At 35.2% G+C, this 72,089-nt stretch overlaps 1 long non-coding RNA gene and 1 pseudogene across 1 annotated transcript; both read right to left on the minus strand.

The window, feature by feature from the left end:
• Positions 1-33,946: 33,946 nt before the first annotated feature.
• LOC122229903 lies at positions 33,947-54,777 on the minus strand. The gene is made up of 2 exons (XR_006207178.1): positions 54,643-54,777; positions 33,947-34,175 (listed from the first exon to the last, which is right to left on the minus strand). It is a non-coding gene; the product is annotated as an uncharacterized LOC122229903 (long non-coding RNA).
• A 9,962-nt stretch (positions 54,778-64,739) lies between these two features.
• On the minus strand, positions 64,740-65,887 carry LOC122229252 (annotated as a pseudogene).
• Positions 65,888-72,089: the final 6,202 nt, after the last annotated feature.

Raw genomic sequence — 72,089 nt, forward strand, 5'->3', positions numbered from 1 at the left:
TTATTGTTTGTATTTTCATGGATTGATGACAGATTTTTTTCTCCTATATTGACTTTTATTCCTTGTTTGTGTTGGGTTTTGTCCACTTCATAATTTTCCCCTGGAATATATGATTAATATTTTGTTATCCATATGCTTCTTCTATATCTGTTATTTATTGTTATTGGTCCATTATGCCAATAAAAAGTAATTGACATTTTGGCTTGTTTTTCCATGAGTGTTTACTATTATTTACTTCTCTCTCACTGCTTCCATTTTTTTTTTTTTTGTTTTTGGCTCTGCAATCTGAATAAGTATATTCAGTATTCTCAAACTTTTCCCTTCTTTCCTCCCTCTCCCTCTCTTTCTTTTTCTTTCTGTCTCCTATTACAATGGCTCAAGTAATTCTGTGTCATCTGTCCAAAGAAGAAAATTATAAATCATTGTATTTAGAAGACTCTAGTGTAATGGAGGAGTCCCTACCCAATTATGCTATTTGGTCCAATCAACTAACGAGTTTGTACACTCTACTAGAACTTCTGATTAACTTCTTATGGAAACGTAAATAAAAGTGGACAGACAAGGGTAATCAGCTGTCTAGGAAATATCTCTAATTAAAAAAAAAAGAGAATAAAGCTAATAAGTATGAACAGTGGAATTCTAAGTAAATAGATTTAATTTAGAAGAGAAAATAAAATTTCAAATAAATGTATAATATTATTCTATTGATAAGAGAATATGTTGACCATATACAGAACATCAGTGATATTCTAATAGCAAGAAAGAGAATCAAAAAGAATTAGAAATTAAGAACAGGGCAGCAAAACTAAAAAAAATTAATAGAGTGAGGACTTTTTCCAAGAAGGACTTGATAAACCTTTTCATATTCTACCTCTAAGTACAAAAGAAATTCTGGATATTACCTAAAAGACAATATAAGAAACTACTAACAGGCAGGCAGAAGATGGCAAGGAATCTTAGGCCCCAAAAGTCAATATGGTTGTGACTTTTCTGGGTTTCTTTTTGCCCCCTACACTCCAGGATTAATACAGAAGAAAGTGGAAACGCAGAATTGGGAACAAACTAAAAAAAATGTAAAAGCCCCAACAAAAGCCAAAGGATCTAGGAAAGGGCAGTACAGCATATTTTTAAGAATAACTTCCCTAACAAGCTAAATACCGCTTGAAGTAAACTGTCTCTTTGCTCATAGCCATACCAGCAAAGCCCAAGGAGGTAGCCTAGATTTCTACCCCTCCAGGCTGTAACAAGGAACCCTGATCCCTTCACCTCCAAGTGTAGTGTCAGTGAAGGTAGAGTGGAGAGCTGAAACTTTTGTTCCCACTGGGCTATAACAAGATTCTGAGGTACTGGTAGAGACCCTGTGGAAGCCCAGATTGCCACCCACATCTAGTAGTAAGGAAGGGTACTTCCCTTTCCCTCTGGGGTCATGTCAGAGGGGCCTGAAGAATGTCCCCTCACCATTACCCAGGACAGGAGTAAGGAGGCCACTTCTCCCCCTGACTCCTACCTACAGTGTCAATGAAGTCATGTGGACAGCTATAATGAGGCACTCGTACCCTTTCCAGTCAGGGAACTTCCAGAGAGTCTGGCCTACTGGTAAGCCAGGACTCTTATCCCACTGAGAAATAATGAGGACCCTCCTCTTAAGGTGTCAGTTAAGGCCAAGTGAGTAAACCAGGCTTTTAGTCCCACTTGGCAGGAGTAAGGTAGTGGCCTCTGCCTGAGGGCTGACAGAGAGACCAGGTAAAACAGAAAGTTTAAATAAGATCCAGTGTCTTATAACATAATACCCAAATGTCCAGATTTCAATTAAAAACTATTTATCAGACCATGAACCAGGAAGGTTACAAACTCTATGAAAAAAATACAATCAATTACATATGAACACTAAGATGACAATAAGATTAGAATTATCTGACAAGAATTTAAAGCAGCCAATCATAAAAATGCTTCGGTGAGCATTTATGAACATGCTGGAAACAGATGAAAAAATAGAAAGTCTCAGTGAATAACTATATGATATAAAGGAGAACAAAATGAAAGTAAAATAACCAAAAAATAAAATAAATGAAATTTTAAAAATCTCAAAAGATGGGTTCAACAGCAAAATGAAGAAAACAGAATAAATAATAAGTAAATTGGAAACTATAACAGGAAATTATCCAATCCGAACCACAGAGATAAAAATAGAGGGAAAAATGAATACAGATACAGGGATCTGTGAAACTGTAACAAAAGACCTAATATTTGTGTCACTGAAATCCCAGAAGAAGGGCAGAAAGAGGACAGGGTTGATAAATAAGGTCCTGAATAAATCAAGGCTAAAAGCTTCCTGAATTTGGCAAGAAATGTAAACCTACAGATTTAAGAAGTAAGCAAACCCCAAACAGGGTGAACCCAAAGAAATCCATCATAGTCCAAGAAAACTCATAGTCAAACTTCTAAAAACCAAAATAAAAGGTCTTGAAAGCAGCAAAATGGAAAAGACATCTGATGTATAGAGGAGTAGCATTTCAAATAACAGCAGATTCTTCTTTAGAACTATGGAGAAAGAATCATCAGACAGAGAAGTAAGTGACAGAACGTCTTTCAAGTGCTGAAAAAGAAAAGCTAACTAATAGATATTTTAGAAAGAAAGAACAGAGACTAGCAAGAGAATAGTAACTTGATTAAATAACTGAGATGTTTACAATTACAATACAGAAGGAAATGTTTGAAACTTTAAAAAGCTCTGAGTAGCTGGGACAGTGAATGTAAAAATATTAACATCAGGCATAACAGGGTGAAACGTAGAACATAGGGATGAAAGGAAATTCTAAATCCTCCTACAAAAAGAAAAGAAGTTTAATATGTCAATGATCAAACATTAGAAAGGCATGGAATTTTCAATACCTGTTTTCAGCATCTATGCCTAAAACAAGTAGTTGTCATTCATTAAATATTTTAAAATAAACAAACAAAAAATTATGTAAGAATAATAAGCTCACTCAGAAATTAGCCTTCCTAAAAGTGCAATTTTTAATTTTTTTAATATTTATTCACTTTTGAGAGACAGAGACAGAGAGCATGTGGGGGACGGGCAGAGAAAGAGAGACACACAGAATCCAAAGCAGTCTCTAGGCTCTGAGCTGTCAGCACAGAGTCCGATGCAGGGCTAAAACTCCTGGACCATGAGATCATGACCTGAGCCAAAGTCGTACACTTAACCGACTGAGCCACCTAGGCGCCTCTTAAAAGTACAGTTTTCAAAGACCGTTAACCTAAAGTATTGTAGAGTGCAAATATTTTATAATCTATTTTTAAATATGGAAATTAGTATTGCAAATAAGCAATGAGTTATCTTGTACTTTGTCAACAATTAGGTGTTTGCTTATTTGTCAGAAATAATGTAAATTTGAATATTAAAAAGGCAATAGGTATGGTGAAAAATTACTATGACATTTACCCTAGGCAAACAAAAGTATAAAAGAATTTAACACTATTAAAATCAGATAGACAATCAACTGTAAGACAGTTATTAGAAAAACAAAAATCTATCATTTGGAGATAAATGTCATGTCCTAAGGAAACAAGAAATATACAAGGGCTGAACGTAGTTTATTTTGACTTTGTAATTAGTCTTGGGAGCCAAAATTAATGGATTACACTGAAGAAGCCCAAACAACTGCTTAGTCTTAGAGGACTAAACATAATTGATAATTCACAGAGCAAATCTAGACCAAAAGGCAAAGAACAGAAGTACAAGTGTAAATGATACAGCAATGCATTAACATTTTCTTATTTTACATTTATTGTTGCAATGATAATATTATTGGCTACAGTTCATTTATTGCACAGGAAACATGTACTCATTTAATGAGAAAATAGCACTGAAAATGACTTTATTTAACATTGTTTAAAAGATAGAACAAAATGAATAGAGAATTTTCCCTGTTTTTTAAGTTTATTTATTTTGAGAAAGAGCAGGTGTGCATAAGCAGAGGAGGGACAGAGAGAGAGAGAGGGAGAGAGAGAATCCCAAGCGGGCTCCCTGCTGTTCATGGAGCCTGAGGCGGGACTCGAACTCATGAACCGTGAGATCATGACCTATGCCAAAACCAAGAGTTGGATGGTTAACTGACTGAGCCACCCAAGCACTCCTGAATAGAAAATTTTCTTACTATGATATTATCTATCTAGTCTTTTTGCTAATTTTCCATTCAAGAATATCTAGTGTTGCTTTAAACATACATGTATACATACACACATCAACAGATTAACTTATTGAACAATACAATTGAATTGTTGAGAAAATATTTCCAAATTACATATATATAATAAAGAGCTAATATCCAAAATATATAAAGAACTCACACAACTCAGTAGTGAAAAAGAAACAGCCTGATTTTAAAATGAGCAGAGTATCTGAGTAGGCATTTTTCCAAAGAAGATGTACAGATGGCCAATAGGCACATGAAAAAATGCTCAACAGCACTAATCATCAGAGAAATGTAAATCAAAACCATAATGAGATATCATCTCACAGCTGTTAGAATGGCTATTATCAAAAAGACAAGAAATAACAAGTGTTGGTAAGGCTATGAAAGAAAAGTAAACCCTTGTGTACTGTTGGTGGAAATGTAAATTGGTGCAGCCACTATGGAAAACAGTTCAGGGGCTCCTCAAAAAATTAAAAATAGAACTGCCATGGGGCGCCTGGGATTGAGCTTCCAACTTCAGCTCAGGTCATGACCTCACGGTTTGTGAGTTTGAGCCCTGCCTCAGGCTCTGTGCTGACAGCTCAGAGGCTGGAGCCTGCTTTGGATTCTGTGTCTCCCTCTCTCTCTCTCTCTCTGCTCCTCTCCCACTCATTCTCTCTCTCTCTCTCTCTCTCTCTCTCTCTCTCAAAAAACAAACAAAAAAAAAATAAAAAGAAAATAGAACTACCGTATGTCCTAGCAATTCCACTTCTGGGTATGTATCTAAAGACATTGAAAATACTGATTTGAAAAGATATATGCAACCCCACATTCATTGCAGCATAGTAGCCAAGATGTGGAAATACAACTTAAGTAACCATGATTGGATAAAATAAAGAAATTGTGTGTGTATGTAACACACATACATATATGCACACAAAATGAAATACTATTCAGCTATACAAAAGAATGAAACCTTGCCACTTATGACAACAGGGATGGCTCTCAAGGGCATTATGCTAATTGAAAAAAGTTAGAGAAAGACAAACACTATATGATATTTTTTATATGTGGAATGAAAAAAAAAGCTCATAGCTACATAGACCCAGATTGGTGGTTGTCAGAAGCAGGGGGTGGGAGATAGAAAAAGAAAATCTTGTATATCTTTGGCAAAACAAAAGAAAAGAAAGAAAAGAAAAAAAAAACAGCATAGCATTTCTTCCTCTGCTTTAATTTTTTCACTAATTGATCCTTGAATGTGAAAAAGTTATCTATTGATTTATCAAATGATTTTAATGATGAGAATTTTAAATGACATATAAGGTCAACAATCCGCATTTATATTTAACTTTCATTTTCATTAATTCAAAAAAAAGAATACTTGATGGTACCTTAAACACAGACATAAATGTACACAGACATGCACACACCAATGGATCAGTTTACCGAACGGGGCAATTGCCGTATTCCTACCCTTACCTCTTTTCTTTCACTAGAGCAAAACATACAAAAAGAAACCTGTAAGTAATGCTTAAAAAGTAAATAGTAGTGTATCTTTAAAGTCATTGTCCTGGGAATATTGATTCTGGATATAAATGGGGGAAAAAAAGTAATAATACATTTTTGATGCCAATACTGCAACAGTCAACAAGATATACCACAGTTTCAAAAAGTTTTTGATGTCTTTTTTTCCATGTCATGGTCAATGGACTTAGCTGGCATAGCTCAGAGCAGCAGGGATTCACACTTGAAACCACATTGTGGACAGCCTAGAAATCAAGCTTGCTTGGGCAAACTTGCCTATGAAGGAATTCACCCTAAGGACAAAGTAAGTAGAATCTCACAAATCTGGTTCACGGTCGTTATGTCAAAGTTGAAAACAAGGGTAATTCTAAATATCCGAAAGTATCCATTGTCTCCAAGTTTGTTCTCTAGGTAAGTTCTCATGGACTTATATTTTAGTCACAATGTAAAAAATCCAGCTAAATGGAAATAAAAGAAGTAAAATAAAGATTTGGCACATTGAGTGTTCATGCATCAGCACTATTGATATTAATATATTCATAACCCGGGAAAGATATCTAAACTCAGGACATCAGCAGGAAACATCTGCATCACTATCTTAAATGGATATTCATGGCACTGCTGCCATTGTTAACAGCGACTTTGGCAGCATGAAAGAATGATTCTGTTTTTATGGCTTCACACAGAAGACATAAGAAGTGACAGACATACAGGTATTTCCACGTTTCGAAAGTTTGTTACACCACTTCGCTTTAATGGGAGACCTAATTTGTACCCGTTTTTGCTAACTGAAAGAAATCTGAAGAGGACTTTTGATTTTATGAAAAAGACTGAAAAGCAAAAATTGTATTCTGCGTTTGTTTGATAACAAGCCCTTATAGAGGCCGTGAACACCCAAGCTGCAAGAGTGGCCCCTCCAGGCTCCTTCCCTGGAAACTACACTCAGCATCTCAGCATCAAGTGCCTATCTTTGGGCTGTTTCAGTTAAATATCTCGATTTATTTTGTGCATCTGTTAGCAAGAGGTGTCCTAAGGTATCAGAAAAGTCTAAGATTGTTTTGGGGGTTTGATAACACTAAAAAATTTTTTTCATATAAATTAATGGTAATTGCTTCTTCACTCTGTTATTTTGGCTGATGGAAGTTTTCATAGGAACGCTCTACTTTTAGATAGGAGGAGAAATCTATAATATGGCAGGTAAGAAAACTAGATCATGAAGCACAGTTGAGTTTTAGCTACACATTTCCAAGAACAATTTGTAATAGTATCTCCTAACTGATATATCCTAGACACACGTAGTGAAAAGTTTAAGAAACGTGGACCCTACCATCATGACTTACCACTCTGTATAGTGGAGAGGTATTGTCAGGATTTGTTACTTGGTTCATTAAATAGGAGCAATAGTTAACAACTTTACTTGGAAAACAATTTTTTTTTTCATGTTTTCTTGAGCAGTCAGCAAAAAAGCACAATTCTGCTACCCCAAGTGTACTCAAATATCAGAAAAAAACTTCAATACGTAGGAATTGTAAACTGGCCAAGATATTTATCACTCAAATAAAATCATATCTAAATGACTCTATCATGATGATATTGTTACCCAGTGTAAAAAGCATTCATTTTTATGTTTTATTCATTTTTTATTTTATTTTTGGGGTGGTTGTGGGGAGAATGACAACATATTGTGTGAGACCAGCCAAGTTCCAGAATTTTAGGGATATAATCACAAAATAAAACATTAGTAACTAAGCATATATAGATATACTCTATTTCCCATAATGTTCTCATGCGGTAAGGAATTTCAAATCTGTTTAGTACTACACAGCTATGAAATATTTCACTGTTTTCAAAATCTTTGAATTATGATTATCAACTCTGTTCTGTTAACACAAGAAATGGCCATATAACTGACCTTTTAAGAATAACCTTGGCTTCCATCCTACTTACTCCCAATTTATCACATACGTACAACAGCTTACTTTTTGTTAAATGTCCTCATCCTTGCCAGTGTCAACTTAGCAATCATAGATATTTCCTTAAGCATCTTTCTAAATGACTGATGCTAGACCACTAAAGACAAGAAAATATTGAACTGCATATATTCATATTATTTTTACCTGAGCTAAATTATTAATCATACCTTAAAAGTTTCATCATTCCCAAAGTCTCTGCTACTCATATAGTTATTTGTGCTAATTTATGCTTATTTTCTTTATATTATGTGAGTGAATTAACAAAATAACAGAATATTAAAGCATTTAATCATCCATCTTTCTTTCAAAATAGATTCACAGAGTTTTGGTGTTATATGAAGCAGAATTGTTCTTTATTCAGGTGTTCATATAAAATTTATGTTGAAAACATATGCATTAGTTTTTACTGGCATCTCTTTGGCAAGAGATAAATTAGCAAGTATATCTGGATAGACTTTAGAAATTATGGACTATTTCATGTACAAAGTGTTGATCTTACTCATATCTCTATTTGCAAGGAAAGATTAGAAATTTTGCTCTTCAATCTCCAAAATCAAATGCAGTAAAATCACACGGAAACTTGTGCAACATTGACAAACTTCATCATTTTAGAAATTAGATAAAAATACCTTAACAAATTTCATCAGAAATTTGATCTATATTTTGGTGGTACTTGTTTTTTAAATTTCTGACAGGAAGCTCATAACCACTTTCTACTCCTAATCATAACATGCCCAATCTTTTAAATGCCAGACTAAGTTTCAATGAACCACATCAAAATAAAATGGCATTACTTTGAATTCTGACCCTAAGGAAATGCCCTTAAAATGTGATTTTAGGAGCTTCCCCTCATTAGTTTAATGAATGCTACTGAACTTTGTCTCAGTTGACTCTTTCATAAATAACTCTTGCCCAGCTTAATCCTTTCTTCAAAAATTTTCAGGCAGTTAGTGGTTTTAACTCCTATTTTTGTCACTGATGATTAGTACATACTGCTGAGCTTAGCCAATTAAGCAATGATATACTTTCATGAATCACTAATTTCAATCAGAGCACATGCTAAAGGAAAACCTTATTTTTAATATACTTCATTAGACCACAAAGTAATCCATCTTAATATCTAAGTTTTGGGACTTTCCCATATATAGTAAAAAGTTGGCTGTTGGTATGTTTATTCTTTTATATCAATTTCAAAAGATTTTGATAAAAAAATTCCATTTTCTCCTATCTTCTCAAAAACCATAATACATTTTTATCATGCTCAAATTCAATACATGACACATTGTGTTGGAAAACATTAAAAGTTTCACACAATGCAAATATCTTAAAAAAAAAAAAATCTAAACATCCTTGGAATGAAGCTTTCCAGAAGTGGCTTTTGAAAGAAATGACTACATTTTATTGTTACTAATTTACTCAATAATATTAAGACAAACATGGGTGGCTCAGTTGGTTGAGCATCTGACTGTTGATTTGGGTTCAGGTCACTATCTCCTGGTTGGTGAGATTAAGCACCATGATGGGCTTTGCACTGAAGGTATGGAGCCTGCTTGGGATTCTCTCTCTCCCTCTCTCTCTCTGCCCCTCCCCTGCTCACATTCTCTTTCTCTCTCTCAAAATAAATAAATACACATTAAAAAAAAAAAAGAACCAACACTTTGTGTGACTTTATTTTATGGAAATTGAGTGTAACAAAAATAAAGAGTATGGACTGGTAGAGGATTTAAGATGACATGTAAGGCAGAAATAAAGAACTTCAAGTTCAAATAGCATGAGTACAAGAAGAGTTTGGATATTGAGGGAAAAATAAAACATATGTAGGTAGAGACTGGTAAGCAAGTTATAGTTGGTTGATATTAGGCCAGTTGAATCTCACTGATCATGATAAGTAGTTTAATTTTTTCTTTTAATTCAATGAAAATCCATTGAACAGGATAGTGACATAAATCATTTTACATTCTACAAATATTTTAGGGGATATTTAAATGTAACTATTTTTCTGTGATTCAAAATATTTTGTTTTAGACACAATTATTCTGGGAAATGACGCATAGAACTACCTCAGGAGAAATGTTAAGACCACCTGGATGAGTTAAGAGTTTGGAAAAATGGCAAGCTTAGGGACAGCAAACAAACAAACAAACAAAAACAACCAAGCTAAATAAAAAAACACCCAACCACAACAACAAAACCTGAAACTCTACTACAATACATCAGAAATGAGATAATGATAAATGATACTTTGGCCTATGATGGTTGCACTAGAAATGGGTATAAATGGATAGATTTAAAATGTATTTTTAAAGTAACGCTAAAGGATTTGTTAGTAGGTTGAATCTGGAAATGAGAAAACACTCAAGTATGACTCATAAACTTTTGTTGTGAGCAACCGTGTGGTGACACTTACGAGGTATTCTTTCCATACATTCCATATATTACTTGACATTTCTTTCAATAAAAATAGAACAGAGAAAATAAAAGTTTGGGGGAACAAACGTGATAATTTACTTTATTTTTCTGTATTCTAAAATGATCAGAACTAGAACAACATGATCTGCTATGATGATATTCAGATTCAGTTTATTCAGGTGGAATTTACCATATCTGAATTAGCACATTTGAGTTAGCTAGAAACCAAATAAGTGTGTCTATATACAACTGATATAAATCTGTCAAGTTTTTTCAGTCACACATTCAATTATTTTATATTGAGCATCCAGCAATCATGTGGTTCTTTCCATTACTTCCTGAATGTGTATCACTCTAAGAAATTTGCAAATGCCTTTAGATTATTATTTTTTCATGTTTCCAAATAGGGAGAAATCACAGGTGCCAAGATGTAGTTAATGTTAAATGGGGAATCACAAGGGAGAAATGAGAGCTGCTACTTGGAGAAAGAATAGAAATCAATTATAAAGTTAAATGTTAATGCATTTAGTTGGAGGAGACAGAGGCAAGTCAGAGATGAGGAAGGAAATGCAAGGAGATTTTTATTTTTATTTTTATTATTTTTTTTATTTCTCAACTTTTTATTTCTTTTATTTTTTTAATCTTATTTTTTTATTTTTTTAAATTTACATCCAAGTTACATCCAATCATTTACATCCAATGATTTCAGGAGTAGATTCCTTAATGCCCCTTACCCATTTCGCCCATCCCCCCTCCCACAACCCCTCCAGCAACCCTCAGTTTGTTCTTCATATTTATGAGTCTCCTCTGTTTAATGCAAGGAGATTTTTAAAGAGCATAGGGATGGGCAGTTAGCAGAAGTCAGGTTTCACACACAAAAAGATGCAGACTGTAATGATGAGGTGCCAAAATGACAGGTGTGACAAGCACAAATCAGTAATGGAGATATTTACAGAGGTGCACTACAGCTGTTGGCAAAATTTTGAAATAGGCCAAGTTAGTTTTCAGTGCCCTCTCACCTCCCTTCCAGCATCCCTCAATCCGACTTGAAGCATTCAGTGTCCTCACACTGACCTCTTGATTTATATGCTTTCCCTGTTCCTGTGTCCATGCAAGTCAGCAATTTTTGGTCAATACTCCATAACTGATACAGTAAATTTACCTCACTTCTGTTACATTCATTCAGGTCCCCACCCCTTCATGACAAACTAATTCAGGAAAGTATATCCATTGTTGCTAATGGCTAGATGTGTTAGCAATCTAAATGTCTTGTTTGTATATGGCTTCACATATTCAGAGACAAAATACTAACTGGTCCTAAAGATGATGATTAAAGCAGGATATGGGAACAGAATGTCAATCTAGCATGTAAGATTATCTGTAGCAGATTGGCTTTTTGGAGAATGAAGAAATTATATCAGCTAGATGTTTGCTGAGTATACATGTACATAACAGTAACCAATAAAATATCATCCTACCCCATTGTGTGTCCAACTAAGAACAATTTGTCAAAAAAGTATAAGTTCTACTTTTTCAATAGTCTATCAGTGGTAAAATGAATTAATGAAAAACACAACAAGAGAAAGGATTAGTAGAAATTTTCTTAATGAAATAATCAGAGTATGTTCAGAACTTTTAAGAAAAGCTTCATTTGTATTAATCCAAATGTAACATTTTGGTAAAAATCGTATTTTACACTGAAACTGTTTATTTTATAACATGTGTTTACCAAGCAAGCATATAATTCCAAGTTTATTTTCTCCAAACTATTGTAACATAATAAACCAGCACTGAGACACATACACATAATTGAATAAATAAAATAAAATTGTATGTCAATGCTTTGCAGAATAACACATAATGTTGTGCTAAAAAATACTGTAAATATTATTTCTGTGCAAATCAAAATATAATTTAATCACACCTTTAAAGATGCATTGCATATGGGTTTCAATATAGTATTGAAGAAAACAGACACTATTTCAATAAGTAAATAAAATTTTTATTAACTATTTTAAAATAGAATAAATATGTTAAATATTTCGCAAACTATAATGACAAAGTCAACATAACCATTATCTACATCAGCCATGTATCAATAAAATTCTTATTTTTAAATCCTAATAATTTAGTTTTGAAATTGAATTGCCCAATTAATTTGAATTCTCTATTATTTCACTGGCTTTACAAAATATAAAGCTATAGTACATATTGAGTCCCACTGTTTTGGAAACTGTTTCTTACAGAATTTAATGTATCATTCAGATAAGCATTTATGTAAGTCTCAGTGATCTATTTAGAATAAACAGAAAACAGGGGGTGGGGGAGAGAGAGAAAGCAGGAGCTTGTGTAGTGGCAGAAAGTGTGTGATATAATTTGCAAAGGAGATAAAATACTCCTTAAAGTAGTGTGTGATCTAGATAAGCATATTTCCAACCAGAGTGTTGAATGTGCCACCAACTTTCTTCTTGACAATTATAGCAAAATGCGAGAGAATGGTGTTTAAAAAGAAAAAGAATTGTTGAACATAAGGGAACAACGATCTCTGGATTGAAGATAGCCAGACTCTCCAGGTGGCAAAACATGTTAAATTTAGGCATGTCATCTGGGCAGAACCAAATCCAACATATATTCAGGAAAAAACAGTTGTATTAATTTCCTAGTTCTGCTGTAACAAGTTATCACAAACGTGGAGGTTTTAAACAATACAAATATAGTATCCTACATTTTGGAGGTCAGAGGTCCAAAATGGATCTTACAGGACTGAAATCATGGTGTCACCAAAGCTGTATTTCTTCTGGAGACTCTAGGAGAGAATCTGTCCCTTGCCTTTTTTAGCATCAAGAGCTGTCCACAGTCTTTGCTCGTGGCCACATCACTCTGACCTCTGGTTATGTCATCACATCCCCTTTTCTGAATCTGACTCTTCTGGATATTTTATAAAGACCTTTGTAATTACACGAGGCCCACCCAGATAATCCATTGATAATCTCCCTATCTCAAAATATTTCATTTAATCACATCTGTAAAGTCCCTTTTGCCATGTAAAGTAACATATTCACAGGTATCAGGGACTGAGACAAGGACATTTTTGCAGGTTATTATTCTGTTGTCTATTAATAAACAGTCTAATAATAAAACCAAGGATCTGACCATAAATCCTTTTTTAAAACCTCAGGCACACCTAGGGCAGTGCCTCAAACCATTGATATGCCAATTAATAGCTTCCAAGAATGCAAGGCAGTGTTGTTCAGCAGCCTAAACAGAAGCACATGCAAAAAAGTATTTGTCTCAAAGTGATTTGCAGGTGTGGCCTTTGTTTAGCGAATTTAACCCAGTAACACTCATAGAAGACCCAAAAGAGCTTAAAAAGAATTGCACTATACTGCCAGCTTGAATTGAAAAAGACAAGACAGAATCAGATAAAAAATGTCCTACCAACAATAAAGAAGGGTTTCCTTTTTTCCATATCCTCACCAACACTTGATGTATCTTGTTTTCTTGACGATAGCCATTCTGACATGTATGAAGTGATATTTCACTGTGGTTTGATTTACATTTCCCTGACTATTAGTGATGTTGAACATCTTTTCATGTACCTGTTGACCTTTTGGGTGTCTTCTTTGAAAAATGTCTATTCAGTTCCTCTGTCCATTTTTAAATTCAATTATTTGTTTTGTTGTTGTTATTGAATTATATTAGATCTTAATATATCTTGGATGTTAAGTTGTTATCCAAAATATGGTTTGCAAATATTTTCTTCCATTCTGTAGGTTGTCTTTTCATTTTGTTGATTTTTTTGGCTATGTAAAAGCTTTTTAATTTGATATAGCCGTATCTCTACATCTGTTGATTTTGCTTTGTTGCTTGGTTGTGTGTGTGTGTGTGTGTGTGTGTGTGTGTGTGTGTGATATCCAAAAAATAATTTCCAAGACCAATATCAAGGAGGCTCTTCTTTATATTTTCTTCTAGTTTAATAAACAATATGCAGCTTCCTCAAAAAGTTAAAAATAGAACTATCATATGATCCAGCAATCCCACTTCTGGGTGTTTATCCAATGGAAATTAAAACAGGGTGTTTAAAAGATATCTGCACTCCCATATCTTCCACAGCATCATTCACAATAGTCAAGATATGGAAACAATTTAAGTGTGTATCAATGGATGAATGGATAAAGAAGTTGTGAGATAGATACACGCACAAACAATGGAATATTATTCAGCTATGATAAAGAAGGAAATCCTTCTTTATTTGCACATTTTTGACATGTGCAAAAATATGGAGGGTCTTTGAGGGCATTATGTCACACAAAATTATTATGTGATATAATTGAAGTGTTAGTTATTGCAGTGGTGATAATCATTCTGCAATATATAAATGCACCAAATCAATGTGTTGCATGCCTTAAACTTATACAATGTTATATGTCAATTATATCTCAATTAAAAAAAAGAAAAAATTCTATAGGAAACCAAAAATTCTGTAGGCAATAAGAAAGCTGAAGAAATCCCTTCAGCAGCAAACATGGGCTATATTTCATGAAAAAGGAGAAATTACTCAGAGGACGGTTCCTAGGGCCACAGTATATCATTCTCAAACTTTTGAGCCCTAATCTAGAAATAGGTAACATGTGTCATTTGGAATTCAGAAAGGAACAGTGAGTGCCGTCTCTTTCCCATTCTCCTGCTTTATTAATAAGAAGGCCTATGGTAGTAACTCTATGCCTACCCCAATATTGTATGTTGAATTTATGAGGGATGGATGGAGTGGAGCAAGAGAACTTCCATTCCAAGGACCATACCTGAGATGTCTCACCCATGCCTGAAGCTGATTTCAAAGACAGGATCCTGTATTTGAATGGATAATAAAAATGAATGTGGGGGCGCCTGGGTGGCTAAGTCGGTTAAGCATCCGACTTCAGCTCAGGTCATGAGCTCTCGGTCCGTGAGTTCGAGCCCCGCCTGGGTGGCTCAGTCGGTTAAGTGTCCGACTTCAGCTCAGGTCACTATCTCGCGGTCCGTGAGTTCGAGCCCCGCGTCGGGCTCTGTGCTGACAGCTCAGAGCCTGGAGCCTGTTTCAGATTCTGTGTCTCCCTCTCTCTGACCCTCCCCTGTTCATGCTCTGTCTCTCCCTGTCTCAAAAATAAATAAAAAAACATTAAAAAAATTGTTTTTAAAAATGAATGTGAATTTGGGGAATCTTTGGATAAAACAGGTGGATTTTGTATGAGGAGTGGGCATGTAGACATGAATCATTGCGAGGCCAAAGGATAGACTGAGCTTACCATTCTCCAATGAGCCTCACATCTTTGTATTTACATGTTTGGGTTGTTCCTTCCCTCATTGAACAAGACGGATTTGTGGACCAATTAGATATTGTGGACATGATGTTATGTGACTTTTGAGCATAGGTCCAAAAATACATTAAAACTTCTGCCTTTAGCTCTTGTATCACTCTGGGAGAAGCCATCCAGCATGTCATAAGGACACTGAGGCAGCTCTGTACAGAGGCCACTTGTGGAGGAACTGGGACCTCTCATCAACAACCAACACCATCTTGCCAACCAGATACATGAGTAAACTTTGTCATGGATTTTCCAGCCCCAGGTTAATCCTTCAGAAGACTGCAGCCCTCTTTAATGTCAGTGAGCAGCAGACCCAACCCAATGGAATTAACTGCTCAGACAAGATGCTTTAGGCTTGCAAAAGTTATGAGGTATAATAAATATTTATCATTATCTAAGTCACTCGTTTTGGGATACTTTGCTACACAGCCATAAATAACTGATACAAGCAGTTTTGTCTCAAGATGAAAAAGTGTAACTTTAGTTTCCATTATGTTTTTCACATGCATATAAGTAAGCAATTCCATTCTATTTCCCCCATACCAGAGATATAACTTATACCAGAAAACTTATATATGGTGTAATACTTTCTTCTGACTTTAGCAGTCCACCACAAAAATCTCCTTATTTCATACATGTCAGGATATGTAATGACCAGTTTCATGTCCTTGCTTTATACAAAGCTTCAGTTTCAGAAAAACAGTTGGTTTTGATATATAGTCAACTTCAGTTCTATTTTCTTTTATCCAAATAAAACGTTCAGTTCTAGTAACCACATCCTCCAGCAGGCGACTCAGTGAATTTCTGTAGTATGCACCTGTAGCTAGGGGATAACTAGCCTCCACCAACTGTCAAGTGTCTATCAGAGAAAAATAGCAAGAAGAAAGCCACTCAGCTGCACACATGTGTATATTTCTTGAAGATGGAGAAATTACTCAGAGACCAGGTATAAGAGCTACAGTGTATCATTTCCAGATTTTGAGCCTTAATCAGTGAACTGGCATTTTCAAAATGCTGCCTTCGGAGATTTCTCATCCTTTCTATTGTTGCAGTACGCCTGAACTGAACTGTACTCTGCCACTTAAGAAACTTGAGCTTATCATGTTTTTTAACAGTTGATAGGTGCTTCACTGATGATAATAGCAACTGCGACTTCTATTACTTTCAATTTTATCCATTGAGTATGTCTAGGAAAAGTTGAGGTAATAGAAGGGTTGGTGGAATGATGTAGGATTCAAGAGATTTCACTGACACCAAATTTCAGAAACCATCATATTATTTGCTTCAAGATATATCATTTTAAAACATTTATAACGTGCTTATATTATTTGCTTTGTAGGCAAATGCCAGGAATTAGAATGAGTACAAAGAATTTCAATATATGAAAACAGGATTTGAAAGGTAGTGGTGGAATTTATATGAAAATGAATTTTTATTGTCTGCATATTGCACAAATGTCTATATAATATGCTAATTAAGGAGGCTTTCAAGGCAACAAACTATGAATAATGTCAATTTTCCTTTCTTTTTAAAGACTCAATTAGCTCACAAAAAACATGAAGAAAAAGTAGAATTTTCTCCTGTAGTTACTATGAAAATTAAGAATTCAGTTTGTAACCTAATGTTAAAGTAAAATTTTAAATAAGAAAGGTAAAACTAGTTAGTTGGGCCCACAGAAGCCTCATATCCATCAGTAAGTATTTCACAGTCCAAAGTTTTGCCCTACATCATTTAAACACTGAATTTTCTCACAAACTAAGAATATTTCTGTTCCTTAGGGAGGGATTTGCTTTTAAAAAATATTCTGGATTGACATATAAGTCATATGCCAAATTATCCATATTCAAGAACTGCAAAGTTATAACTTCAAAGGAAATCTGGACACAAGTTTTTCTGCTGGAAAATTTTCTCTTTGTGGGTATCTTCATGGGCAGTCAATTTGCAAACAAACATTTATTTGGAGAGAGTAGAATCTGAGTAAATAGAGAATGTAGAATACTCTGAAATTTTAATATCATCAAGCTTACAAATTCTAAGGCATCCATCTGGAAAATCAGAATATATTTCCCACAGCGAGCAAAAAGGTCACATTGTTGGGCCAGTACATATTTTGGGCACACATTTTGTACTGACAAATTTAGTCTTCTTTCTTCTGTCATTATTGAGTAGGAAATTGAGATCATTCTGTGCACTCAATGTTGTATCTGGAATCAGAATTATTGGGTAACAAATGATTAACATAAATTTTTAAAAAATCTCTAAATACTGATCAACATTTTCTTGACATTTAATCTTTTAGAGATCAAATCTGAATATAATTTGATATGGTTTTTCTGTTTCATAAGTAAGCTGATAGTTTTTGCATGGTAGTGTATTGGTAATGTTTTCCCTTTATCATTGTAACTCAAAACGTAATGCATGATTCCCTTTTCACTAATTTTGTCTAAATTTGGTAAGCACTTTAAGGATACCATCCCAGTAATTTGTCAAATCAGGAAATCATCTTTATTCTGTTATGTTTGATTTTTTTCTTTATGCTATGAAGCTAATTATATGAGTTTGTGCCTCTTTTTTTTTTCTTTATCCACAATGCCAACCATCGCATTTTTAGAAAGTTTGTGTTACTGGCCTTACACCTGATATTCTAGGAGAAATTCTCAAAATGTCCTGAGAATCACTGCTGCAATTTTTCTCAGTGTATTCTTCCCAACCTCCTAAGTGAATGGATCATAATTTTGCTATTACATATTCAATTACCTGTTAGTTTCTCCACTTTCACTGGAATGCTTGCATCTCAATAGGATGTTATAAATCTTTGGTCTGCTATCATTCTTCCAGATGTTGCTTTATGACTTCTCACTTTATTTTCATAGAGGTGATATTTCCTTGTACCTTTTTAAGAACATAAATTTAAAGTCTCTATTTTTCCTTTATTTGATGAACTTTCATCACCTTTTCCTACAAGTCTATAATCTAATACTGCTTTTCTCTTATTTTTCAAAATATATTCTACATTTTGGATTTTTAATATTGTTCTGCTTACATATCTTTGATAGAATATAGGTCCAAACAGACCCAATGTTTGCCAAGGAAAAAAAAATGGGACCATTCCTCTGCTATTGCCACCATTTATCTGTTGCTTATAGCATCCTGCTCTCCAATCTACAGCCTGAGATGAATGAATACATCTCTTAACATGAAGTCTGACATCTTTAGTACCTTTGCTCAGGACAAATCTCCTAGACTGGGCTGCTATTGCTTCACTAAGGCCTGCCTTTTAGATATTTTAATTTGAAAATATATTGCCCTATGGCTCCTTTGGATTTTGTTTTTCCTTATAAATCTTATGTGGTGCAACTATAGCTCCCAGAAGAAAACCATGGCCAGCAGTACCTACTCAACTTTCTGACAGATGGAATATAAGTGAAGAAGTCTCAGAAAGCTTTTTTGGAAAGGTATAAACTGATAAAGATGAAACTGTACTGTATTTCTAGTTATCCAAGTTTTCTAGTAGGTAAAATAAGGCATCTCTAAACCAGCAAGGGGGCAGGTCTGAGCCTTTGTTAGCTACTTCCAGGAAAACCATACTTTCCTGATAGTGTTACATCTATGAGTCACTAGTTAACGTTTCTTAACGTCCCTACTTGTTTTTACCCAGTGAAACGTCTCCGATTTTAGAAATAGGTTGGTCAAAGCCTTAGTTTTCACCGACTTAATTGTATTTTTCAGTTGTTGTTTGTCCTGACAGACAGGTATTTTAGTGGGATATTAAGAGAGAACATACAGGGAACTCATAAAAATATTTTGCAATCCACTGATTAAGCTCTATTTCCTGAAAACTTCACTAGCACTAGGATTCTTATGGTATTTGACTAATCCATTTCTTTGTTTCCTATTAGCTGACAAGATTTCATTGACATAACTTCCCCCCCAAATAGGCAGCACCGTATTTCTAAATAGTTAATTTAGTAAGTAACTTTCAAAGTGGGATCAAAAGCTGAAGGATCGGTTTAAACAAAGTTTATACCAGAGATATCTATTTATCTAGAAAAAATGCATTAGTCATGAGCCAATTACCAAGGCTTAAAGTTGAAGTGCCCATAAAATTCAATGTATTGGGAATCACATCTACAATATTCTGTAATACTTCTGATCAGCTTATATTCAATATTTTTAATATTTTCATATATTACGACCATCCATGTACTTTAAAAGACAGCAATGAATTTAAGTCATTGTTTTGTTCACTAATGTATTCCCACAGACTAGAAATGTGCTCAGTAGATATTCAGTGAGAGAATAATTCTACAGACCACATGGACTAAAAGACAAATTCATTCCAATGAGGTCAGTGGTAGACAAAAGTGATTTGCTGACTGATAGATGATTCTAAGTTGCTTCTGGGTAGACCTAAAGTGGAAACTATTTTCATAAAATACTAAGGCATTATTTACCCTTTCTTCACTGTGCTAACATTTACACCAATGATACAAAAGCAATGGTGGGTGAAATTTCTGGCAATGACACCAAACTTTACTCATAGTTATTATATCTGCAAAGTCATCCACTTGCAGGAGAATAAAATGCCAGTTTCAATTTTTAATGTCCTTGATGAAAACATTGTGTCATTAATTTTATTCAATTTAGACAACTAAAAACATATCTTCTTAAATATCTTATATGATAAAATGGGGAAAATATATAAACTTTTTTCTTTGTAACATCACTGTTGTTGAAATGACTGACAAACAAATTGGTTATTCAGGTTTGATATTATAGAAGATGGTAAATTAAAATATAGCAATAATATCAAAATGTTAACAATTAATGAAAATAAAAGAAAATATAGGACAATACCCAAATATAAAAATATAATATGGTATATGCTAAATAAAAAATTTCATGTAAATCATTTTAAATATCTGCTTAACCACATATAAGAAGGCTCTTTGTAATTTTTTTTTAATTTGGAAAAAATTTAAGGTCTATACTAGGAGTCTGTTTATCAAAATTATGGAATGTTAAAACTTAATTATTAAAATATATACAGCCCTATCGAATGAAAATGTAGTTATTTGCTTCTTGATAAAGAAAGAGTAATAAAAAATATTTACTAACAAATGCAAATTATAGAACAGAGTGCGTTGTGATGCCAGTAATATATCGACACAAAATCATGGGAAAAATATCTGAAAAAGTTTATACAAAATAATAGGACTGCTTAACCATGTGTGGTTGGATTTAGGGTGATGGATTTTTTTTTCTTTTGTTTTTCTTATCTGTGTTCCTTGATTTATTTTTTAATATAATGACTGACTGTGCCTTGGTTAATAAGTATGTAGGGTGAACAGAAGAGTGTGTATATATATATATATATATATATATATATATATATATATATAAATAAATAATTTCAGTGTCTGGTCTCCTCAATCTTGTGACTCTTAGTCCATTACAGAAAGGACGTGGCAATAAAAATTTTGGAGACTTTTTTGGTAGATCTTGATGTGCTCACTGAAAACCTTCATTGGACTCTGCTTTTTGGGGCTTCATTTTAATCACATGATTAGCTAATGTTTTAATTGGCAAAAACAATTTTCTTCATTTCCTGGGAGAGTAGTCATCAAATATATTAATGAATGGAAGAATGGCACTCATAAAAACAGATCAGCTAATCAACCAGTAGGAGTTTTCTTAATGCTTATTAGGTGTTCATTACTTTGCCGTGAAAACATTGTTTTTCTGAAATCCAAGAGGAGGCATGCCCTAAGGTTGCTGAAAATTACTTGTGTTGCTAAGTGTTTGACAGAATACAATAGGAGAGGATGTCAAACAGCTACTTCTCCCTGATGAACATTCTGTTTTAAAGGTAATGTGATCTGCAATGCTTATTTTCCTTAAGTTGTACATTAGTGTACATTAAATAATAGAATTTCTGCCACTTGCTAAAATAATTGCTATGACTTTAGGTATTTCTTAAGAAAATGCATTGTTCTGTAGGAGAACCATGTTGCTTAAGGCACATTTATTCAGATGTTGTCTCCTCTTAGATAAGTCTAGCTATGTTCTGAAAAGAGAAATAAGGCATTCACTCAGCCAACATGCAACTAGCAATAAAGCAATTGTAAAGAAAATTTACAAAAGTACATATTACTTCTTTAAATGAAATTTGCTTTTTCAGTGTCACTGCCCAGAAGACCTTCAGACGACATTCAGACAACATATGCTTTACAGACGTGTACCTGAAAGTTTAATTGACCTACTTCTGGTTATGGATTTGCACATCCTGACAAGGAATGAAGAACCATATTGCTGCTGAGAGATACTATGACTCAAGTGATTATACCCCTTAAACCAAATAATGAGAAATACATTCAGACCGTGGGCAGCATGACTGAAATTGAGGTGACCTCATCATTATATTTATGGCCAACCATCCAAATCTACCTAACCCAACACGATTTTCCAAACTATTCCAAAAAACTATGGACATTTTTCAAATGAGGCTGGAGTCATTACATTAAAGCCATGTAAGTGGGTAGACAGGGTGCCCTAAAACCTCTCCTTTGTCCTTTATTCTTTTAAAAATCATAGAGTTAGTTTGGAGTGGTTAAAATTACAATATCTGTTTTTGCCTTCAACATAGAAACTGTGCACCTGTGACTGTGATCTAGTTTGGGCGATTAAGAGCTGGCTTGGGTCAGTAAAGGTTAAGACAGACAAATATATTTTTTGCGGCAAGTAGTACTTTCCTAGCAAGAGGCAAGGAAAAGGCTGAATGACAAATAAAATGTTCAGCAATTATGTGAACTATAACCCTTCACAGTCAGAAACTACAATGACAAGCTTTCATATCCCGAGGGCTTGTCTCACTCAAGAGGAAAGTAGTGAGCAGACATGTCAAAATTAGAGTTCAGTTAATTAGGTGACAACCATTTGTCTAATTAGGAAGCATATCTCGAGAGCAATGGGTATAGAAATGGGAATAGAAGAAACGTGATTTTTCCTATTTAAAGGTAAATTTATTATCTGAGAAAAAGACATTCTCAAGAAACATAAAACTATGTAATTACAATATAGATGCAAGAACAATAGTTAAGAAATTAAGAGTGCTTTTAAATAGCAATGCTGACCACTGGAACCTCTTTAACTAGTAAGGAGTACATAGGACAAGTACACAGGATATAAAACAAGAGGATTTAAAAAAATCATTTCTTAATATAGTGAAGTCAAGAAAGGCAGCATAATGTGGCAGAAAGTGCAAAATCTTTTTTTTTTTTTTTTTTGGAAAGAGCAAAATCTGAAAGTCAAGAAACCAGTATGCCGTTATTTTAGGCTGTGCCACTACCTCATTTTGAATATTTAGCCCAGAATTTCTTTTTGAGCTTCAATTTTTTTCTCTACAGCATTAGATGGTAGGAGTAGATAACTTCATAGCCTCTGAGATTACTTTTTTATTTTTTATGGATGCCTGTTTTTGTCACTAAAATAAGAACGTTTTTTCTCTGATTAAGCTATTATTAAGTCAGATCACTTTGGAATTCTTTAGATGAGAGAACTTTTTCTTTAAAGTTTGTATAACATAGACCTCCAGTTTGAGAAGAAAATGAAAAATCAAGGCAGTCCCCAAAACAAGCATATTTTTCACAGGAACACTAAAATCTCCTTAAGCTTTTAAATTCAGTTTAGACCCTCCTTCTTACAAACAATACTAATGGAAACACATGTGTTTTGTGTTTAAACTTCTAGTAATCATTACATGGAAGAGTATGATTAAAAATAGGCCACAAACTACATTTACGTGGTACCTAACATTTCTATGTGTCATATTAAAAAATAATTGGACAATTGGGTTAGGAGATAAAAACCTAAATATGGCTTTCTTCTAAATTTGAGGGCTTATAAAAATCCTTCAAAAATAGGTTGATTACATCAAAACACTAAAGGAGAAAGCAGGAAAATACCTCTCTGACCTCAGCTGTAGCAATTTCTTACTCGACACATCCCCAAAGGCAAGGGAATTAAAAGCAAAAATGAACTATTGGGACCTCATGAAGATAAAAAGCTTCTGCACAGCAAAGGAAACAATCAACAAAACTAAAAGGCAACCAACGGAATGGGAAAAGATATTTGCAAATGACATATCAGACAAAGGGCTAGTATCCAAAATCTATAAAGAGCTCAACAAACTCCACACCCAAAAAACAAATAATATCCAATATCAGGCCAATATCCCTGATGAATATGGATGCAAAATTCTCAATAAGATACTAGCAAATCGAATTCAACGGCATATAAAAAGAATTATTCACCATGATCAAGTGGGATTCATTCCTGGGATGCAGGGCTGGTTCAACATTCGCAAATCAATCAACGTGATACATCACATTAACAAAAAAAAAGAGAAGAACCATATGATCCTGTCAATCGATGCAGAAAAGGCCTTTGACAAAATCCAGCACCCTTTCTTAATAAAAACCCTTGAGAAAGTCGGGATAGAAGGAACATACTTAAAGATCATAAAAGCCATTTATGAAAAGCCCACAGCTAACATCATCCTCAACGGGGAAAAACTGAGAGCTTTTTCCCTGAGATCAGGAACACGACAGAGATGCCCACTCTCACCGCTGTTGTTTAACATAGTGCTGGAAGTTCTAGCATCAGCAATCAGACAACAAAAGGAAATCAAAGGCATCAAAATTGGCAAAGATGAAGTCAAGCTTTCACTTTTTGCAGATGACATGATATTATACATGGAAAATCCGATAGACTCCACCAAAAGTCTGCCAAAACTGATACATGAATTCAGCAAAGTTGCAGGATACAAAATCAATGTACAGAAATCAGTTGCATTCTTATACACTAACAATGAAGCAACAGAAAGACAAATAGAGACACTGATCCCATTCACAATTGCACCAAGAAGCATAAAATACCTAGGAATAAATCTAACCAAAGATGTAAAAGATCTGTATGCTGAAAACTATAGAAAGCTTGTGAAGGTAATTGAAGAAGATATAAAGAAATGGAAAGACATTCCCTGCTCATGGATTGAAGAGTAAATATTGTCAAAATGTCAATACTACCCAAAGCTATCTACACATTCAATGCAATCCCAATCAAAATTGCACCAGCATTCTTCTCGAAACTAGAACAAGCAATCCTAAAATTCATATGGAACCACAAAAGGCCCCGAATAGCCAAAGTAATTTTGAAGAAGAAGACCAAAGCAGGAGGCATCACAATCCCAGACTTTAGCCTCTACTACAAAGCTGTCATCATCAAGACAGCATGGTATTGGCACAAAAACAGACACATAGTCCAATGGAATAGAATAGAAACACCAGAACTAGACCCACAAACGTATGACCAATTCATCTTTGACAAAGCAGGAAAGAACATCCAATGGAAAAAAGACAGTCTCTTTAACAAATGGTGCTGGGAGAACTGGACAGCAACATGCAGAAGGTTGAAACTGGACCACTTTCTCACACCATTCACAAAAATAAACTCAAAATGGATAAAGGACCTGAATGTGAGACAGGAAACCATCAAAACCCTAGAGGAGAAAGCAGGAAAAGACTCTCTGACCTCAGCCGTAGCAATCTCTTACTCGACACATCCCCAAAGGCAAGGGAATTAAAAGCAAAAGTGAATTACTGGGACCTTATGAAGATAAAAAGCTTCTGCACGGCAAAGGAAACAACCAACAAAACTAAAAGGCAACCCACGGAATGGGAAAAGATATTTGCAAATGACATATCGGACAAAGGGCTAGTATCCAAAATCTATAAAGAGCTCACCAAACTCCACACCCGAAAAACAAATAACCCAGTGAAGAAATGGGCAGAAAACATGAATAGACACTTCTCTAAAGAAGACATCCGGATGGCCAACAGGCACATGAAAAGATGTTCAACGTCGCTCCTTATCAGGGAAATACAAATCAAAACCACACTCAGATATCACCTCACGCCAGTCAGAGTGGCCAAAATGAACAAATCAGGAGACTATAGATGCTGGAGAGGATGTGGAGAAACGGGAACCCTCTTGCACTGTTGGTGGGAATGCAAATTGGTGCAGCCGCTCTGGAAAGCAGTGTGGAGGTTCCTCAGAAAATTAAAAATAGACCTACCCTATGACCCAGCAATAGCACTGCTAGGAATTTATCCAAGGGATACAGGAGTACTGATGCATAGGGGCACTTGTACCCCAATGTTTATAGCAGCACTCTCAACAATAGCCAAATTATGGAAAGAGCCTAAATGTCCATCAACTGATGAATGGATAAAGAAATTGTGGTTTATATACACAATGGAGTACTATGTGGCAATGAGAAAGAATGAAATATGGCCCTTTGTAGCAACGTGGATGGAACTGGAGAGTGTGATGCTAAGTGAAATGAGCCATACAGAGAAAGACAGATACCATATGTTTTCACTCTTATGTGGATCCTGAGAAACTTAACAGAAACCCATGGGGGAGGGGAAGGGAAAAGAAAGAAAAAAAAAAAAAGAGGTTAGAGTGGGAGAGAGAGCCAAACCATAAGGGACTCTTAAAAACTGAGAACAAACTGAGGGTCGATGGGGGGTGGGAGGGAGGGGAGGGTACGTGATGGGCATTGAAGAGGGCATCTTTTGGGATGAGCACTGGGTGTTGTATGGAAACTAATTTGACAATAAATTTCATATAATAAAAAAAAGACACAAACTTCCAGTCATAAACTAAATAAATAAACACACTATAGAATGTACATCATTGTGACCATAATTAATAAAAGCGTATTTATTAATTTGAAAAAAAATAGGTTGATTAGAGAATGAGCAACTTCTCAAGTTATTATGAGTAGCTAACATTTAATTAATATGATACTCTAACATATTTTCTGAAGAAAAGTTACTTATCATATACTTTATCATAAAATATAAAAATTACCATAAGTATAAAAATTATTATAAACTCCAACTAATAAACTGTTATGATTATACTTAAAGCTAAATTAATTAATTAAAATATGCTTCTTGAAATACTCCCATTGTTATAAGAAGAATTTTAATGTCTATGCATCAGATAAAAAAATAGAGTCAAGAGACAATTCGTTACACTTGAGGGATATCTTAACGTCAAATTTGAAGTAGTTCTGTGTCATTATCAAGAATTTAATCAGGGCACCTGGATAGCTCAGTCAGTTAAGCATCAGACTTCAGCTCAGGTCATGATCTCATGGTTTGTGAGTTCGAGCCCCACGTCAGGCCCTGTGCAGACAGCTCAGAACCTGGAGCCTGCTTTGGATTCTGTGTCTCCCTCTCTCTCCCCCTCGTGCTCTGTCTCTCTCTCAAAAAACCCTCCCCCACTCGTGCTCTGTCTCTCTCTCAAAAATAAATAAACATTTTAAAAATTTAAAAAAAATAATTTAGTCTCTGGAGTCATATTGGCTTAATTTAAGTCTCAGCTCTAATATTTAGTATTTTGTGATCTTAGATTAATTATATAGCCTAACTGCCTTGGTTTCCGCAAGATAATAGTAATAGCATATAACTCTATTATTCTGCAACAAAGTACAACAAACTGGGTGGCTTAAAACAAGATTAATTTGTTGCCTCATAGTTCTGGAGCTAGAAGTCCAAATTGTAGGTATTAGCAGGATCATGCTCCCTCTGAAAGTACAAAAGAAAGATCTGGTGCAGGACTTTCTATTAAATTCCTGTAGTTCCTTATCTACGGCACAAAATTGTAATCTGCCCATGTTGTTCTCTCGGTGTGTGTGTAGTCTCTTCACATGGTGATTTTTTATGAGACCACCAGTCATCATTGGATTAGGGGCCCATCCTGTTCCACAATGACCTGATCTAGACCTGACTAGATACCGCAACAACCTATTTCCAAATAAGGTCACATTCTGAGGCAATGAGGGTTAAAACTTCAAGCCATGAATTTATGAGAGGGTCACAATCCAACCCACAATGAACTCATGGGGATGTTATAATCATAAAATGGTAATGTATAAATATATACACATTTATATAGGAGAACATTGGCATGTGGAAAGCACCCAGCTGAAAATATGAGCAGGCCTCTACTTCTCATGGGGAACCAGAAATCAATTATGGTACCCAAGTAAGGAAACATTAAGAGAGAAACATCTGTTTCTCTTAATCTCTATGAATCATCATCTTAATCTGCATCACCATTTTTTTTTTACCTACACTACACCTCTTGCTATCTCTCTACTTTTATCTACACAGTTTCCCATACAAAAAGCAATGTGAGTAATATTTTTTTAGTAGGCTTCTTATGCCCATTGGGGAGCCCAGTGCAGGGCCTGAGCTCACAGCCCTGAGATCAAGACCTGAGCTGAGATCAAGAGTCAGATACTTAACTAACTGAGTCACCCCAGCACCCTGAGAGTAATATTTTTTAAAACCTAAATCAAATCATGACCACTCCACTACATAAACTCACGCAATGGTTCTTGCCACACTAAGAAAACAATCAAGTTTTCTACCACGTTCTACATGTCCTTCATGAATGATCTTTACATTGTGTCACCTACTTTATCTCAAATTTTTACTAACAGTATGCTAACTTCATCTCTGTGACTCAGAAATGCTCTTGGTAACTCAAGCACGTCTCAGCTGCAACTTTACTTGCATGTTTTTATTCCAGTCTTTGCACAGCTGACTTTTCAACTCTTAGATTTCAGCTCAAAGGCCCAATTGAATAAGCGTTGTTCTTAGAGTCATAGAATTAGCAATAGATAACATTTATTGACTGCTTATTATTACTCTAGTGGCTCTACATGCTCTATTTTAATTAAATCTCAGTACAACACCATAGGTTACATTCTGTTATTGTTGCCATTTTATTGATGATGAAGCTGAGGCTTCATTAGGTTATTAATTTAACCGAGTTCCATTATACCTCCTATACTTAAACCCAGATTTTCTGAAGCAAAGCTTGTGTTGCATTAGTGACTATTAGATACTAATTCTTAGTTACAAGGAGAAATTTAATTTGGTATTTCCTAATTGAAGAAAATGCCAGAGATTCTGAAAAACTGGTACAGAATGTGCAAATCATAGAAGTTTAGGGCTAAGTGTAGGAATAGACAATTTTACATACCTCAGTAATTTTAGAGGTATTTTATTTAAAAGAATGCAATAGCATCCATAATTAAGAAAAGCATCAAGGAAAGGTTTTCATTAGTAAATTCTTTCCACAATGGCATAAAATAGTGCAATTTAAGAAAAATGCCTATGTCTATATAAACACTAAACTTGGGGCTTAAAGGAAAATGTTCAGATACTTGATAGTTACTCCATTCCCTGATTTCAAAAAAAAAAAAAAAAAAAAAAAAAAGAGTGAATAAAATGTTTGCCAGTTCACGATCAAACTTGCTTTCTTAAATGTGTTTTCCTCTAAAAATCATTCACATGACATGGCTTACATGATAGCATCTTGTGAGAAATACAAATGTTAGGAAGAGGAAACCCAAATCCATATTCAACGTTTGCAACTGAACGTAATACAAGGGTTGTGTGTTGTTGTGTTTTTTTAAGGCATAATGATGTAATTAACATTTAATTTTCTAAAAGAATACACATCAAGATAACAATTTGTCCTGCAATGTATAGTAAAGACAGACATTTAATTATGGCTAATATACTAGAATTTTAAAGTACCGATTAGCACAAGTGTGTAGGAAATATGATGAAAGACTTTACTTTTCCTAACATAACCTGCTTAAAATCCAAGGATCAGAACTTATCCCACAGTATGCCATCTTGACCACACCAAAGATCTTTCAAATTTGTAGCCAGAATCATATTGATAAAACAGGCTTAACTTCTGAGTTCCCCAATTTCATAGGAATCTAAGGTAAATGAGGAAGGGTGCATTAACTTCTGTTTATGCATTCCTTCTAATCAGATTATATTATTTAATTTTATTTCAGAATTTATCCTCTTATCCTTGAGAATATAGATAAACTTATTTTATTTTGCAACATTTGTAATGTCAAAATATGGCTCTTTCTAAGGAATATAATCATTAGAAGCTATGTTTGGTCCCAATGAAATTTCCTGGTAACTTTCCTACTAGACATGATCATAGCCTTGGTTTTTGTTAGAAATATGTCTTTATTTTATTGTTGTCATTGCCATTTGGCAATTCTTGGAAAAGCTACAAAGCTCATGTCTTGCCACATAGGTGCTGACCGTGTGAACATGGATCTACACTAGCTCAGACTGCTGTTGTTATTAGCACAGCTGAAATAGTAATACCCTGAGTTTTCAACTGAAGTAATAAACCTTTACGAATATATTTATGGCCAAAGATTCCATTGCAAATTTTGTTTTCTCTTGGTCCTTCTCAGCAACCTTATTATAATAGGGTAGTAGTGACCTTTTTTTAGATTAAAGTCATCAAGGAGTTGAAGCTTGAGACAATTTTACAATCTCTTAAAATGGGAAATCTTCCTTTTACTGAAAAGCCCCATGGGCAAATCATAGGAAACAAATGCAATTCTGAAAACTACTTCATTGATGAGATTTTAATGACAATGTGTGATGTCTCTTTGAAGGGAGTTAATCAGCATATCCACTCATTTTGTGAAAGTCAGAGGGGGAAGAACAGAACAAGAGACACCAACCATAGCAGATAGTCCATCTTCCAGTTCCAGAGAGTGTCATAAGGGACTAAAAAGAATGAGATTATGAAAATGGTAATGTTAAAACGGAAAAAAAAAAAGCACTTCTGTTAATGGCATGTAATACCATCCTTACAGATCTAAGTAAGTAGACAAGAGGTGGGTTATAAAGTAAACTGAATTCTAACATGTTCTATTACTCCTATGATCTTTTCAACAGTGCTGGAGTCCTTATAAAAAATTAGTACAGAAGGCCTTGGGGAACAGTCATGCCCACACTTTGCAACTTGAAATTTATCCACCTCTATACTTCCTTCTGGGTGAGGACCAAGGAAGTACAACTGAATAAAACTAAGCATAGCATCAAAGATTGTATAGCTAAATCACAGAAGAAGTACATTCTGAACTGGATGCTGCCAGTTGGGAAAGAAAAAAAATATTCATGGCCTGTAGAATTGTCTAAACTGAAACTTTTTCATGAAATAACCATGTATTAATCAAATTTAAACATCTCAGATAGGCAGCAGAATACTATTCCTTCTCGTCAATGTTTCAAAAAAAAAAACTATCAAATGATAATTCACCCATTCAGAACTAGAATGCAGCTTTATTCAACATGGCTGAGATTCAAGGAGGAAAACTTAGGTTCATACTGATATTTAGAAATACATTTATATTGTATAATTAAAATTAATCAGTTCCTCTTCTAACACAACAATTGAAGGCAAGGTGAGCTCAATTAGAATACAGTGATTGTTGAAAGAGTAATTTACTATGCACAATCCACAGTGTGGATATTATAGTGCCAAATACAAATTTTATTAAATATTGTTGAGTGATGTTGTCTACCATAGGCAAAAGATCCACTTCCATAAGTGGAAAATCATTCATAGTCTTCTGTCAATGTCTTTGTTATCAATGTTTGGTTTAGAAAAAAAGCAAAGGTCTAGCTTGTTGTCAAGAGACAGTTTTATTTTCTGAGGCAAATCACTTAACCTCTTTAAACTCAAACATCCTCATAAAATGCAAGGGTTGTCTAGTTGAACTCTACAGCTGTGCCAGTTACGAAGGACTCTGAAATAAATAAATCAGATGTTGCCCTTATGCTATTCACAGACTGGGGAATGGCAGAAATGTAGACATTTGCAATCCACTGTACGGTCTAAGCTAAAAAGTGTAAGCAAAGAGTTTGAGAGCAGTGAGGCATAATAATGCAGAGCATGTGACCTAGGTGCTTCCCAATAAAAAGGATTAGTGATATTTTTGCCACTTAGGACAAATTTGATTATAAATTGGCCACACATTTCAAAATTTTTGCAATGAAAATTTGAAATAGCTCTCTTCAGCAATAGTATTTTCTCAAATATGCACACTAATATTCCAGATATGAACATTATACTATATCTTTACAGGCATAGCATGTAGGTATAGGAATACCAGTTAAACAGTTGGTCAGTCCTATCTTAGTTTAATAATTAGGGAGTGAAACCATTATACAGATAGTTCCTTAAAATGACTTTATTATTGTGGATTAAAAATCTGGGTTTTGTCAAGTATTTCAAGTATTTCAAGTATTGTCAAGTATTTCTATCTTTAAAAAGATAGAAAATGTGCTTAACTTTATAATCAAAAGAATATCAAAAAAGAATGACAGTTAAGTCAGTTTGTAAATGGGGGTCATGATTTGAACTTGTAGAAAGGAAGTAAAACGTGATCCAAAAGGGAATTGTGAGTACAGCTAGGAACAGAGTGAGGGAATATACAAAAGTATTGATTTTGTACTGGGCCAGTGGCCGTCAAGGAATTATATAAGTGAATCCATGAAACCAAGACATGATGCCCCCATAGAAATAATTTAATAAATTATAATTAAACCAGAGTTTATATTGTAGCTGTAAGTTAAAATTATACCCCCAAACACAAGCACACAACAATATCAAATACTGTAATTCAAGGCCTCATTAACTTAAGAGCCTCTAATAAAAGTTTTAAGGATTTTCTTCCCAGAATCACTAGCTCCAAAAGCAAGTTTAAATGTAAATAATTAGCACCGTGGTAGGTTTCAGTTTGATATAGTGAAGATGGCAGGACATCTAAACATTGGGTCCTAGCGTTAGCAGTATTGATTTAAAAATAACTTTAATTTGGGAGGCGCCTGGGTGGCTGAGTCGGTTAAGCGTCCGACTTCGGGTGGACTTCAGGTCATGCTCTCGCCATTCCCGAGTTCGAGCCCTGCACTGGGCTTTGTGCTGACAACTCAGAGCCTAGAGCCTACTCCACATTCTGTGTCTCTCTCTCTGCCCCTCCCCGCTCACACTCTGTCTCTCTCAAAAATAAATAAACATTAAAAAAAACTAAATAACTTTAATTTTTACCTGTTTGGAAATACTGATAGACTACCATTCCAAGCACTATTTTGGTGATCTGATATATAGTCTAAGAGGCACTTATTTGTTTTCTATATGAAAAATACTGTGAATTGGACCAAAGAACTAAGGATCCTCATCAGAATTGCATTCTCAACACCAAAAAGGGAAACATTCTGATTCCACTTAATTGTTTCTTCATCCTCATTCAGTGCCTACCTTTCATGTTAACTGTACCTTTGACATCATCTTTGACAAAAGAATGAAAAGACTTTAATAAGGATAATCCCTGAGGGATTTAACCTTGGGAAATGGGGCTACCTGCTTTCACCTATTCAGATGGAGCATGCCCGTGTCCTTCCGTGCAAGGGGATGATATACATTTGTTCAAAGAAGCCACATAAGACTGTAACAATTTAAACACAGGCCCAATGACAGGAAGTTTATTACAGTTGATAGGGAGAGGTAAAACACCAGAAAAGACAGGTGTTTTAGAAAATAATCTCCAAGGCAGCAGTCAAGCCAGAATATGATAACCTCCCTGCTGAAGGCCATAAAAGTCAAGCAAGCACCCTCTAGACGCAACCTCGGCACAGGGACCTGCCAAAAACTGCAAAAAGGTGCAGCTGACAAGTGTGCTTGGTGCTCTGTGCAGGTTTGCTCAGTAGAACTTAGAAATTCAAAATAGTGGGGCGCCTGGGTGGCTCAGCTGGTTAAGCATCTGACCTCAGCTCAGGTCATGATCTCGAGGTTTGTGAGTTTGAGCCCTGCATCAGGCTCTGTGCTGACAGCTCAGAGCCTGGAGCCTGCTTCAGATTCTGTGTCTCCCCCTCTCTCTTCCCCTCCTATGCTCATGCTCTGTCTCTCTCTGTCTCTCAATAATAAGTAAATGTTAAAAAAAATTTAAAAAAAGAAATTCAAAACGGTGAATAGAAAAGAATGGTTGTGTGTGTGTGTGTGCCACTCTTTTAGGACTGATTGTTACAAGTTAGAGAAAGAGGCACTGAACACTCTTCGGTTCACATATCAGCAAGTGATTAATCTAGTTGGGGATGTGGAAGTAAATCATTCATACCAAAACAGAATAATTAAAAATTAGGAAAATTAAAAAGTGAGTCAGAACAAAGAAACAACCGTCCACTTTAAAACTCTAGTTTAGGTCAGGCATTCCAGTAATCTGTTTCTGTCTATATATACATATATTTATTACACATGTATGGCTATGTGTGTGTGCATATACATACACATAAATGCAAATATAACAGGCAACTGACAAATACAATATACACGTGGCATATATATGCATATACATGTATGCATATATATGGCATATGTATGTTTACACACACACACACACACACACACACACACACTCACATACAAAACAAGTGTGTCTGTACTCATAGTAGCCATACTGTCTTATTTTAAGATAAGAACAACCAGAATATATATTAAAGAGGAATCAATTTTTATTTCAGATTCTCACAACCAATAAAATATTGATTTTTTCACATCTCCTGACTTTATTGCTTCAATATCATTTAGCAAACTTGCTTATTTTGTGTGATTTGCAATTGTCTATGTGCTTTTCCGATCTCCCATGGAGATAGGAACTGTAAATTCCTCAGATACCACTTAATTTTTATTCACCTCTGCATCTCACATGTCTTGCTTAATTCTTTGGGAAGAGTGGGTTCTGGTAAATTCTTCTCATACTCCAAGTTGGTCACATGCTGAAACACAAAAAAAACTTTCCTGCTGTATTAGTTTCCTAGGGCTTCCCATAGCATAGTATCACAAACTGGCTGGCTTAAAACTCAGAATTTTATTTTCTCTGGGTCCTAGAAGTCTGAAATCAGGTGTCAGCAGGGGGCCATGCTCCCTCTGAAGCTTCCAAGGAAGAACGTTCCTTGCCGCTTGAGCTTGTAGGAGCCCCGGGAAATTCCTTAGTCTGTGGCAGCACCACTCCAATCTCTGCTTCTGTCCTCACACAGCCTTCTTCCTCGTGTATCCATGTCTTTTCCTTTCTTATAAGGACACAGGTCATTGCATTTAATGTGACTCTAGGGGCACGTGGGTGACCCAACCAGTTAAGTGTCCGACTTCAGGTCATGATCTCACGGTTCCTGGGTTTGAGCCCCACGTTGGGTTCAGTGCTGACAGCTCAGAGCCTGGAATCTGCTTCCAAATCTGTGTCTCCCTCTTTCTCTGCCCCTCTCCCACTCATGTTTTCTCTCTTAAAAATAATAAATGTTAAAAAAATAAATAAAGTCACCCTAAATCCAGGATGATTTAATGTCCAGATGAGGTCACATTCTAAGGTTCTAGGTAAGCATGAATTTTAGGAGGACACTATTCAACCCACTACACCTGTAAATCAGACATTTCTATTTTAATGTCAATAAATTCACCATTTCTTCATCCAACAAATATTTATTGAGCTTACTATTTATTGAGTTACTGGCTTACCAGTGAACCAAACAGATAATTCTCCGCTCTCAAGCTGCTACTCACATTTTAGTAAAGTGGAGGGAGGAATAGCAAATATAGATAGGCAGACAGAAGGATGGATACATATACGGGGAGGTATACAGATAGAAACAGAGCAATAGAAGTAGAGCTAGAGATAGAGAGGTGACGAGTACAGTGAAGAAACACAGTAAGATAAGGAAAATAAATGTTGCATCATTAAGGTTCTACTTCCTTGATTTGTGTTGGCAAAATCTACATAAGCCTTTAAGTAATATTTTGAAGTGGAGTCAGTCTATTTAACCTAGTATTACTGTAACTTAAACGGCTCCTCAAAATGAATTATATCATTCTCAGAGGACCCTTCTGTGCAATGACTTATGGTAAATATCTGATAGAGCTATAATTTTTAATGTTTATTTTTGAAGAAAGAAAGATTTCACCATGCTATTTTTAATGGTGGTCTATGAAAACTAATAGATATAAGGGTTTTAGCTTATTTGTTTTGATGAAGAGAGAGAGAACATTAAGCAGGCTCCACGCCCAGCATGAAGCCCTATTTGGGGCTTGATCTCATCACTGTGAGATCATGACTTGAGCTGAAATCAAGAGATGGAGACTTAACCAACTGAACCACTCAGGCGCACCTAGACCTCAGGTTTTTAAAGAAATGTAGTTTAAAAACAGAGTCATTGACTAACAGTGGTAGAGAAAAGTCACAGATTTGCATTTTAATAACTATGATGAGATTCAGCTTCCTTACTTGAAAATGGGGACAGAATGGACCCTTCAGTAGACGGTTGAGAGGATTCAACCAGATAGTGTATGTGAGGGTAGCCACCTAGCACATTATCTGGAACATAGTGGGTTCTAAACAAACATTAGTGGAACATAAATACCTCTTCACTCTTTCTCTTAATATTCATCATAAAAATGTAATACAACCTTTGTTATCATATACCTATTGGATGTTTGTTGTAATTGAACTGAATGTATATCTTTGCCTCATCTATAATAGGAGCTATTATTAACAAAACCTAAAAGAGTTCAGAAAAATTGCATTCTCTGTTAAAGAGTACTTTCCAGACCCTCTTTTAAATTATTTTAACCTACTGAATTCAAATCTTCCTTTTAACTAATGGTATTCATCTATGAGTTAAACATATTGCAAGCTAAATTGTTTTAATGCAGTAGACAGTTTTACCCTATCTCCAGGAAGTTAATTCACCATACAAATGCCATGCACTGCCTCTTCTGATAGTTGCAAGCAAATGGATCCTGAGTAGCATCCTCAGTAGTGCCCCCATACTATGATAAGTAGCTTGTTTATGAATAATGTGAGTAATCAGAAGAAGCAGCTGCATTAATTTAAGGATGGGGGATGGTGTCATTCTACCTTTAAAACTGTATCAGTCTTTTAGACTGAACAACTGCTTTTGATTAAGAGTGAATATTTCTCTCCCATCTCTGAAGTGATTTTTGCTCTAATCAAACTGATGCCAATTCTTTTATTTTTAATTCAAGTCTAGGTATCCCTCTACTTACTGTCAAGAGATTTAGATGAAGTATCTGTTCCTTTTGACAGAACAAACCTGTAAGAGTCCTTGCCTTAGTTTGTCATGCAGTATTTAATAATTCCCTCCTTGAATTCAGAATTTCTTGAAATGGGCTGAAATCTAAAAATATTCCTGGCAGAAGCAGTTATACCAGACATCTTAATTATTATGTTTCCAAGGAAATGACAGACTATGTAAGGGAAGCTGACATGTCTCCCCGCAGCTATGTGCTTTTTATATTGGAACTTGAGGCTATTATAAATTACCTAGGCCAGAGACTGGCATGAGCACAAAGCCTCAGATACAAACCAGCTGCCACATAATGAAGCTGGTGTTAACCCCTTCAGATTTCCCTTTTCTGCCTTGTGGTACACTAGCCAAATAAATATAACACCTCCACGAGCATACAGATTTCTCAAAGGGCAGGAAAAATATTTCATTGTCTCATTTTCCCTTTTTTCTTGAACGCTTGCTGTTTATTGTCCGTCCCACTGTTGGAATCATTCCTGAGGATCAAATTGAACAGGAAGGTGGAGTAAACTGGAGGTGAAGAGGTTGGGATCTGAGGAGGGCAGGAGGTAGGCAGTTGTTCTGTAAGGCTGATGCTCTTGACATCTATTGTTTGATTGGAGTCCCTGTCCACTCTGCGGAATGCCATGTTTCCACATCAGGAAAGGAACTTGATCTTTGCCCCTGCTGACTCCTCATTAGAGGGGAGGAGAGAAGCACATGGGCCATCTTTAAGCTAAGCAGCTGACAAAACAGCGCTGCACAGTAAACTGAACACAGCAAACATGTTAAACTGTTTCCTGTCGGGAAGGTATTTTGAACTGTACTGCCATACTCTTTAGCTTGCTTCTTGAATTTGGGCCATTATTGGGCTATTATTCCATTGCTAAAATCCTCAGCCAAGCCTAAGTCCTGCTGCTAACAATTGAAAAGGCAACAATTAACAAAATTGTCATTCCCACATACAGAGAAGTATCACATGGGGCCTGATTAACTTTGTAAGTGTTCTTAAGTTTCTAGGATTATGTGGCTGATATATTTCATTAATAAAATGAAAATACCGCTATGTATTTTTTTACAAATATATTTGTAAAATGCTTTGTTATCTACAGAGAGAAAACAATGTACCACTAGAAATGCTAAAAGACTTTGGAGATCGCAGGAAATGGGCTAGAGCTTGGTTTTGGATCTAACACTTCCTTTCTATATTGCCTTGGATATGTTTTAATGTCTATTTTTTTTTTTCAGGAAAAACAGTAAGACACACAAAAAACATAAAACAAACCAAAAATCCAGATATGGTATGCCCTGCCAACCTCATCCTGCAGTTGCAAAAATCAAATGAGAGGAAAAATGTGACAGTGGTTGAAAGATTGTACATTTTTATCAGCATTTCATGGGCTTTCTTTCATTGTTAGAAATTGCTCTGGGAACACAAATCAGCAAACACTGTATGGATGAAATAATGAGTGGTGTGATTTTGGTAACGAGTGCCTACTTGATAAATCCAGCGGAGAAGGACCTTCATTCACAATCGAGTATCTTGTCAGTCTCTCATTACAAATAAAACCAAGGGAAATCCATCAGGATACTGACAGAGGCTGTTAGTAGGGACTCCTGCTTATAGACAGCTGAGTCCGACTGAAGAGTTTATAGAAGTCCAGCCTCTACACTGCTTCTTTATTAGTTATTCTAGAAGATTTTCCAAAGAATTTATATTTAACTTCATTTATGTTATTTTTATAGGTAGTTTATCTTAACATAAACCTTAGAAATAAGGTAATATTATTTTCAAATAAGATCATTAACAATAATTATATAAATATGAAATTATAATCAAGAATATTTCTGGGGCACCTGGGTGGTTCAGTTGGTTAAGCACCCGACTTCGGTTTAGGTCATGATCTTGTGGTTCGTGAGTTCAAGCCCTGCATTGGGCTCTGTGTTGACAGCTTGAAGCCTGGAGCCTGCTTCAGATTCTGTGTCTCCTTCCCTCTCTGCCCCTCCCCCACTGGTTCTCCTCTCTCTCTCTCTCTCTCTCAAAAAATAAACATTTAAAAAATCTTTTAAAAGAGTATTTCTTAGCATCCATGCAAATTTTTTTTCATTATGTAGACTATTTAGTTTTGTACCTAAAGTAGACAATTTCAAGATGATTTCAATATTACCAATTTTTTATGCACTTACTGGAATTAAATATTCTCTTTGTTAATTATAATATAGATAATAAAAACCTTGGATTATACAAAGAAGGGTGGGGTGCCTGGGTGACTCAGTTGTTAAATGTCTAACTTCGGCCTACATCATGATATTCTGGTTTGTGAGTTCAAGCTTGGAGCCTGGCTCTGTGCTGACAGCTCAGAGCCTGGAGTCTGCTTCAGATTCTGTGTCTCCCTCTCTCTCTGCCCTTCTCCTGCTCACTCTCTCTCTCTCTCAAAAGCAAATAAACATTTTTTAAAAAGAGGAAAAAATTACTATATAATATCATTTTAAAATATGTTTCACTGGTCAATTCTGAGTTGACAGGCAATAAAACATATCCAGTATAAATATTTCTATCCCTTTTTTTTTTTAATGTTTGTTTATTTTTGACAGAGAGAGAGAGAGACAGAGCATGAGCGGGGGAAGGGCAGAGAGAGAGGGAGACACAGAATCTGAAGCAGGTTCCAGGCTCTGAACTGTCAGAACAGAGCCCAAGGCAGGGCTCAAACTCACAGACCGTGAGATCATTACCTGAGCTGAAGTCGGACGCTCAACCGACTGAGCCACCCAGGCACCCCTCTATCCCTTTCTGATAAAATAAAATATCAATTACTAGGTAGATTGCAAATTTGAAACTGTATATCAATTTCAAAATCCAGCTCTTCACTCTTGCCATAACTCACTTGTAGCAAAGTTACCAGTCACATTTTCTGAGCCAATACACCCATTCCCCAGCTGTTGTGAGTGTTGATGGCTAATGCCTCATAGATTCCTCCCTCTTTGGAAAGTTGTCTTGGGCAAAATAGAACCTGCATCATCTGATTGGTTTTGCCCACCCAGGGGTAGCCTACAGCCAAGGACTGACTAAAGGCGGACACAAAATCCCAGTCCACTTGCCCGAAAATGGGATCAACTTTGTCTTCCAATTCATGCAATTTAGACTTCAGCTGAGACCACATCCTTGCATACATCTTCACTGTGTCATCCTTCTTTCTCCTAAGAGTAAACCTTTTTTCCTAAGAGTAAATCCTTGCTAAATCATATGTTCCCAATCTTTGTCTCAGCCTCTGCTTCTAGGGAACCCATTCTAAGACAGTTTTAGGTACCAGGAATGGCTATAAGAAGACTCTAGGGATTCTGGAGTTTGTTCTCTCGCCTGCTAGTGAACAACGAGAATCCCCTCACTGCATAGTTAGATATTGATGTTTATTAACATCCCCTAGCAGGCAATTGCTAAGATTTTTATCTGTGATGAACTAGGGTGAGTGGGAGAAGATGAACTGGCTTATCTCTGTCATTTCAGAGGTATAGGGCAAATGATAGTCAATGATTGCTAAAGTGGTGCTTATTATGGAGTACTACCAAAGCTTTGAAAAGAGAAAGTTATCAGTTTAAACAATTAAATGAAAGTGTGGGCTGCTGTGGAAGAATTTAAAGTAAACTTCATAGAATATAGCCTGGAGGCAGCTAACGTGTGGACCAGGATCAGGACCCAATCCTCAAAGTAGCAGAAATACAGAAAATTTTGAAATCACAGTTTTGGCAAGTGTCCAATAGCAGGACCCTGATAAGAAAGTAGGAACCTTGGGATTGGAATATCTGGGTAGATGCTCTTGAGATTTTCATGAGTCTTCTAGAATAGAGAAATGGCCAAACCCTTCTCATTAGGAAAAAGCTCTCTCCCTTGTTGAAGATTACTGTAAAACTTCAAATGAGAGAGGTAGGAGGATCTTCTCCTACCTGTCCTCCTGCCCACTAGCATGGACTCACTGGGGAAGAACTGAGACTAGTATGGAAGGAGGGGTATTATAAACACTGCAAGCCATAGGTTCTGGCTTTTAGGTACCAACAGGAACCAAGAGCATATGCCTAGGAGTGAATCATGAGGCTTCTGGAATAAGGGTGGCATCATATAAAATTGAGTATGTGGGGGGTGCCTGGGCGGCTCAGTTGGTTAAGCGTCCATCTTCAGCTCAGGTCATGATCTCACAGTCTGTGATTCTGAGCCCCGTGTCAGGCTCTGTGCTGACAGCTCAGAGCCTGGAACCTGCTTCAGATTTTGTGTCTCCCTCTCTCTCTGCCCCTCCCCTGCTTATGCTCTGTCTCTCTCTGTCTCAAAAATAAATAAAGACGTAAAAAAAAATTTAATTGAGTATGTGAGTTACCAATAAGGGGACTTTCTTCATGACGCACCTCGATTTAGCACTCTGGAAAGAACCCCCAAATTCAAATTCCTGGAATGCTCACGTTTGTACTTTTGAGGATGTCACCCTCCCTTCATTACCTACAATTTGAATCCATAAAACCCTGGTAACACTTCAGAGCTCGGTCTCTGCTTTGATTCTCTTCAAATTTAGTATGTCATCTCTGTGACCTGTGTCACCTTATGCACACCTGTATCAGCAGTTTTCAGATCTGTACAGTTCTCTTCTATTAGCAAGGATGTTGGCTTTAATGTGGTAAAAATGAATGCATTGTTTATACTTATGAGCCAGGCTTTGTAATATCGCTCCAAAATGGCTGCTAATGGTCCAATATCCACAGTTCTTATATGGTTCCCAAGTTTGCCTTAGAATCTGCTTGACAGATCCTATAGGATCAGGGGCTGTTGCTAGCATTATCACTTCCATGTGGTCTGTTTGTTATCCTCTGCTGGAGATGATAATCCCCTTATGTTCTTCTAAGCTGACACCTTCACCAAACTCTCTGATGTCTCTGGATCTTAATTATAAACAATACTGTTAAGAGAAGTTTATTTCTTGTTCAGGCAATAACAATAACTCTCTAAGCAAAGGTGCAGCTAATATCACAAGCTTGAAAAGTTATTTATGGTTTTGAGGCTAGTAAGTACCCCATTTCATTCTTCTGCATGCTATGCCCAGAGCCAAGTACCTGGAGAGAATATACATCAAACAGTCTAAAAAGTATGATATGGAAGTCTGTAGGTAGGTGCCATGGGCAGGCTAATAATCAGGTTTATTTTGAAACAGATATTCTTTAATTATTTTTTAATATTATACTGAATGTATTCAATACTGTAAGAATGAAAAGAACGTAACATGTATAAATAAAAACTATATTCATAAATAAATTTAACAGTTAACTCCTAATTAATTCATAGACAATGTCATGAGAAAATATTAGTAAAACATTTCACACTTTTCTGTAATACCTGATTATTCCCATTTGTGTGTGTATGTGTATAGATGTGTATGTATTTATTGCAGCTTAAGCATTTTCAATTTTCTTTTTGCTCCTTATATAAAGAATTACTTTTAAAACCTACAGTTAAATGGCACTGGATTGTAATCCATCCCCTTGATGTTTTAGAAACCTTTATATATAGTCACCTAAGGCAGTTACCTGTCTATTCTACCCAATCATCAGGCTCAGGATTAAATGGCTTTACAAAAGATGTAAAAGAAAGTAGAAAATCAAAGAGGCTACATTTCTTTTCTCCACAGTTGTTCATGTATCCAGCCCAATTATTTTTTATAAATGTTCCCCATTGGTGAATTTTTTTTATTAGAAAAGTGTGAATTATTTAAAGAATACAAATTACCCAGAAGTTTATTAGTGATCCAATAAACAATGAATTTTATTTCCATATGCAAAAATATATTAAATAAGAAATGGTTTGAATAATTGTAAGGTGAATCCACCTTCCCCATTTTTAGAGTATTGTTAAACCTTTTGGTTCAATGGTTGTTATTACAGTCATTCATCTTTCCCTCACTACGGTTTTACTCTCCATCAATAAGTTTCCCCGAAACAATACTGAATTATAATACTTTGGTTTATAAAATCTATACATGAATAAGTAGGAAAAAATTTTAAATAAACTTTTGTATTAAAATATATCCCATAAAAATACACAAATAGCAAGTATACACATACATGAATTATGACAATAGTCATATACCCAGTTAACCTCCAAACATGATAGAAAATAGACCATTCCCAAATTTCAGAAGTTTCTCACATAAACCTTCCAATTACCTCCCTCCTTCCTGTTGAAAGCTTAGTCATATTCTGACTTCTAAAATCAGATAGATTTGTTTTATCTGCTTTTGAATTTTATATAAATAAAATTTGTGTCTAGGTACTTTCACTCAACAATTTATTTGGGAGGCTTATCCCAATATAATTTTGTATGTAGTAGTTCATTTTTGTTTATTGTTATAGCATATCTCATTGACTATATAATTATTCTTCTGTAGATGAACATTTGGATGGTTTCATCTTTGGCTATTACAAAAGTATGCTGCTGTGAACATTCTTGTACATGATTTTAGTGGCCATTTGTATGCATTAATCTCATGCATATACATAGAAGTACTAAGTGAATTTAGAAAAAATGCAGTATACAAAGTAAAAATACATAAATCTACTGCATTTCTCTGTACTAGCAACAAAAACTGTATGATGAAATTTTTTTTAAAAAAGGTTTTTTTAACGTTTATTTATTTTTGATAGAGATAGAGAGACAAAGCACTAGCAGGGGAAGGGCAGAGAGACAGGGAGACACAGAATCTAAAGCAGGCTCCAGGCTCTGTGCTAACGCGGTGCTCAAACTCACAGATCATAAGATCATGACCTGAACTGAAGTCAGGCACTTAACCGACTGAGCCACCCAGGTGCCCCAGGATGAATATTTTTTAGAACTCATATACAATAGCAACAAAACCAAAGTAATTCGGAATTCAAGTTTTTAAATATGAGCAAGATCCACACTGAACTACAAAATATTACTAACAGAAATTAAAGATCTAAAAAAAGCAAGGATATACATGTTTATAAATTGGAAATTTCAATATTTTTAAGCTGTCAATTCTCTGCAAATTTCTCTATATATTAAAAGCAATTCCCAAAATCATGTCATCAGTATTTATTTTTTAAATTTCAAATTTTAATCTAAAATGTAAATGGAATGCAAAAAACATACAATATAAATAGCATTCTTGAAAAAGAACAAATTTGGAAGTCTTACATTACCTGTCTTAAAGACATAATACAAAGCTACTGTAATGAAGACAGTGTGCTACTGAATGAAGGATCAATAGATGAAGAATCCAGAACTAGATCCAGACTTACACAATTATTTTATTTGAAACAAAGTTTTAATATTATCTTAAAGACATAATACAAAGCTACTGTAATGAAGACAGTGTGCTACTGGATGAAGGATCAATAGATAAAGAATCCAGAACTAGATCCAGACTTATACAATTATTTTATTTGAAACAAAGTTTTAATATTATCCAACGGGAAATGATAAGGTATTTGTTTTCTTTCTTTCTTTTTTCTTTGCTGCTTCTGTTTTTTATTCCAAGTTTGTATTTAAATTCCAACTAGTTGACAGACAATGCAATATTACTTTCAAGTATAGAATTTATAGAGTCATCACTTAAATACAACACCCAGTGTGGATCACAATAAGTGCCCTCTTTAATCCCCAACACCTATTTAACCCATGCCCCCGGCCACCTACACTCTAGTAACAATCAGTTTGCTCTCCATTCTTAAAAGTCTATTTCTTGGTTTGCCTGTCTTCTTTTTTCTCCTATGTTCATTTGTTTTGTTTCTTAAATTTCACATATGATATGTGGAATATCATATTTGTCTTTCTTTGATTTTGCTTAGCATAATACTCTCTAGATCTGTCCACATTGTTGCAAATACCAATATTTCATTATTTTTTATGGCTGAGTATATATATCATCACATATTTTTCATCCATTCATAAGTTGATGGACATTTGGGATATTTCAATAATTTGGCTATTGTAGATAATGATGCTATAAACATCAGAGTACATGAATCCCTTCAAATCAATACTTCTGTATCCTTTGGTTAAATAACTACTAGTACAATTGCTGGGTCACAGGGTACTTCTATTGTCTATTGTCTATAGTCTCTAAATTTTTGAGAAATCTCCATACTGTTTTCCAGAGTGGCTATACCACTTTTCATTTCTACCAACACTGTATCCTACTCAATGCTTGTTTCCTGTGTTGTTAATTTTAGCCTTTCTGACAGGTATAATATCTCATTATAGTTTTGATTTGTATTTCCCTGATGATCAGTGAGGTTGAGCATCTTTTGATGTGTCTGTTGGTCATCTACATGTCTTCTTTGGAAAAGTGTCTATTCATGTCTTCTGCCCATTTTCTAACTGGATTATTCATTTTCAGGGTGTTGAGTTTTATAAGGTCTTTATACATTTTGGGTAATAACCCTTTATCGGATATATCATGTGCAAATACCTTCTCCCATTCCAAAGTTTGCCTTTTGGTTTTGTTGATTGTTTCCTTTACTGTGCAAAAATTTTTTATCTTGATGAAGTCCTAATACTTCATGTTTGCTTTTGTTTCCTTGCCTCTGAAGACGTGGTCTAGTAAGAAGTTGCTATGGCCAATGTCAAAGAGGTTACTCCGTATGTTCTTCTGTGGTATTTTGATGGTTTCCTGACCCACATTTAGGAATTCCATCCATTTTGAATTTATTTTTGTGGCTGGCGTCAGAAAGTGGTCCAGTTTCATTATTCTGCATGTTGCTGTCCAGTTTTCCCAACACCAATTGTTGAAAAGACCATCTTTTTACCATTAGGTATTCATTTCTGCTTTGTCGGAGATTGACCATGTAGGTATGCATTCATTTATTGGTTTTCTATTCTGCTCCATTGATCTGTGTGGCTGTTTTTGTGCCAGTACCATACTGTCTCCATCACTACAGCTTTGTAATATAACTTGAAATCCAGAATTGTGATGCCTCCAGCCTTGCTTTTCTTTTTTAAGATTGCTTTGGCTATTCAGAGTTTTTTGTTGTTTTTTTTGTTTTTTGTTTTTTGTTTTTTATGGTTCCATACAAATTTTATGATGGATTGTTCTAGATCTGTGAAAAATGCTGTTGGTATTTTGATAAGCATTGCATTAAATGTGTAAATTGCTTTGGATAATATAGACATTTTAATAATACTTGTGTTTCCAAACCATGAGCATAGAATGTTTTTCCATTTCTTTGTGTCCTCTTCAATTTCTTTCATAAGTCTTCTGTGTTTTCTGAACACAGAACTTTTATCTCCTTGGTTAGGTTTATTCCTAGATATCTTCCAGTTTTTACAATTGCAAATGGAATAAATTCCTTGATTTCTCTTTCTGCTGCTTCATTATTGGTATATAGAAACACAACAGATTTCTGTACATTGATTTTATATCCTGTGACTTTACTGGGTTAGTGTATTCGTTCTAGCAGTTTTTGGAGTTCTTTCAATTTTGTATACAGAGTATCATGAGGTCTGCAAATAGTGAAAGGTTGACTTCTCCCTTGCCAGTTTGGATGCCCTTTATTTCTTTTTGTTGTCTGATAGTTGATACTAAGACTTCCAGTACTATGTTAAATAACAGTGATGAGAGTGGACATCCCTCTCTTATTCCTTTCTCCCAATTTAGCATGATATTAGCTGTGGGTTTTTATATAGGGACTTTATTATATTGAGGTATGTTCCCTCTAACACTACTTTGTTGAGGGTTTTTATCATGAATGGATGTTGTACTTTGTCAAATGTTTTTTTCTGCATGTATTGAGAGGATCATATGGTTCTTATCACTCTTTTGTTAATGTGGTATATCATGTTGATGGATTTATGAATATTGAACCACCCCTGCAACCCAAGAATAAATCTCATTTGATCATGCTGAATGATTCTCTTAATGTACTATTGGATTCAGTTTGCTAGTATTTTATTGAGAATTTTTGCATCCATGTTCATTAGGGATATTGGCCTGTAGTTCTCTTTTTTACTGGAGTCGTTGGTTTTGGTATCAGGGTAATGCTGGCTTCAGAGACTAAATGTGGACATTTTCCTTCCATTTCTATTTTTTGGAACATCTTGAGAAGAATAGGTATTAACTCTTCTTTAAATGGTAGAATTCCCCTGTGAAGCCATCTTGTCCTGGACTTTTGTTTACCGGGAGGTTTTTGATTACTGATTAAATTTCTTTGCTGGTTATTGGTCTGTTCAACCTTTCAATTTCTTCCTGTTTCAGTTTTGGTAGCTTATATGTTTCTAGGAATTTATCTATTTCTTCTAGGTTGTCCAATTTGTTGGCATACAGTTTTTCATAATATTTCATTTCTGTGGTGTTGGTTGTTATTTCTCTTCTCTAACTTGTGATTTTATTTATTTGGGTCCTTTTTACTTTCTTTTTGTAAGTCTGACTAGGGGGTTGTCAATTTTAATATTTTTTTTTCAAAGAAACAGCTCCTAGTTCCATTGATGTGTTCTACTATTTTTTAGTTTCTGTATCATTTATTTGTGCTCTAATATTTATTATTTCCCTTCTTCTCCTGACTTTAGGCTTCTTTTGTTGTTCTTTTTCTAATTCCTTTAGGTGTAAGGTTTGCTTGTTTATTTGAGATTTTTCTTGCTTTTGAGGTAGGCCTATATTGCCATATAATTCTGTCTTATGACTGCTGTTTTTCTGCATCCCAAAGGTTTTGGGACATTGTGTTTTCATTTTCATTTGTTTCTATGTGTTTTTTATTTTTTTCTTTGATTTCCTGGTTGACCCATTCATTCTTTAGTAGCATGTTGTTTACCCTCCATATATTTGTGGTTTTTCCGGATTTTTCCTTGTGGTTGCCAGTTTCATGGCACTGTGTTAGAAAATATGCATGGTATGATCTCAGTCTTTTTGTACTTGTTGAGGCCTGTTTTATGACCTCCATTCTGGAGAATGTCCCATGTGCACTTGAAAATCATGTTTATTCTGCTGCTTTAGGATGAAATGTTCTAAATATAGCTATTAACTCCAACTGGTCCAGTGTATCATTCAAAGCCATTGTCTCCTTGTCAGTTTTCTACTTAGATGATCTATCCATTGTTATAAGTGGGGTATTAAAGTTCCCTACCTTTGTTGTATTATTATCAGTGAGTTCCTTTAGATTTGTTACTGTTTTCCTTATTTTGGGGTTCCATATTGGGGACATTAATATGTACAATTGTTAAATTGTCTTGTTGGATTGTCCCCTTTATCATGATATAGTACCCTTCTTCATCTCTTGTTATAGTTTTTGGTTTAAAATCTAGTTTGTCTGATATAAGTATGACTACTCTGGCTTTCTTTTCACATCTATTTTCATGATAAAAGTTTCTCCATCTCCTCACTTTCAATCTGCACGTATCTTTAGATCTACAATGAGTCCCTTGTATGCAACATATAGATGAGTCTTTTTTTTTTAATCCATTCTGACACCCAGTATCTTTTGATTGGAGCATTTATTCCATTTACATTCAGAGTAATTATTGATAGATATGTATTCAGTGCCATTGTATTCCTTGTTTTGTCATTGTTTCTGGAGATTTTCTAGCCTTTGTCACTTTTGGTCTTTACTTTCCACTCAAAGAGTCCCCTTTAATATTTCTTGCAGGGCTTGTTTCGCGGCCACAAACTCCTTTAGTTTTTGTTTGTCTGGGAAACTTTTTATCTCTCCTTTTAATCTGAATGATAGCCTTGCTGGATAGAGTATTCTTGGCTTCAGATTTTTCCCATTCAGTGCATTGATTATATCATGCCACTCCCTGTGGTTTGCCAAGTTTCTGTGGAGAGATCTGTGCTAACCTTATTGGTTTCCCTTGTAAGTTAGGGACTTTTTTGTCTTGCTGCTTTTAAGATTTTTTCTTTATTGCTATATTTTCCAAATTCAGTTACAGGATGTCTTGGTTTTGCCTACTTTTGTTGATTTTGATGGGAGTTCTCTATGTTTCCTGGATTTGGATGTCTGTTTCCTTCCCCAGATTAGGGAAGTTTCCAGCTATTATTTCCTCAAATAAATATTCTTCCCTCTTTTCTCTCCTTCTTCTTCTTCTGGGAATCTTATGATAGGAATGTTATTACATCTGATGGAGTCACTGAGCTCTCTAAATCTATTTTCATGATCCATAATTTTTCTCTCTCTTTTGTTCAGATTCATTATTTCCATTATTTTAACCTCTATATCACTTATTAATTCCTCTCCTTCTTCCATCCTTGTGTTCATTACATCCAACTGTTTTGAATCTCAATTATTGCATTTTTCATTTCTAATTTTTAACTCTTTTACCACAGTGATAAGAATCTCCCTGAAGTCTTCCATTCTTTTCTCAAGCCCAGTGAGTATCTTTATGATTGTTGCTTTAAATTCTCCATCAAGCATATTACTTATATGTGTTTCAATTATATCCTTGGCCATGAACTTTTATGGTTGTTTTACTTGGGATGAATTCCTCTGTCTCGGCATTTTGTCTAAGTCTCTGTCTTTTTCTCTGTTAGAGAAGCCTGTTATTGTTAAATGAGAAATGATGCTACTTCCACTAGAACTGAAGCACTGAAGAACTCTCTTGTTAGGACATGTGGTGTGTGTGTGTGGGGGGGGGGGGGTTCTGGTGTTTTGGGGAAGGGGTGCACAGTGCTGAGTCTCAGGCATACTTGCCTGAGATAAGCAGTACCAGCAGAGCATGACTTGGTGTAAGCAAGGTGGGTAGCCAGTGTTGGCACTGTGCTGTTTACTGAAGCTGGTTTATGCTGAGGGGCAGGGGAGGGAAATGACACCAGCCAGCTCCTTTATCCCCAGAGAGGGGTCTCCATGCTTGCAGCTCTCAGGGAAGAACTCCCAGAAGAGCGAACAATCTCCCCCTCCCCAATTCATCCCAGGTGTTTTTCAGATTGCTGTTTTCATGCTGTCTATTTCCAGGTTGCTTGCCTGCCAGAAGCAGCACTGTGCACTTTCAGCTGTATCCCAGCCAAGACTACTGATTTTTAAAACTCTAAACTTTAGAGATGTGATGTGGTAAAGACTTGTGCTGGTGTTTTGGGGGAGGGTCTTGCAGCACTGGGATGGATGCAGGTTTGACAAGTAAGGGCAGTCCCATCAGAGAGCAGGGACATGGGACCAGGAGGAAGCAGGCTAAATGGCCAGTGTTCAGGTTAGCCATCCTCAACAGGTATCTCTGTGTCAAGGTTAAGGAGCAGGGGAAGGAAATGGTGCCCACTGGCTCTCTTATCCCCAGAAAGGAATCTGGGGGAATACTACCTCACACAGATGTTCTCTGAAAAGGGTGAACAATCTCTCCCCTGTAAACCTTAGGCATTCTTCAGATTGCACCATCTGCCCCCAGGTTGCTTCCCTGTCTTCTATCCAGAAATAAGGCAGTGCCTCAGAGCTCTATCCCCACCAAGCCCACTGACATTTAAAACATCAGTCTCCAAGCCCCATTGGTTGCAAAAACTCATGAAAATAAGATATTCTTATTTTCCCGGCCAATGGCTTTGGGGAAGTGCTATCCCTGTGTGATAACTCTATGTGCTACTCTCTCACCTTTCACTGTCACCAGGGATTCCTACCCTCGGCAGTACCCATGATCCATTTCTCCCCCAAACCACATCTCCAAAGTTCCTACCTCCTAGATGTGGCCTCTTCTCTCCCTGTAGTTGTGAAGTTTGTTCTGTCAGTCCTCAGGTCGATTTCTTGGGTATTCACAATGATTTGATAGTTATTTAGTTGTTTGCCAGGGATAAGATGAGCCTAGGGTCTTCCTATTATGCCAACATCTTAGCTCCCTACCAAGGGAAGTTTTTCTTAAAAAGATGCCAGAATAGCTGAATGTTCATTTGAAAAAATTTAACTTTGACATATTCCTCACATCTTATATCAAATTCAATTTAAGATGATCTATATCTATGCAAAAAGCTAAAACCATGAGCTTATAAAAGAAAACAAAATATCTTTTGACTTAAGAAAATGAAACAAATATTAGATCATAGAAAGCAAGAACTATAAAAGAAAAGTTGATAAATTGGATATTGTCAAATTTAAAAACACCTGCTTATCAACTCTTGAAACTCAGTAATAAAAAGGGCAAAATTTTGAAAATTTTATGAATTTTGAATTCACAAAAAATACAAAAATGTTCAAAAACGGGTTGAAAAAATGCTTAATATGATTAAGTCATCATGGAAATTCAAATTAGAACCATAATAAGATATCACTACAAAATTTACCTCTTCATAAATAGCTTGTGACTTTTCCCCATATGAATTTGCACTTTAGATTCAATACTAAATCAAAGGTTCCCCAAGCAATTTTCTGAAACTCTTTTTCTACATTATTTCTTCTCTGTTATTCTTTCCCACAAATTTCAGATGCCTCAGTTATTACAAAATGGATTTGCATCTCTTCAACACAAAATACAATTTGAAGTATGATTTTACCAAACACAGGCAAGAAGTGGAGTAATAGAAAATATCATCCATTTTTGGTGATAATGTAAAATGATGGAAATACTTGAATAAAGTTCAGGCAGTTTCTTATAAAACTAACATACACTGAACACACACCCATTACCTAGCAATTTGAATTCTAGGTTTGTGAAGGAGGAATACAAATATATGTCCTTAGGATTAACTGCACAAAATTTTTCATATCAGCTTTACTTACAATAGCCAAGGACTGGAAACAAACCAAATGTCTATCAGTAATAGAATGCATAAACAACTATTGTGTATTAACACAATGGAATAATACTATATAATAAAAGGAATAAACTAAAAATACATGCAAGAGCATAGATAAATCTCAAAAAAATCACTATGCTGAGTGAAAAATTCTCACAATAATTCATGAAATACAATTCTATTTACTTGAATTCCAGAACATGCTAAACTATTCTATGATGAAAAAAACAAAAACAGTGATGACCTCTGGGAGGATAGGGCTGGGAATTAACTGGGAAAGAGTAAATAAGTTCCCTAAGTTGATGGCAATATTCTATATCAACATGGGGATCAAATACATACATGTATGTATTTATCAAAGCTCAATTAATATATACTTAAGATTTGCCCATTTCATTGTATATACAAACCTGCATATAATAAATCTGTAAACCAATACAGAATCCTAATTAATGGTATACATTGTTGAAGTATGTAGCAGGAAGTGTATAAATGTCTGCAATTTCTTTTAAAGTACATCAAAATAAAATATATCAATGGATGAATACCAGGATGAATATATGAATAGATGTGCGAAAAAAATATGAATGATAGAATCTAGATGATGAGTATGTAAATGTTAACTATAAAATTCTAAATTTTCTATATGTTTGAAAATTTTAGTTATAAATTGTTAAGAAAATACTTATCAGGATCTTTTTTGCCAGCCATGTTGGAATAAATGTTACCAGACTTTCTCTCTTACTGTAACAACTGGAAAACAGCAAAATACATGAAACAGAATTTTTCCAAGAATGGATGACAGAGAGCTGTGATCCAGGAGAACAGGGAAATAAATGACAGAAACATACATCTGTCCATGTTTTCTGGCTGGAGTCATTTTCTAGAATGAAGACCAGGGAGGGCAATACTAAGCAGTATGCAGTGAACCCTCTGATTCGAAGAGATGGAAACCCAGTTTGGAATAACTGAGCAGCTGGAATTGGTGGGAGAGAATAACATAGAGTAGGGAATAATGCAGGAAAAGAGTGTCAGAAAATTGCTTAGGGTCCCCTTGATTTCACGGTTGAATCTACAGTGCAAATTCATAGCGTAAAAGTTCACAAGATCAGTCAAAGAACTAACCAGATCTGCAAACTGAATTATTTTATTTTATTTTTTAAATTATTTTTTAACATTTATTTATTTATTATTGAGAGACGGAGAGAGACATAACATGAGCATGGGAGGGGCAGAGAGGGAGACACAGAATACAAAGCAGACTCCAGGCTCCAAGCTGTTAGCACAGAGCCTGACGTGGGGCTTGAACTCATGAACCACAAGATCATGACCTGAGCTGAAGTCAGATGTTTAACTGACTGAGCCACCCAGGTAACCCTAAACTGAACTATTTTAGAGCTCATACTTATAAAATGTTTGTGTTGCCACTAAAGAAACTCCATGGACAACTCAAAACATTCACTAGAGATACCTAAAGGGTTAAACATAATAGAGACCCTGAAATAACCCTTCTCTACAAAACCTACAAGTCCCAAATGAATCTTCTCTACAAAATCTATAAGTCCCAAATGAATCAAGCAGATATGCAAGTAACCTGCATGCCTCCCAAAACAAACTTCAACACTCATTAAAGTGGGATTTAAAAAAAATAAATAAATAAAGAATCCAGAAACCAAAATGCCTAATATTTACAACGCCAGGATGAAATAAAAAATTACTAGATGTGTAAAGAAATTAAAAAAGATGGCCCATAACCAAGAGAAAATCAACCATTGAAACAAATTCAATAGTGGAAGAGATGATAGAATTAATTAGTAGAAAAGGACTTTAAAGCAGGGTAAAACCTCAAAATTCTTAAGGAAAACAGAACTTAATGTGGAAAGAAATAAAAGATATAAAAGGAACCATGTAGATTTTATACCTAAAAAAATATAACATTAAAAAAAATTACTGGTTGACTTAAAAACAGGTTATGTTAGGTAGAAGCTAGACATGAACAGTGGAAGGAATGCCCTGAGGCAGAGTCCCAAGTCCTTGAAGGGGAATGATAGACACATGGGCTGGAGGGAAGGATGGTGATAAATAAGCTACACATTAAAAGACCAGGAGTACAGCGTTCTGACCTTGTGCCTTCCAAGACCTTGAGAGTGACAGATCAAGAGCCACAGGTGCAGAGCAAGCACTCTTCTCTTCCTCCTCTGTCCCTGGGTAACCTTTAGACTCATTAAAATGCATTTGCATTGCAGTTATTTGCATCGCAGCCTACCACAGAGAAAGGCTGCCATGATGGTTCTGGTACAAACATTGTAGGATGAAAAACTCCCCCACCCATGCTGTGGGAAGAGTCCCCAAAATGATTGGAGGCAGCCTCCATTAGAGACCACCTTGCTGTATGTAACAGCTCTTCCCAGCCCAGAGAGATCCCATAATATCCAATCACCAAACAACCTAGGAGTCAGTTTCACCCCAGGGAACCTACCTTCTATCCCATCTTCAGAATGTACTTTCTCTTTAATAAACTGCTTTGTGCTTGCTACTTTTCCTCTGGCTATCTTTATTCTGAGTGCAGATCCCCATATAAATCTTCTCTTGGGAGGGAATCCAAGGGCCAGACCTCCATTCACACAACATAGACTCTCCCACCAGTAACAGCTACATATTACAGAATAAAAGATCAGTAACCTTGAAGACATAGCAGTCTCAGTGGCCCGCAGAACGGTATTAAGTCACCTAACATATACGTATTTGGAGTAGTAAAAGGAGATAAATGTGGATAGAAAACATTTCTTTGAAAAATTCTCACAAATTTTCCATGTCAAGGTAAATTTTAGACCTACACATCCAAGAATGTCAACAAAACCCAAGCAGGACAAACAAAAAACTGCACTAGAGTACATCAAAATCCAATTGCTGAGCACCACTTAAATAAATAAATAAATAAATAAATAGCAGCCAGAATACAGAGTAAAGAGATGTATTATATACAAATAACAAAAAAAAATTAGAAAAATCTTTATCAGAAATTAGACACATGAAAATGGAACATCAGTAAAGTACATAGTAAAGGAAAAGTATTAAAATGCAACTAAAATGCTATATCTAGCAAAAATACTTTTCAAATTGAAAGTGAAATACAGATGGTTTCAGAAAAATGAATGCTTAGAAAAGTCATCAAAGGTAAATTTTAACTGCAAGAACTTAAAGTTTTTCAGATTATAAGAAAATAATAGAACCGCTGACAGGTAAGTAACTTGAAGTGGTCACGCCCATCCTTACAAGAAGAAAAAGATGAACAAACTGAAAATCAACATTATTTGGATTTATCAAAGAACTGAGCTTGCAAAAGCAAATCTGAAATCTGAAAACAAAGGCAATATAGACAATCACAACTGAGATCAATTTATCCGAAACTGGATCATCTTGGGAAATAAATGAAGAGGAACAGTTAAATGGTAATTTTAATGACTTACCAGAAGCTAAGTGTGGAGTACCATGAGAGTGAGAAAAACCCGGGGACTGCAGAATAGGGAGTCCTTCAACTTCCATGGGTTTTACTTCCAAATTCCCCACCAAGCTATCACTGTAAAGATCTGAGAATGAACTCTTCCTGGCTGTGGAAGGAAGAAGTAAATGCTAATCATTGAAAAATTTAAAAATTAAAGAAAATCTCCAAGAGCACTCTCCCTTAAAAGTCCTATACTCCAAAGAGACTTTAACAGAACCTTATCCACATAGAGAGAAGAGAATTCCATACACCCTATCCTCTTTAAGCTTATCGTCTCACCTAAACGAGAAGAGCAAAAAAAAATGTTCTACCAACCACAGCGAAGGCAATAGCCAAGAAACACAGGGATTGCAAAAGACTGAGATAATATAATCATAATTATGTAGAACATTTCCCCTCTCTCATTTTAACACCACATCAAGAGGGTCCCAGTAATGAAAATAGTAGACTGAAACCAAAGGGTATATTTTGCAATGTCCCTGAGTGGGATTTATCTGAGGTTTTTGTAATGATTAAACAAGCTTATATGTTTTTAGAAAGATGATAATAGAGGAAAAGTGCCATTTTTATTAGATCATATCAAAGATTATCAACATGATTTAACACTATTGATATAAATCGATCACCTGGCTGAGTGAGGCTGTTTGTCAGGTGTCTCCGCTATAAAGCTACTTTTTTCCTCCTTTCTATACTAGACTACTTGGCAAGAAGTCACCATGCTTAACCCATTTTCAAGGAGTGGTAAGTTATGCTTCATCCCTTTGAGGGCAGAATTGTATGAAGATTTATCTATGTAGATATATAAATTGTATTTTCTTCTGCATGGGAAATTTGTCTCCTTTCCTACACATATTCAATAATTTATGTACACCAGTGTGGACCCTATTTATTTTGTACTTTGGGTTACATTCCAATACTATGTTGTTTTTGTTTCTCAAACTGTTCCAGCTTTGCCCTTTGATACCTTTTTCAATAGGTTTCTTTTTCCTGTTAACATATTCCCATTATAAGTTGTGTGTGTTGTTCTTTTCATTGTCTTTCTTTCTTTCTTTCTTTCTTTCTTTCTTTCTTTCTTCATTTCTTTCTTTTTCTTGCTTTCTTGCTTTTTTTCTTGCTTTCTTGTTCTTTCTTTCTTTCTTTTTCTTGCTTTCTTGCTTTTTCTTTTTCTTACTTTCTTGCTTTCTTGTTCTTTCTTTCTTTCTTCCTTCTTTTCTTTCTTCTTTCTTTTCTTTCTTTCTTTCTTTCTTTCTTTCTTTCTTTCTTTCGTTCATTCATTCTTCCTTATTTTCTGACACTACAAGATACTCCAAGCTCATCTTGTACATTCCTTGCCCTAGTCCTTTTCATAAGGATTCTCAGTATATTTTATTGGAAAATGGCTTTAGAAACTAATACATGTGTGTTAAGTGTGCTAGTGGGCTGTCATTGTTTCTAGGTCTGTCAGCTGACAGAACAAGGAAACATATGTGGGTATATTAACTTATTATACATATATATACATATATGGGCTCATGTTGGACTTAAATTTAAATACGTATGGTTACATACATACAGTATTTCTGTATGTGTGACCATACATATTTAAATTTAAGTCCAACATAAGTCCATGCTGATATCTCCAAGTGTAATCTGTTATCACTTAGATATGTCAATTATGTATTTTGATATATCATTCCAGATGAAATGAAGATATAAGGATCATTTATTCTACAGCTCAAGGAGCTTAAGTGATGTCGTAAATTGTATTTCTATTAGGATTGTTTGCAGATGCAAAATACAGATGAGGGCAGACATAAGCATCCAGGTGTTAAAATAAAATTATCTTTTCTCTTGGTTCTATTTTGAAGGATTAATACTACAACAGTTAATTTGACTATCATTCTCTGTAGAAATTTCTTTTATGAAATGAGTAGCCACATAGAACATCACACCAATTTTAGCATCGTTAAAATCACACTAATTCATGTTGTGTCCTCCATGGATATAGCACACTTAGAGAATTATTTCCATTTTTCTGTTATTACTCATAAGGATTTAAAATTATCTACAGGTTACATATTTTGTTGTTACTATCTTCAGAGATGGAAAACTTTAATAATGTCAGGTGACATTTGGTATATATACTGCACACACACACACACACACACACACACACACACACACAGTGCAATATTACTCAGCCATAAAAAAGAATGAAATCTTGCCACTTACAATGACATGAATATAGCTAGGGAGTATTATGCTAAGCAAAATAAATCAGTCTGGAAAATACAAATGCCATGTGTTTTCACTCATATGTGGAATTTAAGAAACAAAACAAATGAGCAAAAGGGAAAAGAGAGAGAGAGGCAAACCAAGAAATAGACTCTTAACTATAGAGAACAAACTGATGTTTCGGGGGGAGGGGGGATGGGCTAAATAGGTGATGAGGATTAACGAGTGCACTTGTGAGGAGCACTGGGTGCCATATGGAAGTGTTGAATCACTATATTGTATACCTGAGACTAATATTATACTGTATGTTAACTAACTGGAATTTAAGTTAAAACTTATACATATATATATATATATATATATATATATATATATATATACATGTATATGTGTGTGTGTATATACACACACACACACACACACACACACACACATCAGGGCATGTGTGTTCTCTAAAATTATGTCATAACATTGGTTATACTTTTGGAGAGGAAGGCTATTATTATCTATGAATTAAGTCATATCATTTCCATCTGTATTTCAATATTCTGCAGTAACTGATTTTACCTTACCTATCCAATCACATATCCTAATTATACAACAGAAACCTTCCCTATGAGTGAGGTAAAACTCCAAAATACTATCAATATTTATCAAGGTCACATGACCTATGTCCATGTTCTTTTTACAACGAAATGTCCTCATATTTCTCCTCTGCCAATAAAAATATGTCATTTCTTGAGGCATCTGGGTGACTTAGTTGGTTATGCTTCCTACTCTTGATTTAGGCTCAGGTCATGATCTCATGGTTCGGTCCAGCTCCACATCAGGCTCTGCGCTGTCAGCATGGAACCTACTTGGAATTCTCTGTCTCCCTTTCTCTATTCCCCTCCCCCACTGGCACTCACTCTCTCTCTCTCTCACACACAAAATAAATAAATAAACTTTATATATATATGTACATATATATATACATATATATATATAATTTCTTAAAGATTTTTCCCCAGTTTCAATGTATCATCTTCTTCCATCTACAGACAAACTAATTTTTCTTTCTCTGAATTCCTAGGGAATTTACACTTTGCCATGCTTCTAAATTGCTTGGTCCCAACATTTTAATTTTTCTTAGATAATTTCCTTATACTTACTTGCAAAACTAATTTGCATCCCCTACAATTTCCAAATCTTTTTCTTTTACACACTACACATAGGATAAGACAGCAGTGATGAATATATAAAAAAGAGGAGACTAGGTTTATGAAAATATGCTCATGAAACTTTGAACAGTAAATTGCATTATTGTCCTCAAGTATTCTGTCTTCCTTCTCTATAGGCAGATTATACAATCCTGCTCCCATTGACTTCAATCATGAATTCCTTACTTTCACACAATTATCTTGTGTTAACTAATGGAATGGAACGTATGGCACATCCAAGCTGACATTTAAGAGGCATTGCAAATTCCCAACTGCTCTTTTGGTCCTGTGCCCTTTACTACGGGAAAAACATGTCCCAGATGCTCTGTCCACTGGGATAGCAAAATGTGAAGGCATATCGTGCAGACCCCGACCTGGACTGCATCCCAAAGCAAAGCTATAACAAACACAACTGACAGAGAAAAATAGCTTTTTGCTGTTTTAAGTCACCAAGAATTTTAGGTTGTTTATTTTATAGCATGTCCTAGCAATATCTAATAGACCCAACTCCAGAATTTAGCATCCGAAAGTCCTTGGGAAAACATAAACTTTTCAAACCACATTTTTGTAATTTGTATAGAAGGTGAAGCAAGCTCCACCCTGATGTAGCTACTTAGGAACTGCCATGGAAAGCATTAAGTGAGATTTTTAAAAGTCTAGTGAATCTTTTGATTTATTTTTTGACAATATAATGATGTAGTTTTAAAGTATGTAAAATACTTAAAGTAGTTCATGCAATGAAGCAAATGTTTTACTATGTTTAAACATGAAGTATATAAATCGCAGAAAACTATACAACTCATTTATTATTGGGATTATATTGAGAACTCAATAATATTTTGTTATTTTGATTTAAATTTTGTTTCAGAAGTCAAGGAATCTTCAGATGATGGATTCAAACCCAATTCCCAGTTATGTATATTATTTCTTTATTCTGTTGACTCTGTCTCTTCTTTGTAAAAATTTGAAATACATATTAGTTTGTGACTGAGAGGCCATCTTGGCCGTTGCTAATTATATATCTTGAATCACTTCATCCTCATAGTCTGCTTGGAGTTTCCTACAGAAGAATACCCTAAATAATATAAATAATTAGGAGAATTAGAGATTTAAACATGTGTTTTTAAGTATATTTAGCTTCGTCATATACACTTTCTTAGCACTTGGCTAGTAAAATGCTATGATGAAGAAAATTATAAGATTTACTAAATTCTATGACACCTACTTTAAAAAGTAGTAGTACAGTAATAAATGAGAACCCTATATAGTTAAAAGTCAAATCTATTGTTAATGGCACAAGTTTTTAAAGGTATGTTAGTGAGTAAACTGACATAATTTATTATTAGCTTCCATAGAAGCTTTCTTTTTTCAAGATTTAGATTTTTTAATTACATATTAAATATGAATTGTAGTGTTAGCTGAGATTATACCAACATCTTTGGTGCTATTTATTCAAGATATGACCTATTACACATTTTTGTAAATAACCAGTTGATCTCCGTGATATTTTTTTTATCTTAAGCAGCTTAAAAATCTAAGGCTAAGAAGAAAGCATTATTAAAAGAATCTTTTCCTAGCAAAATAAGGTTATCACACTTCCTAACAAAAGTGAAGCTGTGACACATTTTTTTGTTTAAATTTTTAAGTTTTTAAAATTTTCAAAATTGTTTACGCAGCCTAAAAATTTGTAAGCAAAACAATTATATCAACTTACAAATTTATGTAACATTTAAAAATTTCCCCAGAAATTCTTATATTTAACATAGCTATCTCTATTTATTCTTGTCAGCAAGGAACACATGACCCACTAAGTATACATTAAGTAGGGATATTGCACTTTGATGTAAAAAGAATGAGAGATAAATATTGTCTCAATCACTACAGATATGATTTAATTGCCTTCACAAAATCAATTCTTAGTTTGAATCTGTTAGAAATTCTTAAAGTTCTAGCAATATTAATCATTCAGTAAGACTAATATACAATCTTCAATTCACTTTACCTGCATAATTTAGCTCATTTCACATGACAACCAGATTAAATAAAATTTAATATCCTCGTATATATGAAGTATGACAAAGATTCTTTGCTTGACCAAATTTTAATCAGACTCCTGAACCTTCTCCTAGGCACATCTATCTGTTCATTTCCTTGTAAAATCTAGTTTTAGCAAGAACCCTGATAAGTCAGTTTAATCAGAACCTCTCACTTTTCATACCTGATTACCCTGAATACCCTAACAGGTTCCTCATTCTCCACATCTTCCAGATGATGTCTGATCACTCTGGCCTGTCCTCAGCAAGAATCCTGTTAGGTAAACTTAGCCAGAAATTCCCTTATCCCTGATGTTTCCTCTTACTAATTTTCTATCCACTGACCACCCTCTATCCTGCTCCTTAGCTATAAATACCCACTTGCTTATGCTGTATTTGGTATTAAGCCCAATCTCTCTTCCCCACTGTAAAATTTCATTGTATTGGTTCCTATACCTATTGCAATGATCCTGAACAAAATCTGCCTTACTATCCTTAATAAGTATCACCAGATAGATTTTTCTTCAACAAATTTATCAAGTATAGAAAAACCTTGAATTGCAAGTAACTTGTCCTGTGAGAGTGTTTGCAAGACGAGCAAACATTTCTAATAAATTTTAACTTGATAAGCGAGCTATGTCTTGCAATATGAGTAGTGCACGATGCCAAAAGTCACATGATCACAACTGAGCCAATGGGTCTTCTCTCTCTCTCCCTCTCTCTCTCTCTCTCTCTCTGTTGGATTGTGGGTGGTCATCTCCCATGCTTAGATGCCTGGTCTCAGGCCACAGTGTTTGGCCTGAGAATCTGAAAATCAGTGATTTTTCAGAACACTGAAAGGTGCCCACAACTGATACTAGTGTATTTTTTGTCACTTCAAAGCACCTACGACAGTCCTTTGCTTTTCCATTCAAGGGTAAGTTTACGATGTTTTGCTTCATTGTAGGTCTGGCTTACTGCAGATAGAGACCTTTTCCTCTGCTGCCTTATTGTCAGTTACATTAAATACAGTATATGACAAGAGTTTATCAATACTGGACTGTAGTCAACATGGCTGTGAGTGTATACAATGGCTCCCATGCAGAAAAAGGTTGAAGAGAAAGGCAGTAAGATGGAGATGATTATGGCGGAAGTTAGGGAAATCATTGAGAAGTACGAACAAGAGTGGCCAAAATTGCAAGATTTAAGTCTACATCTATATCTCATCTGTGTAGGAAGAGGAGAAAAGGGTGGAGGAATCCCTCACTTCAAATGAGATTAGGGAGATGTATAAAATGTAGGAAACAGTGCAAATTTTGTAAAAAGCACCACCCGAATAAGGCTGTAGCAGTGCAAGCAATGAATCTATTTAATGACAATACAATGGCCCATTTCCATGAAATCCTCAAAAGGGGGCAAAAGCAAGTGGTATTGGATAGGTTCCTTGTTAAAGTTACACAAAAGGAAAAAGAGTCTATTGAACCAATAGATGGCAGTGATTCTTTTCGTGATAGTGAAAGTCATACTATACAATAACCCTCCTCTCTCCTGTCTCCCTCACACCAGCCACAAAGGTTTTCAAAGTTAAGTGCAGGTTAATTTATTTATTTTTCTTTATATTTTGTATTTTCTTTATTATTTTGTATTATATAATAGTATTGTAATAATTTTTATATGAATATTTTTGGTTTTCCATTATTTCTTATAGGGAAATTCACTTTGATACACAAGTTCTTTGGATTACAAGCATGTTTCTGGAATGAATTATGTTCACAAACCAAGGTTTTACTGTATATATATGTATGTGTATATATATATATATATATATATATATGTATGTATATATATATACACACACACACACATATACATAGTTGATATATCTATCCTAAATTATTCGATGTTAAGAACTAAAAATAATATTATCTTGCCCATTCTGAAAAATATAATAGATCTAAATGAATCATCAATGACAAATATCAATTAAGCACCTCCTATAATGAGGCACTGTACTGAGTATATTACCAAGGATTTATCAATTATTGAAACTAATAAAGAGCTCTTTGAAGCAATATTCTTCATAGCATGTGTTTTTGACCACCTGTAAATTCTTCACAGAAATATAGATTAAAAGTCACATATTATATCTAGTATGTCTGTATTTTAGTTTTAGAATCTCAAGAATATAGGTGATTCAAGGTGCACTAAAAGTTCAGAAACCCAATGATAATTCTGAAAACTCAAAGAAGTCAATTCAGAAAATCAAAGAATGACTCTAGATATCTACATTTCTAACAACACCGTGGTGATTCTAATATAAGTAACCAATGGAATACACTTGCTCCAGTAGCACAACAAAGCACAATAAAAATTAACACAACAAAGATTCCCGTAAATTCCAAGAAACGTCTAGTATCTGCCTAGTTTCTCTTTTCTTATATTCTTTGCCCTTGCCGTTAACATATCTCAAGTCCACAGATTTTTAATTATTTGGAATTGAAAAATTGGTACAAATGTTTAAGAATTAGAGTATTATTTTATTAGCAGAAAGAAGTCATAAAGAATTATTCTTACCATAAATTTTGGTACAACACTTCAGTTATATTCAAGAGAGAGAGAGCTGGGACACAGGAACACTGTACCTTTTCCAAGTGGACTGTGCCTTACAAGTCCATCATAAAAATCAACATCTATGGTGAATCTGCTGCAATAAAACTGCATGGAATTTTAGAGATGATGATCATCTTCCTTGAACTTCTTCATTTTAAAGATGAAAAAATAGACTCTAGAGATATTTAATTATCCAGAGAGGCACCGCCTAAACTTTATGTAATAAACTTAATCTACAATCTACTCAGAAAAAATATTTTCAATTTGGAAATGACCTTTGGCTTCCTAAAATCTATTAGATTTTCTTCACTTTTGCTACTGTCACAAGGATTCTAAATGCATTTATGAGTATTATTAATAACCCTCTCAGTTAGCTTTAGTTTCATAATAAAGGTCTCTAGAAGTGAGTGGCTTTTTTTCTCTCTTGAAATACAGAATTTTATTTAGAAACTGCTTAAAGTGGGAAAAGAAACCCTGTCAAGAAAGACCAGGTGGAAAATGAGTTTCCAATAAAATGGAATTTTAGGGCAACAAAAGTCTAAAAGGCCACAAAAGAGAAACAGCACCACTGTTATTTGAACAATGGCTAGTTACTTGCATTTTTTTGGCATTGTCAATCACCGAATCTGTGAATTCTATCAGAGCACACACTACACAACAATTTTATCATAAAATACCTGCTTTCTACACACTTGTTAGGAGAATCTACCACCAGAAAGAAATCAATACAAATACATCGGGGGCTGAACAATATCAGTAGTGGGTGACACACATTTTGCAGAATTCTGCCAAACAAAGGAACTGAATAGGCTAGGGGCAAAGCAAATGAGGAATTGTTAAGAAATGGAATAGTTTAAATATTAATAAGCAATTCAGACACAGTACTATATTTTCTACAGAAGAAAATGAACACTTAGTAACACACTAATGAATTTATCTCCAGAGACATTAGTGCACTGGCTAAGTATTCCAGTAACAGTGGATGGCTGTGGACAGCAGATACCGAGAATACCCAGCTTTGCAGGTCCCAAGGTAGCTGTGGCTTCACTGGTCACTGTCTTTGCCAGAGGTCCAGAAAGAACTTTCAATGTGACCATCTGCCTGATGAACTTACACTCTAAGTGGCAAACTTTAAGGAGCCAAAGAGGAATCCCCGATAGGCAAGGGAAACAGGGAAGAGAAACATATTAAATGTAGACTTAAAAGACAGAAAAATGGGACACAGCCCTATTCAAATCCAAGAGATGTGAGCAAGTCTCCAAAAGTAGCTGATGTGCCCAGTCTTTAAAATGTGGACACACCTCATTTCCCAAAAAGCACAATACATAGAAATTTCAGGGATAACTGGAAAAACCATCAGAGAAATGTCCACTGAAATTGAAGCTCTCCAACTCAGATCTCAGGGCTGAAATATGCCCTCTATTCATTCGGGCAACAATGCCTCTTGCTTCTTAAAGCAGCAGTATGATTGGTAAGGACACCAAATGGCTTTACAGAGCCACTATTTCAGCTTTCCTTCTGGGCTAAGGTCTAGGCCTTTGCAGCTTCAAACAGCCCTGCAAGGCCTATGAACAGCAGATTCCAAAGATCCAGAGGTCTGGCCCTTCCTTCCCAGACACAATGTCAACCATATAAAATCTCCTGTGGTGTTATATTTTATATTTTGAAATATGGAAGCATATTTTAAATACTCTGAAGTCATTTATTTATTAAAACGTTCTCTGCCAAGATTTCACATTAGCTTCGAATTCAAGCCAGTCTTTATATTTCTCTACCAAGGTCTCAACCTCAGTGTGTTACATAAAAACACCTTCTCCAGCAATCAGTATTACCAGGGTCCACATGGAGAGCCCCATGGCCAGCCTCTTTGTTTCCTGGATGAACCAATTGGATGTTAATACTGCTCTGCTACAACTCCTAACTTAAACTCATTGAAAATGAAGTGCCCTTCCCTTTAAAAAGAGGTAATTTTTGCTTATGAAAAAAAACAAACAGTGAGTCTTCTAAGAATAATAAAACGGAGTATTTTACAGTGAAGTATGTGACCTAGAGTGAAGACTTTGAATGCTCCTCTGCTGGTCCAGGCTGCTAATACTCTTCTTGTTCTTCCGTGGGCCCCCTTCATCGGGTACCACAAAGCCTTCAAATGTGGCATAGAGAATGTACATGATCCTCTGCAATACAGGGTTGTTTTCCCCCTCAACCTCCAGGCAACTCAATTCAATGTTCCTTAGCTTTCCAAAGCAAAAGTCTCTCTCTTTCTCCAAGTTTTCAATGATAAGTTTCAATACACTGACCTGCTGCATCAATTCAACTGCTTGCCATCCCTGTTGCCTGCATCAGGATCCTTTCATACCGCGCCCCAACCAGCCTTAGGGGCTGCGGTAGTTCTGAGTGTTGCAATGGGCCTCAGCGGAGCTGCACTGCTAGAGCTGAGAGGTTTCCTGGGTTTGCTCAGAGCTGGAACAACAGGGGAGGAAGCCGCTGAAGTTCTTCTTCCTTATCTGGCAGTTACAGGGTCATAGTGTTTTCCATCACAGCTTGCATCATAAAACTTCTTGAGAGGTGCCTGGGTGGCCCAGACGGTTAAGCCTCTGACTTTTGATCTCGGCTCAGGTCACAATCACAGTTCATGGGACTGAGTCCCATGTCCAGCCTGCTTGGGATTCTTTATCTCCCCCTCTCTCTCAGCTCCTCCCCCACCTTGAAATCTCTCTCTTTTATTCTCTCTCTCTATCAAAATAAATAAATAAACAAAAAACAAAAAACAAAACAACGAAGGCCAAAAAAACCTTCTTGAACCACTGAACAAATTCAAAATTGTCCTGAAACTTTCCTTTCACTAATTTGTCCACAGGAATTATTTTGTCAACACCCATTCTTTTAAGACCTGCTTGTAGTGTCTTGAACTTCTGGATGTATTCAGCTTAGCCTGGAATTTCACCTTCTTCAAGGCCATGGAGCCAGGGAACAGGCCATCCATAAACTGACAATAGGCAGCCCCTGAGGGCAACTGTTCAATCTTCGTCAGATTCACCTGCAGAGAGAGACTCCCTGATCCAGTCCAGCCTGTCATGTGGACTCAGGTTGTCACTGGTGACTGACATTGGGAATACCTTCACTGTTGTCTTTGGCTCTCAGCGGTACTGCAGCCATCACCTGTGCCCAGCTTGGGTTCAGTCTTTGTTTCCTCTCCTTCAAACCAACCGATCCTGCCTGCCACCAGCCTTGATGACTTCACATGCATTCCCCCACACCCATCATGCACCAACGTACCTAAAAGTGAATGGCTTTAGAGATCCGAAGTTTATTAACTGGTCATTCTGTGGGTTAACAACTTGCCTTGGACTCAGATCATTGTACTGCTGGTCTGTGCCAGGCGCAGATGTTCTCAGCTGGGCTCACTCTTGTACCTGCAGTCAGTGTCTAGTGTAGTGGAGGACTGGTTCATTGCCCCTAGAGCACATCTATTTTCTGTGGGGCCCCCTGTCTTCCAGTAGGCTAAAGGGTAAAAAAGGAAAAGGAGACAATGGAGCCTGGAGTCACTGAATACAGCTCTCTAGTGTGTACCTTTAGTAGGATGTAATAACTGCCATAAAGATAGAATTGGGGGATATACCCAATCTTTATTCTCTTAACCTTATATTTCATGCCAATGCCAGTTAGCCGAAGCTAACAAGGGTCAAAGGACAAGAATGTCCACGTAACGTCAGCCTCCTGGAATAAAGAACAGGACAAAGAAAGGCAATTCACCTATCTAGAACATGACAAACACAGAGTAAACAACATAGAACTTTTAAACTTGTTTACCATTGTTTTACTGGTTATTGCAGAGATGAAAATATGAATCTTGACTTATTTTGGTCTAAGTTAACCACAAGTTTTGTGCTTTATTCCAGACAGAACAAGAAACTTCAGGCATTTTAACTCTCTTCACCCTTCCCAACACACTGTTCTTATGCATATTAATTATGAATTTAAACTTATCAACACTTTACTATTATTACTATTTTGGTAGAATTAATATTTGGATTCACCAATATATTTATAGCCTTAATTTCTGTCTGTATCTCCAAGCTTCTATTCTCTCACTGTTTAAAAAAGCAATATTTAGTGTTTCCTTTACTTCATTTCTATTATGGTAAATTCTTTCAAGTTTTGTGTGTCTGTAAATGGCTTTTCTCATTTTCATTCCAAAAGAATTTTTTCTCAATCTTTAAACTCCTAGATTGACAGTTATTTTATTTCAGCACTTTAAAAATATAATTTGTCTTCTAGCTTTTATCATTGTTGTTGAGAAAATAGACTTAAGTTTTATTGTTGTTCCTTTGAAGGTATCATGTTGTTTTTCTCTGGGGCATGTTAAAATTTCTTTTGTCTTTGCTCTTCTTGCAATTTTAGTCTGTTGTGTTACTACATAGATTAATTTTGTTAAAATCCTACTTTGGAGTCTTAGGTTTTCTTTAACATATGGTTTATTTTCTTCAGCAGTTTTGGAAATTTTCAGCCATTCCATCTTCAAAATTTTGTCACCACATTCTTTCTCTTCTCCTTCTGAGTCTCTATAAACATATCCCAGGTTCTCACCACACTCAAGGAGAAGGGATCATATAATGTGTCCATATCAGAATGGGAATCTTAGAGGATATCTTGCAATTCTACCTATCACAGAGAGCAATATTCCTGACGGTGCTGGGAACACCATTACCTTCCATCTTGTGGTTGTAAGAAGCTACTGTTATTGTTCAATACTAATGACTTAACATCTGTATTTTTTTTAGAAGACAAAAGGATATTCTAATGGTAAAATTCCTTTTTAATGGGAACTACTGCAACTATACTAGAGCAAAGATAGAGTAAATTAATACACTTTTGTAAGAAATCATACATAGTAAGAAATGTAAGAAATTATTTTGTATAACAAGAGGGGTGAAGCTTCTTACAATGCATTGTTTCAGGAAATAATTCTCACTTATTTGCTCTATTTGTGTTGAGATGGTCCCAAGTCTACATACTTGTTCCCAAGTCAAGTACATCTACTTGGAACTGATATAAAGCAATAAATATAATTCAAATATCATTCAAACAAGTCTGTTTTCATAACTTTTAATTAATTTTTGTTACTAACATAACTTTAAGTGAAATAGAATCATAGTGATTATCCAGCACAAATGACAGTGCATCAATATGAATAGGTCTATTACATGTTATGTATGTATATATAAATCTACATGTATAATGCTATTTCTCTCGAAATAGTTCTCTCACGAGAACTCCCGTGGCCACTGTCAGGTGGTATAGTGATTGAACTGTTAATAGAGATTCAATTTGGGGTTCCAATAATAGCTGCAAAGATGTAAAATATCCTACGTATGAAGAAGATTTACAAAATACAAAATAGGTATGCCATTCAGATTTTATAATAACTTCTCCTGAGGACAAGGAAGTTCAGAAAAATTTTAATATTTGGCTTTGTCTTTAAGATCTACTTTTATTTTAAAGTGTGTAAAGCAGCCATTTTTCTTTCCATTTTATTACATTACATGGAATACAGTCAAAGAATACAATACAAGGGAACCAAGATCTTGTTAGTTAGATACATATGAGTTGAATCTTATATGATAAAGGCATTCAACGTACACTCACATTTCAATTGTTCTGTCTTGCGATTTAAACATCTCAATTCAGATCACCTTACCCATTTCAGGTCATGAGCTCTGATTCACAGTTACCAGTCTGATCTCCTATATGAACATAAAAAGTTGACTTGTAAAGTAAATACCAATTCATGTATGAAAATTGTTATTTATTAGAAAATAATCCAGAATTCTTAGGTTGTCTATGTAACAAATTTATTTCAGGATATAGAACTGGAAACATATTTCTGGGGGCACCTGTGTGGCTCAGTTGGTTAAGCGTCCAACTCTTGATTTCAACTCAGGTCATGATCTTGTGGTGCATGGGTTCAAGTCCCACATCAGGCTCTGCATTGACAGTGTGGAGCCTGCTTGGGATTTCCTCTTTCTCCTCTCTTTGTGCCTCCCTCATTCTTTCTCTCTCTCTCTCTCTCTCTCTCTCTCTCTCTCTCTCTCTCTCTCTCAAAAAATGAATAATAAGCATAAAAAATAAAAACATTTCTGGGTTAGTATAGAATAATAGTAAGAAGAGAAGGATTATCTTACTTCTATCATTATTTCTTTGTAATTGATGACTAATAGAAACTACACAAAACTTAAACATTTTACCATTTTGCTATCTTTATTTAGTGAGAGAAACATAGTTTCTAATAATTATTTCCCCCAAATTAAAAAATTATACAACATATAGCATAGTTTGGTAGAAATATTGAAATTTGAAGGCAAAAATGCCAGGGTTCTTGTCCTAACTTTATGTCTGTGATTTAAATCAAATAATTTTAAGAACTTCAGTTCTTTCACATTTCTAAAATTATGTAATGATTTTTCATTTTACTAATTAACCTCATAAGCTTTGGGAATCAAATGAAATAATGTACATACAATTATTTTGTATACAATAGAGCTCTAATAAATTTAGGTATGACTATTGTTAATATTATCAAAATTATGCCACTTTGTAAGGCATGCTAATGAACCTTAATTCAGTATAGTTGTGAAAAACATCATTATTAAGAAACAATTCGTTTCTGTCTATTGAAGGAATCTAATATATGACCAGTACATACCAATCTTAGGCCCTTTTATTCTCTAAACAATATTTATATTTGTTTGGTAAACTATATTTTAAACATTTTGAGAAGACAGAAATTGAGACCTAGAGGTATAAGTGGTTTGTCCAAGAAGCACAAATAATAACATCCAGAATCTACATTTAATTCCTGTCTTTGAATTTGAATTCTCTCAGTTTGAAGTGAAAAGTCTTGAGACACCCATTTATGTCTCACTAGTTTACTAAACAGAATGGAATAAACATGTCATATGCAAACTACTGAAAATAAATGTTTAAGACTTTGAAATTCAGTTATAAATTGGGCATGATTTATTTTTATGAAAGTCTACATGTGTACTTTCTGTACACATGAAGAATAGTCAACTCTGCAAAATATGCCCTCTTCAACAGAGAATTGCCCCTTTAGAGAATAGTACTGTTCCCCTGAAAATACAATCAAAATGCATAAGTTAGCTTGGGGAAAGGCTAATCTTATCTTTGTTTCAAACCCCATTTCTCCATCACCATCTTTTTGTTTCCATATATGTGATCATCAGGGTATATTGACAGTGGCCAGATTTTGGATGAATTCCAAGATGATTAAATGCAGGATGTACCTTGAGGAAATAATGAAACAGGATCAGATGGGGTGCAAGTCTTAGGAGAGGGTTGTGGTAAAAGTTAGGAAGGAGATGTGGAAATGCTACTAATATCACAAGATTTACAGATGGATTAAGGTATTACTGAGCAAACTTCATGTAAGTAAAAATTATTTCTTTCTAAAGAGACAAAATACCCTCATGCTTGTGTTACAGCAAGCATGTCAAGAAGGAGTTAAAAGTCCTTTTTGATAAAGCAATAATATTTTTCTTAATTTTTAGCAAACAGTTCCAGGCTTACCTAAGGCTTACTGAGTTTCCTACCATATATCAGACATTTTCACATTTATTACTGAAATCTTCACAATGGCCCTAGAAAACTGGTATTAATAATCTCACCCTGCAGATGAGGAGGTAACATCAGTTGCTTAAAGTAAAAGGCATTTTAAAAAGTGACTGAACCCAGACTACTTACTCCAAATCCAGTATTCATTCCTTTAAGTACCACCATCTGTGAGGACATTTCCTATTATTATTGAAATGTCCCTAATAATTTGATAGAAATTTGAATTTGACAGATCTAACAGACTCCAGATGAGTTCTTCAGTTCTTTTAGTCTATCTCATCAGCAGGATCACCCTGATAACATCAGTTTTCCAGTATCTCACATACATGTTGCTGGGAAAAATCATAAAATCATATAAAAACATTCACAGAAACTAAATTCTATTACTCAAATTCCAAGGTCCAGTCTAGTAATGCTTTAATCACCTGACTGTGGATTACCCATCTTGCAGATTTTCTGTTACATGGTTACATTTCTGGCTAGTTTCAGTAATACTCTCTTCTCTCAGTGGGTTTAGTGTTTAGTGTTAAAAAATCTCATTGTAATTTTAACCTCATTTTTTATCAACTGACCTTTCTTTTATTGAAGGTAACCTGGAGCAACTTCTATAGAAAACATGGAGGTAAACTGATCATAAATCATGTTAGAGACATGAACTATGGAGAGGAAAAAATAGCATTAATTCATAAAACCTTAAGATAGCAAGGGGTGTTGGGGTTATATATTATAAAGCAAAAATCCTCTCCATGACCTTCCTGACAAGGGACCATTATAGGTTTTCTCTTTGAAGGATATCTTTTTTTATTCCACAGTAGGATGAGGAAATTTCAAAAAGAATCTATTAACTGTGCTGGAGAGCTTGACTTCTAAAAGACAAAATCCCAGCTCTCTAAATTCTATGCCACTCCTGGCAGAAATGTGGCAAATGTGACTTTGTGGGTTTCTGTGAACAGCTTTTATTGAAGAGGTTAAGCCATTGTTCAACCATGACTCTAAATCCTCTCAAAATGAACACATGTTTCTGAATTGATCTTTAGTCAGTCATGTACCCTCACCTCTTCTACTTTTAAAAAATCCATGACCTTCCCAGGGTGCACATCAGCAGAGAATAATGTTTCTTTCATATATGATGTTATACACTATAAAACAATATATACATTTAGAAGACTTTTAAATATATGGAACCTAAATCAACTTACTCTTAAAATTTCTACGCCTTTTAGTTTTAAAAAAGTAATTTATATTTTGTATACATTCAAATACGGATTGGAAGGTAAAATAAAAATTATGAGATTATATAAGAATTATACTTTTGATCATTTTTCTTGTTTTATTGTGTTAAAAATATTTATAAAGAACATACACTTTCAGCAGAAAATGCAATTGAAATTTAAGCACATTGTTTCCTGGGATGCAGATATGACCATGTCTTGTAACCTGGTGGACCAACCGAAGCAGAGCCTCTTGATAGGCACATGGAAGGGCATGGCTGAGTTACAACATCCTCAGCATGAAAAAGGAATGTTGTCTCTGAGAAAAGCAGAACTCTGCCTTTCACAGTGGTTCAAATTCAACCCCTCAAGGACTAACATGTTTTTTCGAGAAAAAAAGAGAGAGGTCTATGAATAAAAGCTTAAAAGATTTTATTTTCAAGGCAACCTGAGTAGCTCAGTTGGTTTAAGCATCTGACTTCAGTTCAGGTCATGATCTCATGGTTCTTGAGTTCAAGCCCTGCATCGGGGTCT

This window comes from Panthera leo, chromosome C2 (assembly GCF_018350215.1).
Source record: "Panthera leo isolate Ple1 chromosome C2, P.leo_Ple1_pat1.1, whole genome shotgun sequence".
Taxonomy (NCBI): domain Eukaryota; kingdom Metazoa; phylum Chordata; class Mammalia; order Carnivora; family Felidae; genus Panthera; species Panthera leo.